Below are 72089 nucleotides of genomic sequence, written 5' to 3'. Positions count from 1 at the left end.
TATTTGGAATATATAAAACAACCTGAGTCGGTCCATTTTGCATAACAAGTAATTTTATTTTTTGATACTTTAAGTACATTTTGATGCTGATACTTTTGTACTTTTACTTCAGTAAGTTTTGAATGCAGGGCTTTTACTTGTAGTGGAGTCATTTCACAGTGTGGTATTAGTACTTTTACTGAAGTAAAGGATCTGAATACTTTTTACACCTCTTTACACCTGTTCTCAAGTAATCCCATTTCCAGTGGTGGAAAGTAACTAAGTACATTTACTCAAGTACTGTACCTGTAAATTTACTTGAGTATTTCCATTTTATGTAACTTTATAATTCTACTCCACTACATTTTAGAGCCAAATATTGTACTTTTTACTCCACTACATTTAGCTGACAGCTTTAGTTACTTTACAGGTCCACATTTAACATGAAAACATGATCAATTTAAAGTGATTAGACTTTTTTTTTTTTTTTAATTAAACCTCATAACAGTATAATAGGTTGTTAAAATGAGGCCTGTGTTAATTAATATAAAGCACTGCTTACATTAATGCATAAAGATAAATAATCAAATAATACATTTAGAACATATAAGAGTGGGTCCATTCTGCACGAAACAAGTAATTTTACTTTTTATACTAAAGTATAATTTTGAGGTACTTGTACTTTACTTGAGTAAATCATTTTATGTAACTTTATACTTCTACTCCAGTACATATTGAGGCAAATATTCTACTTTTTACTCCACTACATTTAGCTGACAGCTTTAGATACTTTTCAGGTTGAGATTTAACATAAAAAACATCAAACAAACTAATTTAGACATATTTCTTATTAAATAACAGATAGTTAAAATGAGCCCCACCTTGACAACATTAATTATTAAAATGCTGCTTATATAAATGCATCAATAGTAATAATAATCAATCTATCTGGAATATATAAAACAACCTGAGTTTGTCCATTCTGCATAATTAATACTTTTACTTTTTATACTTTAAGTACATTTTGATGCTGATACTTTTGTACTTTGACTTCAGTAAGTTTTGAATGCAGGACTTTTACTTATAGTGGAGTCATTTCACAGTGTAGTATTAGTACTTTTACTACAGTAAGGGTCTGAATACTTTTCCATCACCCATTTCAGTAGACAGGACCTGGTTTATATATATATGATGAAGGCTCGTCCTGAAGGGACCCTGTTGGTCCCCTGACCCCAGTTTGGGCACCACAGTGAACCAGTCTCCAGTCATTCCTTGCGCTCCGAGGCCAAAACCAGACTGTCAACTTCAAAATGTCAAATTCAAGACCAGCTGTAAGCACAGCACAGCTCTTCTCTTTTTTTTTTCTGAATCGAGAAAAAATAAAGGAAATCCCCCAGTTATGTTTTACTCAGCCAGCTGTGTTATCACAGCCAAGGTTCCGGATTGAAACTTTTTGCTAAAAGCTCAAGCTGCGGGGCCCGGGGAGTCTTTTTGTGCGCACGTAGCAGCAGCTATTAGCTAATGAGGCAGCTCATTAATACAGTGAGTGTGTGTCAATGTGAAATCCCTGCAGGTCAGAGCAGTGTGGAGAAACTCTGAGCACACCGACAGAGAGAGAGAGAGCCAGCAGCAAAGATTGAGACGTGGCAGTTAACGACCAAGTCAAGCTGGCGACGATCACTCATACCGCTTCCGTCCTCGCTTTTCAAAATAAAACCTCTAAGCGTCGAACACCCGCTTGAATCCCATTATAAGTCCGGGCGATACTTTTATTTTGAATGCTTGAAAACGCTCTACTTCCTCTCTGTACTTGGCTATTTGTGGTGACTGACTGACAAATCTTGGACTCAAAATTTTGCAGCGGTTTTGTCTTCGCTGGAAAAAGGAAACATTGTCAAAAGGGTGAAACGTACATTTGAGGAAACAAATAAGTTACATTATCTTGTTTATAAGTCGCCAGGTATGTCTTTGCCAACAGGTGAGTTTATAGTTGTATCCCAGTTTATGAAACTCCTTCTGGAATTAAAGTATTAAGCAAGACACCGAATACTTTGAACACATAAAGTAGCAATAAACGTGTAAAGTTGCAGTTTATACCCTGCTCCTTCCAGCTGGAACTTCCAGGCTCAGTTTTTAATCATACTTTGTTACTTTGGCTGCGAACAGAGCAACATTCATTGTTCAAAAAAACTTCTAAAAAAAACAAAACAATAAAAAAAAAAAGCCACCATAGCCGCGTAACAGATCCAGCTGATAGAAAGCGAAGATGCTGTCAAACAAGCAAACATTTTTAAAAAAAGCAAAAGCTAATTTGTTCCGATAAGTTTCCACTTGGCACCAGGTTACATGTGTGAATGTGCAGCAGGCTTGCCATCTTAAAACAGCTGAGTGAGAGACGAGGCAAGAAAAGAGAATTTGAGTTCATCTCACCTCAAACATCAAGCCAATCAAAATGAAAATCACCAAACTGAAGACGATGTCGGCATGGTTTTGAATTAAGAACTCCTGGCTGAAGAAAGGGTAACTCTTGTTTCTCCGGCGGAATGCCATGTCAACTCTATGCTGTTTTCCCTGCTATTTTATAAATCAGAATTTTTCTGACTACGAAGTTCAGGAGTTAACTTTCTCACTGATTTGCGCATGCGCGGCTTCTTAAAGGGCGAGTGCCATAAATACCTTCTTTGAGGACATTTACACAATCAGTTCAGTCTGAGGCGATAAAAGAGCATCTTGACCTGAGAGCTCAGAGAAGAGCACGTTTTAAATGCTCACAAACATGCAGGAACATTTCAACAACAACAACAAAAAAACAACTTACAGGTACATCTCAAAAAATTAGAATATTGTGAAAAAGTTCAGTATTTTTTGTCAATTATTTGAGAAAGTGAAACTTGTATATTATATAAATTCATCATACAGAGTGCCTGTATTTCTTGGAATTTTTATGATTATGGCTTAGAGATAATGAAAACACAAAACCCTCATTTTTCAAACGAGCGTACGACAGAAAGTGAGTGTAAAGTGGGCGTACAATCATTTCTAATGCTCGGCATTTATCAATCTGGACATGAGCGGAGGGTACGATCAGATCTCAGTCTTATTTCAACAACAACAAAAAAACAACTTACAGGTACATCTCAAAAAATTTGAATATTGTGAAGAAGTTCAGTATTTTTTGTCAATTATTTCAGAAAGTGAAACTCGTATATTATATAAATTCATCATACAGAGTGCCTGTATTTCTTGGAATTTTTATGATTATGGCTTAGAGATAATGAAAACACAAAACCCTAATTTTTCAAACGAGCGTACGACAGAAAGTGAGCGTAAAGTGGGCGTACGATCATTTCTACTCAATGCTCGGCATTTATCAATCTGGACATGAGCGGAGGGTACGATCAGATCTCAGTCTTATTTCAACAACAAAAAAAAAACAACTTACAGGTACATCTCAAAAAATTAGAATATCGTGAAAAAGTTCAGTATTTTTTGTCAATTATTTCAGAAAGTGAAACTCGTATATTATATAAATTCATCATACAGAGTGCCTGTATTTCTTGTAATTTTGATGATTATGGCTTAGAGATAATGAAAACACAAAACCCTCATTTTTCAAACGAGTGTACGACAGAAAGTGAGCGTAAAGTGGGCGTACGATCATTTCTACTCAATGCTCGGCATTTATCAATCTGGACATGAGCGGAGGGTACGATCAGATCTCAGTCTTATTTCAACAACAACAAAAAAACAACTTACAGGTACATCTCAAAAAATTTGAATATCGTGAAAAAGTTCTGTATTTTTTGTCAGTTATTTCAGAAAGTGAAACTCGTATATTATATAGATTCATTACACAGAGTGAAATATTTCAAGCCTGCATTTCTTGTAATTTTGATGGTTATGGCTTAGAGATAATGAAAACACAAAACCCTCATTTTTCAAACGAGCGTACGACAGAAAGTGAGCGTAAAGTGGGCGTACGATCATTTCTACTCAATGCTCGGTATTTATCAATCTGGACATGAGAGGAGGGTACGATCAGATCTCAGTCTTATTTCAACAACAACAAAAAAACAACTTACAGGTACATCTCAAAAAATTAGAATATTGTGGAAAAGTTCTAGCCTGGCTAACACCAGACCAAATCTCATTGGAGATTAGGTCTGGACACCTACAATGCTTTTCTCCGTAGAGGAGGTGTGGTTTACGATCCTCCGGAGCCGTTTATTGGACGCTTAGAATGTCTATCAAAGCGTCTGTAGGTAGCTCTTAGCCAATCAGATCAGTTATACCAGATGACGTAGTAGAGCAACAGAAATGGATGTTTGTTGTGTGTGTGTCTGTGAGAGAGTGTTGCTGCTGCTTTGCTTCTCCAGTTCTCGCTTTCTGCAAGATTATTTATTTTCACGCTTTATTCCCCCTCATGTCATTCAGCCACACACATCCACTGATTTTATGGGCAATAAACAAGCTGCTGCGGGTCTCTGGGGGCTCCGCTGTCCCCCGGCTCGGAGCCAGATCACCGGCGGTGACCGGCGGTCTCGCCGGCTCGGCGCAACGAGCCGCAGAAACCGCCCGTGCGGCGCTAATAGCCCCGCTACCGGTGATCTGGCTCCGAGCCGGGGGACAGCGGAGCCGCTGAGAGACCTTTCGCCTTTCAACTTTCGCTCTAAACTATTTAAAACACCATCTACAGCTAAAGAGAGTTTCGCGTCTGCAGCAGCCATGTTGGATCCGGAAAGCTTCTAAGTGCCGAGTAGTACGCGTCATCGTCTCACCGTCCCTCCCCGCTCTGTGATTGGATCCCTAAAACAGGGCTAAGATAATCGCCTCGTTTCCAGACTGGCTGGAGGTTCGAAATCAAATTCGAGCGCGCAAGGCAGTCTGGGTATACCCAGGCTAGAAAAGTTCAGTATTTTTTGTCAATTGTTTCAGAAAGTGAAACTCGTATATTATATAGATTCATCACACAGAGTGAAATATTTCAAGCCTGTATTTCTTGTAATTTTGATGATTATGGCTTAGAGAGAATGAAAACACAAAACCCTCATTTTTCAAACGAGTGTACGACAGAAAGTGAGCGTAAAGTGGGCGTACGATCATTTCTACTCAATGCTCGGCATTTATCAATCTGGACATGAGCGGAGGGTACGATCAGATCTCAGTCTTATTTCAACAACAACAAAAAAACAACTTACAGGTACATCTGAAAAAATTAGAATATTGTGAAAAAGTTCAGTATTTTTTGTCAATTATTTGAGAAAGTGAAACTCGTATATTATATAAATTCATCATACAGAGTGCCTGTATTTCTTGTAATTTTGATGATTATGGTTTAGAGATAATGAAAACACAAAACCCTCATTTTTCAAACGAGTGTACGACAGAAAGTGAGCGTAAAGTGGGCGTACGATCATTTCTAATGCTCGGCATTTATCAATCTGGACATGAGCGGAGGGTACGATCAGATCTCAGTCTTATTTCAACAACAACAAAAAAACAACTTACAGGTACATCGCAAAAAAATTAGAATATTGTGAAAAAGTTCAGTATTTTTTGTCAATTATTTCAGAAAGTGAAACTCGTATATTATATAGATTCATCACACAGAGTGAAAATTTTCAAGCCTGTATTTCTTGTAATTTTGATGATTATGGCTTAGAGATAATGAAAACACAAAACCCTCATTTTTCAAACGAGCGTACGACAGAAAGTGAGCGTAAAGTGGGCGTACGATCATTTCTACTCAATGCTCGGCATTTATCAATCTGGACATGAGCGGAGGGTACGATCAGATCTCACGTCTGCTCTCAGCTGGTGTACGCAAATTTGAGTCAACGTGAAATCCACACATCTGAGTCCGAGAATTGATCTTAGACTATTGTATCGATGCCTGGAGCTAATAAAACTCTGTGGTGTTTTGTTTTTTAATGGTGACAAACCAAAGCATGTTTAGACTACATCATTTATCATTAAAACATCATTAAAAATAAATACAGTTCTTTTATCAGAATACTAGCGGACGCTGTTAAATGTTGTAGTCTTCTGTTATTTACCGTTAACTGGCGTTTCAGCGTCTCTGGGACAGAATTATTACTACATGTAAAGAGGTGAATAATATATTTCCATCATAATAATAATATTATATAGCCTACATAATATTTGGATATTATATAGGCTGTTAGGCTTTATATATCAGGGTGTATAAATGAAATATTCCAACCTCACCAGGAGTTTAATGCTCCACTGCTACTCTGCTGACAGCACCACTGACTTCCTTCCTTTTCACTTTTTATGCTGCCAAACAAAAACCATTTTTTTCTGTCGTCAGCATTTCACTTTCTGCCTCTGAGAAATTCCTCTTCTTTTGGGATTAAAACTTACTTTAAAACATTCTAATTTTCTGAGGCCCTAATTTATCAATGGAGCATAGAAATGAGCGCAGATATGATCGTATATTTCGTCTTACGACAGGGTTCACGTGGGATTTATAAAACATTCATATCTCTCCAATCACATCGTAAAAATGATCGGCTATACCTGATTCAGAGTTTACGACACCGAAGGACGCCAAAAAGAGGATTTTTCCTCCCTAAAGTCGCTTTATTAGCAAAGTGCACAAGAGGAAATAGACATTTTACAGAAATACGAAGCGACGGAGGTTTATGAAATAAAAGTATTTATAGTTATAAACTCAAACAAGCTCAGTGAATATTTTACATTTAGAGCACAAAGTTTTCACAGCTTTTTGGTTGAAGGAGGTAAACATTGTTTTAAAGTAAGTTTTAATCCAAAAGAAGAGGAATTTCTCAGAGTCAGAAAGTGAAACCAACAGCTGCAACACAACAAACTGGTTTAGTTTGGCAGCATAAAAAGTGAAAAGGAAGGAAGTCAGTGGTGCTGTCAGCAGAGTAGCAGTGGAGCATTAAACTCCTGGTAAGGTTGGAATATTTCATTTATACATCCTGATATATAAAGCACAATAATCTATATAATATCCAAATATTATTATTATTATTATGATGATGATGGAGAGATATTATTTACTTCTTTACATTTAGTAATAATTCTGTCCCAGTCAGAGGTGTGTGTGGCAGCGCTGATTGGAAATGTTTCTATTGGGTCAGAACCGCTGCTGAAGGAGACGCTGACGCTCCAGCAGGATAATAATAGTAATAATAATAATAATAATGATAATAATAATAATAACGGTAAATAGCAGAAGACAACAACATTTAATATCCTTGGCTAGTTTTTTCTATAAAGAATGTCACGGTCGTATGGTGTATTTATTTTAAATTATGTTTTAATGATAAATGATGCAGCCTAAACATGCTTTGGTTTGTCACCATTAAAAAACCATGAATCATCAATAATCGTCATCAATACTATAGTCTAAGATCATTTCTCTGACTCAGACGTGTGGACTTCACGTTGACTCAAATTTGCGTACACGAGCTGAGAGCAGACTGAGATCTGATCGTACCCTCCGCTCACGTCCAGATTGATAAATGCCGAGCATTGAGTAGAAATGATCGTACGCCCACTTTACGCTCACTTTCTGTCGTATGCTCGTTTGATAAATGAGGGCCATTGGGTGGTCTTGACTTATGCTACACCCTTCGGCAAAGTTGAATGAAAATTTGGCTTTTAGTTTTCTATAGTCTTGCTGACAAAGAGACACTGAAGCTAAAACATAACCTCCTAGATCAGGGGTCTCAAAGTCGCGGCCCGCAGGCCAATTGTGGCCCTCGTGACAAAATTTTGTGGCCCTCACCTTGATATGAAAGTTTAATGTTTCATATCAATGAGTTTTATATGAATGGCACTTTACCGTGTTGTGTGTGGAAAGTCCGTTTATTATCTGCAGTTTTTACCGGAAAAAGTGGAAATGTTATGTAATGTAATTTTCTGTCTTTTTTTTAGTAATTTTCTGTCTTTTTTTTCTAGAAATTTTGTGTCTTTTTCTAATAATTTTGTGTCTTTTCTTAGTAATTTAGTTTATTTTGGGGTCATTTTGTGTCTTTGAAAAGTAATTTAGTGTTTTTTCAGTCATTTTGTGTTTTTTTAAGTAATTTTGGGTTTTTTTCTGTCATTTTGTGTATTTTTTTTGTAATTTTGTGTTGGTTTTTTTTGGTCATTTTGATACTGCCTCCAGCGGCCCCCGGGTAATTTGAGTTTGAGACCCCTGTCCTAGATGGAGGGAATAATTACAAACACTTGTAGTTCGATCACCCCAATATGTAGGCTGTTTATTGCTTATTTAAAGCCACCAGTGGCCTTGCACTTCACAGTTCAAAATTTCATATAGGCAGTCAGCTGGCTGCAAGAGAAAACCCCACATTTCACTGCTTTGTCAATGGATTTCATCCCTTTCCCAGAACAGTAATGAGCAAACATTTATGCATTTGTGCCCTAGAAATAGCAATCAAGAGCACATAAAAAAGTCACTACAAGTACCTCATTAGCATCTTTTCATTTTGTTACACAACAGACGTTTGAAAGCTTTTTAAAGTCAGTGCCTGAGACATTATTTTTCCCACCAAAACAATGTAAATTCAAAAGACATTTATCTAGCAATTACATGGTCAACATGTAAATAAAGATAAAACATCAAACACAGTTTTTGCCAGAGTGACACACTAGCGCCGCTTAAAGCAATGCCAGTTGATGTGATTATACAAAAAATACAGTATTACTGTCTGAAGGGAGTGGGGATTTTTTTTTTTTATGGGAATAACAAAAAATCACAGCAATAAACATATGGTACAGAAGATACTTGTGCTTGTAAAAAGCCACCAAAGCTCTGGCTTACGCTGAGATGGTAAAGATTGAGAGGTCAGACACTCCTGTCCCCTTTAGGAATAGTTTCTTTCCTCTCATAACTGCTGGCAATTATTAGCATGAATAACAGCTGTTTCGGTATGTAATATAGAGTCCATCAGTTGTCCCAGATCATAAAACAGCTGCATATTTCTACAGAAATTTGTTGATATAACTCATGGCTACTTCCTCAATATACAGTTATAATCTGGCTTTAGTAAATTGCTGCCAAAAGAAAATAATGTTAAGTCAGGTAGAAGGTGTGTCTGAGCTCCATTATACACTATGAACTCTTTAATTATGTTCTTCGCGTATAATGAAAACGCTGCTGAAGGCTTCACCTCTGTGTGCCTTGGGCAAAGCAATGCTTTTAGAAAATAGTTATGATTTGAGAAGAATATAGGCTAGCTAAGCATTATACCAAAATTGCTGCATATGCTGTGCCCCCACAGTGTAATAAGAGGTGAATTCTCATCCTGCAGCTCTGAGCAGATGGAAAAGCAGCCTTCCAAAAAGCTGGTGTACTTCTGTAATGTTGGATAACTTGCTGTTGCTCTTTTCCTGATAAACTTAGAAGTTATCCTCTTCATCTCTCCGGGACATGATCAGCTGCCTCCTGGGACCTGTGAGATGAGGGACACTTGATGGGGAGTCCAGCACTCCAGAGTCCAGTTTAGGAGTGGAAGTACAGCGTGGGCCGACCCGGCCCATGAGCCCACGGATATCTCTGTGGAGGGCTGGATCGCTGGGGATTGAGTTGAGGCGGACCCCCTGCTCCAGACCCCCCATGTCCCGGTCCAAACGGGGGTTACTGGCACTGCTGGGAGACTGAGGATCTGCGCTGAAATATAAGGTGGAACTTGACTCCGTGGGGCAGAAGTACGGCTCCGGACTGTCTCCAAACACAGACTTGCCCTCCGGTGAACTCCGTTTGAAGTCGGATGTGGGTGACTCCATGGGGCTCTCCATCTCCAGACTGTCGTCCTCTTCTTCGGGCTGCTCCGTCGACGTGGGCTCGCTCACACTCTGGAACTCGTCCTTGCAGTCCGAGAGAGGAGCCAGGCCTTTCCCCTGAGACTCTGAAGTGGAGACCCCCTCGCAGCTGCCTCCTGCTGTGATAGTCAAGCCCTCTTGACTCTTAAACTCTTGGTTGTACTCCTCCAGGTCCAGGATAGCTGCTGCTCCTCCGGCCCCGTACGCCCGGTTGATCTTCCCCAGGTCTCCTGTTTTCAGAGCCAAGCGGATTAGGAGCCAGTGGTGGTGATAGCAGGGGCAGGAGCTGTTAGCCCGGCCCCCGCAGGTTCCTGGGTGCTCCAGCAGAGAACCGGCCACGCCTGAGAGGGAGAAGCTGCCGTGGTTCTGGATGGAGGCAGCTGGCAGGCTTTTGTCCCCGAAAGAGAAGGAGGACTCCCCTCGTTCTATACAGGTGCTGCCCATGTGGTTGTGGTTGGTGCCCTGGGAGATCTCGGTGGACTTGGGGTGCAGGAAGCGGTAGTAGAGGACCAGAGAGGTAGCGCCTGGGAAGCAGGGGACAGGACACAGTGGATTTTAGTTCACTTAAAAGGTTTTAGTATGCTTGTACTCAGTATTCAATACTGTACTATACTGCCCTACAAAGTCTAACCGCAGTAACTACATTTTTGTTATAACTAAAAATGAACTCCTTGATGTCTATCTTATCTTATGACAAAGTTTTAGATTTCAATTTTGCTTTATTTCAGAGAAATAATGATATAAAAACCACAAAATCCAACTCAAAACCAAGCAGTAATTGCACTTACCACAGTCTGCTTTGGATATACATACTAATTTAAAGTTAAATTGAAGTTTATTTGAAAGGGAAATTATTATCTAGATGATGAAGTAAAAAAAGTGAGATCAAATTATATTAAGGCTAAAATATAACATTTCATCATAATATTAAGTCTAAAATACACAAATCTTTGAATAGAGTTGTTAAACACTTTTAAATACACTTATCACAAAACCAATCTGAAAATGTTTATTCACTGAAAACAAAATATAAAAGCTGAAAGAAGAACAACAACATTGTTGTTACTGCACTCTGTTTCTGCATTACTATTAGAACCTTTTACAGCAATGCAGTAACTAGGTTTTTAAGGTCAAAGGTCAAATAAATTATCATGATTTTGTAGCTTAAAAATGACATCATCAATACATGTAGAAATAAGTGTCATATTACTTATCTACATGTAACCAATTTGGCTGGCCGGTTAAAACGCGTTAAAAAAACGTTAAAGCAGTTTTTCTCAGTTTGACCCTTTGCATAGTTACTGCAGTTAGACTTTATAGGGCTGTGTAGCCGTTAGTTTGAATCACCATCTGGGTTTTATTACTCAGATACAACAGAAACTAATAGATGTTTTGGCACTAGTCTAATAACCACTGAACATGAAAACATGTTAGACAGATCTGTTCCAGAGAAAAAGGGAGCGCAGATAGACGGAGTGACTCACCAAGGAGAAAGCTACACAGCACCGTGGTGGGCAGGGTGACGCTGTCCCATGATGCTTCGCTGAGGAAGTCGGAGGCGGCCAGCAGCAGAGTGGCGTTCTCTATGAACATGAACTGAAGGAGGAGAGAAGGTCACACCATCAGTCATCTGCAGGCAGCTTTGCGTCACTGTGAGCTAGAGGTGAGGATGACGATGCAACTTATCTGCCTGTGTGTCTGTGTGTGCAGTGCAAGTATTCAGATCTTTTACTTCAGTAAAAGTACTAATACTACACTGTGAAATTACTCCACTACAGTAAAAGTCCTGCATTCAAAACTTACTGAAGTAAAAGTACAAAAGTATCAGCATCAAAATGTACTTAAAGTTTCAAAAGTAAAAGTACTCGTTATGCAGAATGGACCCTCTCAGATTTTTTTATATATTCTAAATATATTATTGGGTTATTTGTATTGATGCATTTATGTAAGCAGCATTTAATTTTGTAAAGAATAATTTTAACTACTGCATATACTGTTATATGGTATCATTTAAAAACAAAGTTCTAATCACTTTAAATTTATAATTTTTGTCATGTTAAATATTGATCCAAAAAGTGTCCAGTAACCAAAGCTGTCAGCTAAATGCATTGGAGTAAAACGTACAATATTTGCCTCAAAATTTAGTGGAGTACAAGTATAAAGTTTTTAAGACAGTAAAAGTCCTGCATTCAAAATTTACTGAAGTAAAAGTACAAAAGTATCAGCATCAAAATGTACTTAAAGTATCAAAGGAAAAGTATTAATTATGCAGAATGGACAAACTCAGGTTGTTTTATATATTCCAGATAAATTAATGCATTATTACTATTGATACATTTATATAAGCAGCATTTTAATTAATGTTGTCAAGGTAGGGCTCCTTTTAACTATCTGTTATTTAATTAAAAATACGTCTAAATTAGTTTGTTTGATGTGTTTTATGTTAAATCTCAACCTGAAAAGTATCTAAAGCTGTCAGATAAATGTAGTGGAGTAAAAAGTAGAATATTTGCCTCAATATGTACTGGAGTAGAAGTATAAAGTTACATAAAATTATTTACTAAGTAAAGTACAAGTACCTCAAAATTATACTTGAATAAATGTACTTAGTTACACACTGAAGTAAAAGTACAAAAGTATCAGCATCAAAAGTAAAAGTACTCGTTATGCAGAATGGACCCACTCAGATTGCTTTATATATTCTAAATACATTATTTAGAAATAGATTATTATTATTATTATTATTATTATTATTATTATTAATTTTGTAAAGATAGGGCTAATTTTAACTACTTAATAATAAACTGTTAACTGTTGTGCATTTTCATTTAAAAAAAACATATAATAACTTTTAATTTATCATGTTTTTTATGTTAAATCTCAACCTGAAAAGTATCTAAAGCTGTCAGCTAAATGTAATGGAGTAAAAAGTACAATATTTGCCTCAATATGTACTGGAGTAGAAGTATAAAGTTACATAAAATGGTAAAACTTTTTATTAAGGTACACATATTCAACATTAATTAGTTGCTTGTTAGCATGCAAATAAGTAAGATATTAATTAGTCATTATTAAGTAGTATTAACAACTTCCTTTCTTACTAATAATAAGCAATAATTCTGAGGTTATTGAGGGAAAACTCTTAGTTAATGTCTTACCGGTGGTATAATAAGGCCATGCAGAATAAGGCATTAATAACTACTTAATAATGACTAATTAATAGCCAATATGTTACTTATTTGCATGCTAATAAGCAACTAATTAATGTTGAATATGTATGTTCCTTAATATAAAGTGTTACCAATGAAAATACTCACGTAAAGTTCAAGTACCTAAAAATTTTACTAAAGTACAGTACTGTAGTAAATGTACTTAGTTACGTTCCACCACTGGCTGTGTGTGTATGTGTGTGTAGGTCAATGAGGCGGTGCTGTACGTGGAATACATAACAACATACAGTCAAACTCAAAAGTCACGTCTTACTGCATAAAAACTGGCCATGCGGTAACGCGAAGGTCCATCTTTGACGTTGAGGAAGAGGAAGACGTGGACGAGCCCCATGACGCCATTAAAGGCACGCCAACACCAGGGGCCGGTGCAGATGTCTGGTTGCTGTGATACCAGCCAGAAGGAGGCCGTGAGCCAGTGGAAACCTGGAGGTCAACGTATAAATAGAGCAGGAGATACAAGCGCAATAGGGAATCCATATGCAGTGTATCAGTGTTGCAGAGGAGCAAGTGAAAAACTGGATTAAGAGGACATGCTGCATCATTCTGAGCATCATTACATCACTCATTAACTTAAAGGGATAGTAGGGATGGATGCAACCTGCACGCTCCCAGTTTGGAGGAGCAGGCAGGAGGACAGAGGCCGCAGACCTGTTTAAGTTTACACAGCCGCTAACTTAACCCTTTGATGCACAACATGGGTCTAAAGTGACCCGATATGTATGAGTTTTTAATGTTCTATATCTTTGCAATGAATTATTTTCATCGTTCAGTATTCCAGGTTTTCCCCAATTAGTTTGTTTTTGATCATCAATAAGTTAGCTGAGTAGTTAGCTTAACAAGCTACTTAGCTAAAAACTTAGCCAAGAGGTTAGCTATGTAGTTAGCTTGGAAAGCTACTTAGCCAATAAGTTAGCTAAGTAGTTAGCTTGGCAAGCTACTTAGCCAATAAGTTAGCTAAGTACACTTATTGGCTAAGTATTTAGCCAAGTAGTTTGCTAAGCTAACTACTTAGCTAACTTAGCCCCCAAAACGCCGTCACCGTCTAAACAAAAGGCACTTCCGATAAAATATTTTGTCGTTTTCACCCGCGAGCGTCCTCGTGTAAACGGGGCCTTAGTCTATTTTAAGACAAAAAAAACACTCCAAACATTTTTTTCCTAACTGGCATCTTAATGCGTACCATAGAGGGTTAAGTGTCAGCTACACATAAGCTGCTCACCTGCCACTCCACAGACCCACCAGTTAAAGACTCTGGCAAAGAACATGAGGCAAGTCACCCTTGCAGCCAGCATGCCTGCCCTCCACACCAGCTGGCACAGCAGGGCCGCCGGAGGCATGGCCAGGTGGCCCGGCCGTATCAGACAGCAGGCTCTGCTGTACAGCACCAGGGCCCAGGAAATAGACAGCACGCACAGGCCACAGCAATAGGCCACTGAAGGGAAAAACAGATCAACAGAAAAGAAAAGAAAACCTTAATCTCTTGTTCTGACACTGCGACAATTTAAAAATATGTTGTGCATAATCTACAATGGTGTATATATGGTCATCTATTGTCAAAATGAACCAAATAAAGTATTGTTGGCAAAAGTAATAACCTACTGATATTCTCAAGGGCTTTAAATCATTCTTTGACCCAGAAAATGTATTTTTTGACACCAAGATTGACATTTTAAGTGGCTTGGAAGATATACTGGTTCTCATAGACTTTATGTGGGTGCCATATCCATTCCGGAATCTTGATGAAGTGGCTCCTACCAAAAATTGAAACCTATGGTCATGGAGAGCATGTGGGAAAAAAAAAAATCAAATCTGGTCCTAAGCCGCCAGACTAATTGACTTAAACAATAAACTTACATTTAGTCATTCAGCAGATGATTTTATCCAAAGCGACTTGCAGGACAAAAAAGGGAAACAATGAAGGTCTAGTGTGATAAGAGGCGTTAGTGCAGCAATAAGGTCTAGTGAGGATTCTATAAGGCAGCTGTTCTCAACCTTGGGGTCGGGACCCCAATTGGGGTCGCGAGATGATTTCTGGGGGTCGCCAAATCATTTTGGAAGTCAGCTCTGTCTCCACTGTGTTAAAGTGTTCATGTGTTAATGCGTTTTAGTCTTTTTGGTCATTTTGTATCTTTTTTTTAGTCATTTTGTGTCTTTTTTTTTGGGTAATTTTGTGTCTTTTTTGGTCATTTTGTTTCTTTTTTTGGTCATTTTGTGTCTCTTTTTTTGTCTTTTTTTTTCTTTTTTTGGTTATTTTGTTTCTTTTTTGGTCATTTTGTGTCTTTTTTGGTCAATTTGTGCCGCAGTACTGGAGATAGCTTTGTAGGCCAGCATTAGAGATCTGAAATTTGTGATTTTTTTCTCATAAATTTGTCTTTTTCCTCAAATTTGAGTGTTTTTTTCTTGTGAATTTGTGATTTTTTTCTCTCGTTAATTTGTGAGTTTTTTCTCATATAAATTGAGATTTTTCCTCTTAAATTTGTGATTTTATTTTTCTCGTAAAATTGACATTTTTTTTCTCGTAAATTTTAATTTTTTGATCGAAAATTTGAGGTTTTTTTTCTTGTAAATTTGTCTTTTTCTCATAAATTTGAGATTTTTTTTCATACATTTGTATTTTTTTCTCTTAAATTTGTGATTTGTTATCATAAATTTGTGATTTTTTTTCAAATAATTTGTGATTTTTTATCGTAAATTTGTGATTTTTTTATCGTAAATTTGTGATTTTTTTCTTGTAAATTTGTCTTTTTCTCATAAATTTTAGATTTTTTTTCTCATAAATTTGTATTTTTTTCTTATAAATTTGTATTTTTTTCTCTTAAATTTGTCTTTTCCTTGTAAATTGATCCAGAGTCTCTGGAGTTTATCTGGTGACTAAAAGGGGAAATTTGGCCTTTTACCGCTCTTTCTCTTTCTCTTTCTCTTGTGAGTCCTAAAACTCTTCTTATCTTATATCTTATAACTAATCTTACTGAGCTTAATGAGCTTAGTGATAATAATTCATGAAGCTCAGTGATTTTGCTGGGCGTATGCCTGAATCAGGGCGTTCTTTTGCTGGGTGCAGTACCGGAGACAACTCTGTAGGCCAGCATTAGAGATCTGAATTTGATGCTGCAACATGTAGCCAGTGGAGAGTTTTTCTCGGAAAATTTGTGAGTTTTTTCTCATGAATTTGTCTTCTTTCCTCAAAGATTTGACAGTTTTTTATCGTAAATTTGTATATTTTTCTCTTAAATTTGAGATGTTTTTCTCATATAATTTGTGATTTTTTTTCTCAGAAATGTGCGATTTTTTTTATCGTAAATTTGAAATTTTCGATCGAAAATGTGATTTTTTTTTTTTCTCATAAATTTGTGATTTTTTTCTCGTAAATTTGTCTTTTTTCTCGTAAATTGTTCCAGAGTCTCTGGAGTTTATCTGATGACAAAAAGGGCAAATTTGGCCTTTGACCACTCTTTCTCTTTCTCTTTTTCTCTCTTGTGAGTCCTAAAACTCTGCCTGTCTTACTGTAAGAGCTTAGTGATAATAATTCATTATTTTGTGATTTTGCCTAGCGTATGCCTGAATCATGTTCAGTAGGTGGGTGCAGAACCGGAGACAGCTTTGTCGGCCTGCATTAGAGCTGTGAATGAGATGATTCCTGCTGAGATAAGTCTACCTGGGGACATGACGCCTACATCCGTGGACACCACCACATACGCCTGCAGCAGGCTCTGAGGCAGCGTGAGGACCAGGGCCTCCAGGAGCCACAGAGCAGCCACGTCCGCCTGCTGCATGACGGCAGCTCCCAGCTCGGCCACCGAGCCCTGCATGCGCAACACGGACCTCATGCAGTCCCACAACCTGCCAGCAGAGGGAGACAGAGACAGACGTGAGACACAGATTGAAGATTTCAATGACAGAGTAGATAGATTACTTTATTCATCCCCGAAGGGAAATTCGGTTGTCACAGCAGTCCGGTATTCAAGTACAATAAAATACAATAGAATAAAATACTGAGGTAGCATAAATAAAAACAACAATAGAAAAAAAAACACAGAATAGAACAAGGACACCTAAGAAGTTTAAAAAGAACAGCAGTTGTCAGGATGGTTGGCAAGATGATGGTAATAATTAAACTGGTGATATGATGCAACAATGCTATAGTGACTAGACGGTATATAATAATAATAGTACAGTATATAATATATATAATATAATATGTAATAATAGATAATAAACAATATAAAAATAAAATGAAAAATATAAATAAAGTAATTACAAGTAAAATAATATAATATATAATAATAATAATAATAATAATAAATAAGGCTGGTAAGGCCGGTATAATAATAATAGTAGTATATTACAGTATATAGTAATAATAGTAATGGCAGCAACAGTATATATAATAATAATAATAATAATAATAATACAGTATATAATATATATAATATAATATGTAAAAATAGATAATAAACAATATAAAAATAAAATGAAAAATATAAATAAAGTAATTACAAGTAAAATAATATAATATATAATAACAATAGTAATAATAATAATAATAAATAAGGCTGGTAAGTATGTATAATCATGCTCTACTTTTTCATTTTTTATTTGTTGTTTTTATTTTTTTATCTAGCTTTTTTACTTTTTATTGTTATTTAATTTTGTTTTTATTTTATTTTATTTTATCTTACCTTAATTTATTAATAATTTAATAGATGAAACCAGAGATTTAAAAAATAAAACAAATCGTAGATTACATTCTAATCCAACACAACTATCTAAATGTGTTTTTTTTAAATGTATTCAAGTCGGTATAGTAATAATAGTAGTATATTACAGTATATAGTAATAATAGTAATGGCAGCAACAGTATATATAATAATAATAATAATAGTAATAATATTAATAACATAGCAAAGTGTCATGCATAGATTTAGTGCATAGATTTTAGTGCATTTCAGTAATGTTGGTTCTGGCAGAGGTAGATGAATTATAGAGTCTTATTGCAGAAGGAAGGAACGACTTCCTGTATGGTTCCTTGGAGCAGCGGGGTTGTATGAGTCTGTGGCTGAAGCTGCTCTTTAGCTTGTTTAGTGTTTTGTGGAGGGGGACACAATACTTTCTATACTTTCTGCATACTTGATTGGTTTGTTTCCTACAAGGGCACGCTGGATTAAACCCCGAACAACATATTAAATGCAGGTGATGCTATATTTAGAAACATCACATGTGGAGCTACCAAGATGTTACCTTTTGAAGATGCCCAGGTGCAGAATGTGTATAACAGAGAGATAGCATCGCCTGTCATCACCATCATCGTAGTACCATTTCATACTGAGGAGCTGGACCGCCGTCCCCGGTAGAAAGAGGCCCAGAGTGAGGCCCGCCCACTGCGTCTCCTCGTTCCAAAGGTAGAACCCTATACAGTAGAACACTAACAACACACACACACACACACACATGCAAAGTGTCTTTACGGTCAATTGAAATATGTTTGTTTTCAACAAGTCAGTCACAAAAATAACAAGATTTCTTACCAAATTATCTAAGTACCAAGGTAACTACTCACTTCCATCATTTTCGAAGTCAGCTCTGTCTCCACTGTGTTAAAGTGTTCATGTGTTTTAGTGTTTTTGGTCATTTTGTATCTTTTTTTTAGTCATTTTGTGTCTTTTTTTTGGTCATTTTGTGGTCAATTTGTGTCTTTTTTGGTCATTTTGTTTCTTTTTTTGGTCATTTTGTGTATTTTTTTTGGTCTTTTTTTGGTTATTTTGTTTCTTTTTTGGTCATTTTGTGTCTTTTTTGGTCAATTTGTGCCTTTTTTGTAATTTTGTGTCTTTTTTGGTCAATTTGTGTCTTTTTGGTAATTTTGTGTCTTTTCAGGTCATTTTGTTTCTTTTTTAGGTCGATCTGAACTGTGCGTGTGAGGATCTACTCACTCACTCTGTGAAAAAAATGACAGAAAAACACCAGATTTTGAGATTCTTCCAAAAATGGAAGAAAAAAAAGTCATACTTTATTTACAATGTCCATTTTTGTCAAAAAAAGGTAAAATTTTAAAATCACTAAAATGCTTTAAATGGACCAATTATAGTCTTTTGTATCTAGTTACTTTGGGATGTCCAAAAAATGTATGACATAAAATGTATAGACAACAACTAAAAATGCTTCAAATGGGTCAATTATAGTCTGTTGATATATATTAGATCATAATATGGCCAGAAATGACGGGAAAACACCATATTATGGGGTGTCCAAAAATGACATGACAAAATGTTGATTGTTGTATTAAGATTTTTTTCAAAAATGACTAAAAATGCTTAAAATGGACTAATAATACTCTGTTGATGTTATACATGTTATAGTATTATATGTCAAACAATGTCAGAAAAACACCGTATTATGGGATGTCAAAAAAAAAAATACTATAATATGTCGATTTTTGTCAGAAAAGGTCAAATTTGGATGCTAGAAATGACCCAGTTATACTCTGTTGATACAGGTGGTAGTATAGTAAATAGTTCATAATTGGCAAAAAAACCCATCATATTATGGGATGTCCAAAAATGGCCCCCTCGAAAAAATGTCATACTATATAGCATGTCGATTTTTGTCAAAAATGACTAATAAATGCTAAAAATGGACCAATTATACTCTGTTGATACATGTCATAGTATTATCTTTCAAAATGACAGAAAAACACCAGATTATGGGATATCCAAAAAATTTAAAAAAGCACTGTAAACAATTGTCTTGTAAATTAACAGTAAAATACTGGCAGCAGGGTTGCCAGCATTCTACTGTTAATTTTACATTTCCTCTACTGTTATTTACTTTATTTACAGTATGTTACTGTGATAAAACCACATACTGAATTACAGAACAATCCTGCATTTCATTGATTTTTACAGTAGAGTAAAACACAGTATAGTGCTGAAGCTAGTTGCAATATTGTTGCAGTATACAATGCAGTCATTTTTTAAAATAGAGCATATTACTGTCTGAAAGCCAATTACTATGAATTAAGCGCTACCTTCACTGTAACCTCAGTAATTTTAATATACCATATACTGAATGAGTTAGTTAAGTAAAATACAGCCTAGGGCTGGGCGATATGGCCCTAAAAGAATATCACGATATTTCAGGCTATTTTTGCGATAACGATATTCTTGACGATAAAGGAAATACTTATAAAGATATAGAAAATATGATTTTTTTAGTCTGTATAAATAATTTTTAAAAAATAAATAAAATGTAGTGTGAAGTGCAAATCTCAACAGTTGCCAAATACAAAAAAAATTACTCTCGAGTATGAGCAAATAATAAAAAAATAACCATTTAGGGGTTCCGGGGGCATATTTTAATGACATTTTGTAAAGGAGAATAAAGGTTCTTGTATGTTTTATTTAAGGCATCTTATTTTGACAGTCTTCTTGTAAATTCTGTGGTGGATTCTCTTAACACACTGTGCTCTTATTTTGAAAGCTGCATGTGTTTAGCGACAGGGAGTAAGTAGCTTTTTGTGATTAAAACAACTTTAACCACTACATCAAGAAGTAGGAATGTTGCCAATATCATGATATGCATTTTTTTAACCATAAAAAAAATATACCGATATTATCGTCAACGATACGATATGGCACACCCCTAATACAGCCATTAAAAATGTGGACAAGAAGAGACTTAGAAAATATCACATATATATATATATCATATATTTTATGGGAAACGGCAAGCCTCCTACAAATATTGCCCAGAATGTATTGTTTTCTACAGTATAATACAATTTTAATGAAAAAGAGTATGTTACTGTCACAGTTTGGCTGTTTTCTTACAGCAATTTGTTACAGTGAGGTCAATATATCAATTTTGTAAAACAAAAAAAACAAAACAAAACAACAACTAGTTACTTATTTAGGTATTTAGTTACTCTGGTACCGGCCCTGAAGTACAGTCTGATTTATTAGAGACATGCAATTTATAAATGAAACCACACATAAAATGCAGCATACGTGTGAGGATCTGAGAGCTGCACAAGCCAGCAGAGAAATGAAAGAGAACATACACCTTGCTCATAAGTGAATGATCCTTTAATTAAAGAGGAAGCTGTTCCAATGAGGTGATAAGCTCCACCTCCACCATGAAAACCCCAGAGTCTTACCCCTGGCTTTAACTCCGCCTCAAATTATTTGTCTTTAATACTAGTCAGGCGGCTTAGCTAAATAAAGGGGACACGCTGGACAAAAGCACCACATTTTTTCCACGTGCTCTCTATCACCATAGGTTTCAATTTTTGGTAGGAGCCACTTCATCAAGATGGCCGATCCGAGATGGCACCCATATAAAGTCTATGAGAACCAATACATCTTACAAGCCACTCAGAAGGTCAATCTTGGTGTCAAAATCTACATTTTCTGGGTCAAGGAATCATTTAAAGCTGTTGAGAATATCACTAGATGATTATTTGATCAAATAGATATGTTCATTTTCACCCAGACTGGTAGGCAACTCGCTTCAAGAGAATCCTGAGCTGAAAATGTTTGGAATCTAATAATTATGTAAATACATGGCCAAAATGAACATATCTATTTGATCATCTAGTGATATTCTCAGTAGCTTTAAATCATTCTTTGACCCAGAAAATGTATATTTTGACACTAAGATTGACCTTCTAAGTGGCTTAGAAGATATACTGGTTCTCATAGATTTTATATGGCTGCCATCTCCGATCTGCAATCTTGATGAAGTGGCTCCTACCAAAAATTGAAACCTATAGTGATAGAGAGATTGTGGAAAAAATGTGGTGCTTTTGTACGACGTGTCCCCTTTCTTCCCAAATCTGGTCCTAAGCCGCCGGACTATACATAAGACCCTCTGCACTGTGGGAATTATAACATATTGATCATTTAAAGTATTTTTTCTGTGTCAGGGTGACTGGAGTGGAAGCAGCAGTACAGTATTTTTGATCTTGTTGGAATAATATTCCTGCTGAAGGCAAAGTCACACTTTGTACCTCCAGTCACCTTGTCTCTCTGTCCTGCCCTTGGCCCATTGATCTGCTTAGTCAGGGAATCATCATCACACCTGAGAGTGCTGCACACTGTTTGCTATACACACTCCAGATGTGCATTAAAGACATAATTGCATATCAATACTAATAGATTTTTTATTGTTATTATACAAGATAACGAAATTTCCTTCAGACTCACTGCTTACAATATGTTAAAAAGGTACACGTTAGAATAAAACATAAATAAATCACATAGGGCTGCTATTTTCATGATCGATTAATCTGTTGATTATTGAAACGATTCATCGATTAGTTCTTTGGTCAATAAAATGAGTGTTTCCCAAACCACAAGACGACGTCCTCAAATCTCTTGTTTTGTCCACAAACCAAAGAGATATTCAGTTTATTGTCATAAAGGAACAAAGAAACCAGAAATATTCACATTGAAGAAGCTGAAATATGAGAATTTGGACTTATTGTCTTGAAAAAAAAACTGCTCAAACCAATTATTAGATTATCAAAATAGTTGACAATTAATTGAATAATCGATTATTGTCTGATTAATCGAATAATTGTTGCAGCTCTAAAAATCAAATCAAATAGATACCGGTATGAGATGAAAAGGCTGTAGTGTAGATAAAGGAACCAAATAACAGCAGTAATAATTATAATATGCTATTTAGTGATATGTTTTTGAAGGTGCAGGACCAAGGACAGCCTTTACTGCGGAGGTTATGACCCCTGAAAGTCGCTATGCATTAAAAAACCAGCTATAGGTTTGCAAATTCAATAACATAAAGCTTTGCTGGAGCGTCACCATTAACCCTGCTGGAGCTTTCTGTTCACAATGGCTGAGCAACAGCATTCTCCATTCATTCCAACGAGCAGATCCAGCATTCCTCTGCCCTGTTTCCCATGCAGCTCCAGCCCGCACCACCACACCACTAGCATGCCCACTTACGAGCGGTCCGTTCGGCCACGATCACCAGCGCCGACACGCCGAGCAGGACCGCCTGGCAGCCCGCCACCCAGCAGCCGCTCCGCCGGGCCGCCGCCGGCATCCTGCGGACCACCGCCCCGGCAGCGTGCATCATGACAGGGAGAGCAGCGAGCGGGAAGAAAGCGGGGACATTATCGTGGGCATCCTCCTCCTCCACCCTGCTCCTGCTGCTACATCCGATCCCTGCGTGTCCCTCCTCCTCCTCCTCCTCCTCGCGCCGCTCCCCCCCCCGGCCCGCAACAATATGTGACGTCACTGCGCGCTTTTAAAGGGGCATCAGTTTACACTGTCTATGTGCTGTCATTGGATATAATACAAGGACATTGTATTGGTGCATAAAAGAATTAAGAAGAAAAATACAAAAACAACGTAAGGACAATTGATATTTTTAAGAGCAAACACAAGATTTATCTTTTTAATTTGGCTTTTATTTGAACCGTTTTTAAATATTTCTTTGATCATGCAGTGTTATAACATCTTCTCTTTTATTTGTTTGCTACTATTTATTCAATTATTCTATTATTCTATTCGTCTGTTTTGTATATATCTTACCTTAATTTATTGTTTTATTTGCTACTATTTATTAGTGTATATATATATAGATATATTATCATATATATTTATTGTTTTTATCGCTTCATAGCTTTTTTAGTTTTTATTGTTATTATTATATTTACTTTTTTTGGTTTGTTTTTTTTATGTTACCTTTTTTGTTACCTTTTATGTTAATTTTTTTTTTTATTTGCTACTATTTATTAGTATATATATATATATATATATATATATATATATATATAATCATGCTCTACTTTTTCATTTTTTATTTATTGTTTTTATTTTTTTATGTTTTTTTATGTTACCTTAATTTTTTTTAATTTACTACTATTTATTAGTATATATATATATATATATATATATATATATATATATATATATAATCATGCTCTACTTTTTCATTTTTTATTTATTGTTTTTATTTTTTTATCTAGCTTTTTTACTTTTTATTTATATTGTTACTTAATTTTGTTTTTATTTTATTTTATTTTATCTTACCTTAATTTATTAATAATTTAATAGATGAAACCAGAGATTTAAAAAATTAAACAAATCATAGATTACATTCTAATCTAACACAACTATCTACATGTGTTTTTTAAAAATGTATTCAAATATTTTTCTCTTGTGTTGTTCTATCACATGATAAAGACTATAGAAGAGTAAAAAGTAGGCCAGTATGTCAATGATTCTAAGGGACATACATGAGTGGGGGGCCCACTATAGCCTCTAAAAGCCTCTAAAATATGTTAAAATAAGCAAATAAGCTACATTTAAGAAATGTACACATGCATGCATTAATTATTACAACCCAGTAATATAATATGAATTATTCCGAGATGGGCCATTTTGCATGATCATTACATTTACTTTTGGAACATTATGTTCTGATTCTAATCCCACTTTTACTGAGGTAACATTTTGATTGCAGGGCTTTTACATGTAACACAATATCTAAAATATTGAATTTGTGCTTCTACTGAAGTAAAAGATCTGAATGCTTCGTCCACTGGAATTTAACAGATAGATAATATTCTTCTATTGCTTTTTTTCTGCATAGGTGTAAGAGGAGCAGCTGGTTTGCACGCTGTGACCTGAGCAGGTGTGTGTCATCTGCATGGCTGAGATGTATGCTCTGTAAGTTGTAATTTATCTCATCATTTGATGGCCACTTTGAACATTACGCCACCTGACACCATTTTTAAGTTGTAATATGAGGATCACACACAGAACACCTTCTGCCCCGGTGTGTTATGATATTCCTTTGTAGCTTATTAGTGAACCAGTCACTCATTTGTTAAAGATAATAAGTTGGTTGGTTAGTAAATGTGCTCATCAGTTAGCAGTAAAAGTGCTACTCAGAAATAATTTTGCCACATCTGTGTTTATGTCTCGGAATAAACTGTAGAGTCATTTGTTGTGGGTTGATGTACTGTCAGCTGATTAATACTGAAACTAAAATGTGGAAGTACATTCACAGAATTAGCAGCGAGATCTTGATAGTGGAGATAATTTTGTCGTGTGTTGTTTAGTTTTTTTTCCAGAGTGAAAGGTTGGCACTTACTGGTTCTGAGTGTCCCAATACTCATAACAGGATGTTTACCTACGTCACCAGCACCAGCACTCCACACACAAAGGCAACTGTATACAGTACATCACAAGCAAACAAGTCAGCTTTCCTCTGTGTAATCACTCCAACGCTCCGCTCACTGAAACTAACACAGTCATGCCTGTATCGTCATTATCGCTTTAAATAGGTGGCTTAAAAACACACACGCATACAAACAGAAACACTCACACAGCCAAACTTCGTTTATGCAAAATCACATGTTTAGTTCTGTAAAGATGTTCCAGAGATACAAAAAAAAGCAGAAAATGTCACAAATCTCTGTTTCTATACATATAAGATTAATGTTAGCAACAGAATAAATTAACAAAGATGTATACATTAAATCAATGAGGTCCCAGGCCATGCTGGTAAAGTCTTGATTCTTCACACGCTACAGCCCGTGTAGAGTAGACAATCCATGATTGAGATAAGGCTTTACTTCAAATAGGGCAGTAACAGACAGCTGCTGAGTTGACCTGTAAGGATTATATGGCTGGATTAGCAAGACTGTTTTAGGGCTCTGATATGCAGCCTGACTCCAGCTTGATGCTGGTTGAATGCAGAGGTAGAGGGCTGCCGTGACGCAGCTGAACAGCAGAACGCTCCTTTGCTGGTTTGTAGATGCTGAGTTCAGTCTGCCCTCCTTCAGAGGTACGGGTCTCCAACTTCTTTATCAGGTCGATAACGTTCCCCTTGTCCATCTCGTCGGCCTCGGCAGCCATGGCCTCCAGCTGCTCCGCCGTCTCGCTCATGTCGAACCTCTCGATCTCGGCGTTGACCCGGTGCAGCTCCTCCAGGGAGGAGTGTCTGTGGGAGGCTGAGGGGGCCAGAGGGCAGAAGCCCTGCAGGTGCACCTGCAGGCTGCAGTAGTGGAGATAGGCGCAGGGGCAGTAAGGGCAGCGGTGAGGCCGCTCTCCGGTGTGGAGGCGTTTGTGGAGCTTGAGGTGGACGAACTGGGTGAAGCGAGCCGGGCAGAGCTTGCACTGGTACGGCCTCTCACCTGAGTGGAGCCGCTGGTGGGTCTTCAGGTTACTGGTGCTGCTGAAGCGCTTATGGCACACCTGCAGCAAAACACAGCATATGAGAGAATATGGTTTTAAAATTATTGTTTTTGTTTTTCGTCACAGTTGCAGTTACTGGCCCTAGTTTTGATGCTGTAGCATAATAATAATAATAATAATGATAATGATAATGATAATGATAATAATAATAATAATAATAATAATAATAATAATTTTATAACAATAACAATGATAATACTAATACTATTAAAGATAATAATAATATAATGATAATGATAATGATAATAATAATAATATTAATAATAATAATAATAATAATAATACTATTATTATAATAATAATGATAATACTAATACTATTAAAGATAATAATAATATAATGATAATGATAATAATACTATTATTAATAAAAATACTAATACTAATACTATTAAAAAAATAATAATAATACTATTATTAATAACAATAATAATACTAATACTATTAAAAATAATAATGATAATAATGATAATAATAACAATAACTTTTAGCACCTTTCCTACAAAAAGTGCTTTATAATAATGGAATTAAATTACATTAAAAGACATAGAAAGAACACAAAAACAGATATAGAAAGCCATAATTAATGTAAAATAAGAAATAAACACTTTGAACATGAAAATAGAATACACTGAATGAATAACATAGGATGGAAAATAAAATGATTGTAATAATGATAATAATAATAATAATAATAATAATAATAATAATAATAATAATAAAGTTAGAATATTTAAATCAGTGCCTAATGAAAAGTGATAAATTGACCTTTCACTCTTCGGTTTTTGTATAGAACAAACAAGATATAATGTGACCTTTTGAGGTGCAGATAGGCTCTCATTGTCTCTCATTGTATTTGTTTGTGACATAATGCACAAAAATCATCAAAGCCAACTACATATTTACAGTACCATACAGACGTGAAAGTGAGACAAATCTTTTTCAAAATGTCAAACTATTTCTTTAATTTAAGACATACTCATACCTTGCATTCATGAGGCTTCTCTCCAGTGTGAACCAGGTAGTGTTTCTGCAGGTGGGCCAGCTGAGTGAAGTTCTTATTACAGGTCTGACACCTGAAGGGACGCTCCCCGCTGTGCACTCGCAGATGGACCTGAGGACAGCGTGTCAGGGATGAGCATTTACATGTATTTATTTTGTCAAAATCAAGAAAAAACCTTTTAACCTCTTAAAATGCACAACACTTAATGCCCCAAAGAAACCGAAAAGATTTTGTTTTTTTTCAAATGAAGCTTCATGCATTTCCCTTTGGGGGACCTTTTTTAGAAAAAAGGTCCTATGTTCCCAGTTTTTTGGCTTTTTAGATGGGGTTAGGGTTAGGGTTAGGCCTATGTGCCATGGAATTTGGCAGTAATGGTGGAAAAAGTAACAAACCGGGGAACATAGGACCCTTTTTGGGAAAAGCGGGGAGAAAACATTGGACCTTTTTTCTAAAAAAGGGTCCTATGTTCCCCTCTTTGTATGAGACTGGGGAACATAGGACCCTTTTTTAGAAAAAAGGTCCAATGTTCCCATTTTTTGGCTTTTTAGATGGGGTTAGGGTTAGGGTTAGGCCTATTTGCCATGGAATTTGGCAGTAATGGTGGAAAAAGTAACAAACCAGGGAACATAAGACCTTTTTTGGGAAAAGTGGGGAGAAAAGGTCCTATGTTCCCCAGTCTCATACAACGAGGACCTGGGGAACATAGACACGCTTCCGCATTTTGGCCTCAGTGGTCGTTTTTTAGTGGTCTAACCACTGTAGTTAGGCAATTGTTTCTACCCTTCTTTAGAAATATGGTGAAGAGGAACTAACCTTGAGGTTGGACAGCTGGCCGAAGACCTTCCCGCAGACGTTGCAATCATACCGGATCTTTCCATTCTGCCTGGTGAGGGGGTAAGACAGGGTCTTGTACCCAATCACCTGTCCGCCTTGTTTGGTCTTCCTGAGGTCCATTGCATCCTCAGTGTTGCTCTGAGTGGCAGATGTAGGTTTGGAAGGGGGGCAGTCTGTAAAGGCGCCCATTCCCACTGGTGGCGAGCATCCTCCGGGCGAGAGGGGCAGTGCTCTGCGGAGCGAGGTGACCATAGATGAGGCGCTGGATGCTGCAGGTATAGTGAGGTCTGCGTGAACGTTTCTGGGAGGAGAGTGTTTGAAATCATCTGAGGGGATCCTGAGGTAGTTTGTCCTTTGGATTATGAGGTTTTTGTTGTCTCTGTGCTCACTGGTTGGAGAAAGAATGAGGTCTTGTTTGTTGTTGTTGGATCGTGCAAGTGTCAAGTCTTTGTGTCCGTTGGCCAGAGGGTGGAGATAGCGTGCATAGCCGTCAAAAGGCAGCGAATGATAGTGAGGTTTCAGTCGATCTCTGTAGAGCGGGTACGCGTGAGGTAGAATGCTGTTAAGGCCGAGTGAGTAGTGAGGCAGTAGGTAGGGTGAGTGCCTCAGAGCAGGATGGACTCGATCCGGCACACTGGGTTCCTGGAAAGGTTTGGCTATGACAGGAGCCTGACTGTGCTGAAGGCTGAAGTGCAAACTGGAGGGAACGGGATTACTTAGAGCTGGTCTTTTGGCAGCTGGAGGGCTACAGGAGGGCAGAGGTGCATATCTATGGCCGTGGATGGATTCTGAGTGGGGCTGGAGTGGGTAGACGACACGGGGACACAGGGGGAAAACTGCTGGGTGGTTAGTCTGAGACAAGGGACTATCCAGACGTCTGGGACAGGCAGTCAGGGATTTGGAAGGCTCATCTCGGAGGATTTCAGAGACGCTGTGTCCTCGTTTCACTGTCATCTTCTCCTGAGCTTGACTCTGATCTGTGGGACAAATAAATGGAGACATTTCATCAGAAAAGCCTCCTCACTGTCCATTTTTAAAATTCATCTTAAAACCTATTTTTATTCCTTGGCTTTTAACCACGCATGAGACTCTGCTCTTGTTTTTAGTGTTTTATGGTTTGCTTTAATTTATTGTTTTTTAAATTGTTTTTTAAAAAGCAATGAATCTATTTATTTTAGTGTTTATTCCTGTTTTATTTATTTTATTGCCTCTTGTTCTGTTTGTTTATGTACAGCACTTTGTTGCGGCTGTGGTTGTTTTAAAGTGCTTTACAAATAAAGTTGAGTTGAGTTGAGAAAAAATGTTATTAGATGTCCACTAACAGTATCATCATTCAGTTGAGCATACCCATGATATTAATGTGATAATGCACCCCTGCTCAGCTACACAGAAAAATCTGTAGAGTTGTTTTTTCAGTGTTAATAATTTTCAGTTAATGGGTGTTGATTTTGGAGTTGTTTTAACACTTTAACACAAGCGAGTTACATGTTAACACCTGAGTTAGAATCACTTCAGTTGGAGTTGATTTTCAGATTTTGTGACTTGTATGTTTGGCTAAAGACATAATGCACTTTTAATGTGTCGTAAAACAAAACAATGAATGCTAATTATCACATTAGTGAAAGGAAATAACATGATTTTAGGGTTAAAAAATACACTTTAATGTGTCAAAGTAACACAATGTATGTTAAATATTAACACTCACAGTGAAAGGGAATAACAGGATTTTACCGTTGAAAATACACTTTAATGTGTTATAAAATAACACGATGTATGTTAAAAATTAACACTAATAAACACACGATTTGGAGTTAAAAGTGCACTTATGTGGTGTCATAAAACAACACCAAGGGTGTCAAATATTAAACACTATTAAAGAGTTAAAATATTTACACTTTTCAAAGCGTAATTTTAACTCAGAGTCCGTGAGAACTATATAAACTCAGAAAAAGTGTTAAATTTAACACACAAAACCCGATTTTGCTGTGTATAAATACCATTGAAAAGGCAAACCCATCTCTAGCATGGTTTGCCGTAAAATAGTCAGTTGCAATCTACAAAAAATATATGTGGTTATGTTACATAAACCACAAAAATAAAGATACTTACATTTAATGAATAATATCTTATTTTCTTTAATCATATGCAGATATGGGCGCAGTAATGTGCTGCCCACTGCTCCTTGCAAGGTGCGTTCACTTGTGTGTAAAAAAGGATGGGTTAAATGCAGAGTTTAAATTTCCCCATTGTGGGATTAATAAAGTAATTAATCTTAATCTTAAATCTTATGCAGTGATGATTTCTAGGTAATATGTATCTTAATATCCACTGTTAAGTCTCTATTCGATCGTGTTGCAACACAATATGATATACAGTAGTTAGTTTGGGTGCAAAAATCTGTCAAGACTGACAAGCTTCATATCTGGTAGCGTGCACTGGGCTCCATTGTGACTACCTTACACCACTGCTGTGTGTGTTTTAACAAGGTGTGTGTGCCTTTCTGTGCACCGTCTCCCAGACTAGTCCCAGCACTCTATGAAAGTGGACACCACATGTGAAACAATAGGCGTCTGATCGGGACACAGATAGCATGGAGTTAGTGGGTACACTGTTTTTGCATTAGAGTGCTGATCAGTATTTTCCATCACAAGCAGGACACACAAATTAACAAACTACTGCTTTTATTTTAAAGTAGGGCCGGGACTTTAACACATTAATTAAGATTAATTAATTACACAAAAATGAATGCGTTAAAAAAATTGACGCATTTTAATCGCACTTATTTTTGCACCGCGGAACGTTTCTCACTGGATGAGTTTCAAGAGGACCGATTATACTGGAGCACCAACTAGCGTTGATGAGTTGAGACAACAACAAACAACAGTGAACATGAAGGAAGAAGCTGATGAGACCTTTGGTTGGCCCCGTGGATGATGGGACATTTAGTTACTAAAAACCAACGGATGGAAGCGTCCATAAGAGCATGGTTGTGTTGCTAGGCAACAAGGAATTCACATATCACCATAGCAGCACATCCAGCCTCAAGTATCACCTCAATGCTAAACATGTAGCAGCTAGCGGCTAGTGTGGTAGCTAGCGTGGATTGTGTTTTACTTCAAAAACCAAAGTATTCTAGTTTACAGAAAGTCTACCTACCTATAGGCTACCTGGATTTATGAAATGTGCTATATTTCTAACTATGCTATTGCTACACTTAATGGCAAAAATTGCACTGGTCTGTTGGACTTGAACAAAAATAAACAATATTTTTGTTGCTTAAGCTTATGTATTCAGTCATTATTCAATGGTATACTAAAAATCCATGTGGAAAAAAAATACTTCTCACTGTTCTCAGGTCAAATATTCATATGCGATTAATTTCGATTAATTAATTACAAAGCCTCCAATTTATTAGATTAATTTTTCTAATCGAGTCCCGGCCCTATTTTAAAGTGACTGATGCGTCACAATTTCACCCGGACATAAATAAACCTTAAAGATGCTTCATGGAATGGAAAATATAAGTCAATAAGTCAACGGCCTATGAATAATATTTATTTTCCACAAAAGTGGACACATAGGTCGACTTTATATAAATCTGTATCTAAATCTGTAATCTATCTGAGCAAGTCTTTCCACTTTATAGCCAGGAAGTCACAAGGAGAGATGCTTAACTGACTTGCTCCAGCAGAGACAAAGGACAAGAGTTGACAAAGAGAGGAAGATGAAATACAGAAGTATGCATGCACCTTTAACCCACTCCTGGACACTAACATCAGCCCACGCAAAACACAGTGCAAGCCTTATCTACTGTGTGCTCCCCGGTGTTACCCTCCCCCCTACTCCTGAGAGGCCAGCTCTCAGCAAACAAACAGCCGACACTCAGTGAGATATCAATCTGTCAGCGGGTCGTCTTGTCAGGAAGTTCAAGTAGTCACTGGAGCGGTTCCTACCTCTCTTCCTCCTTAAGAGCCAAATAAATAAGAGGAGTCGTGCCAGAATGCTGTCAGCACCTCAGGCAGCGTCTTGTGTGTGAGCGTGCGTGTAAATGAGTATTTTGGTGTGTGTGCGTGCGCCTTCTCTGCTCGCATGTGCACTCTTTGTGATTGTGAATGAAAGCCCAATGCTTTGTCTGTCAAAGAGCTGCCAGCTGTGTTTCTATGTGGAGTTAAAAAAGGGAAACTGAAACATTGCCTAAAGTCCCGAAATTGATCTCATCTTACACAGGTACTGTGGCTGTACCTGGAGACAGAGCCTCTATGGTTTCAGGGCTTTACTCTGCTCCTTTGTGTCCTGCTTTAACAAAAGGGCTGTGGGTGTGACTGAGTAACTTCTTAAACACGCACACAAAGAGTGTGTCACTCGGCCGGCGCTTTGATTGGGAGCCTTACTCCACAATAACAGATGTGTCCTAAAGCGTGGGCACAGGAATGGTTCCTGTTAACTTAACTAGTCAACTCCAGTTCTCAGTCTTTGCACCTTCCTAAGGCCCTCATAAGGAAAAACGCTTTCAAGCAGCATGGGGCGGCTTTTTGTAAATGTCTAAAAAGCATCCAACATACAGTACAGGCCAAAAGTTTGGACACACACCTTCTCATTCAATGCGTTTTTCTTTATTTTCATGACTATTTACATTGTAGATTCTCACTGAAGGCATCAAAACTATGAATGAACACATGTGGAATTATGTACTTGACAAAAAAAATGTGAAATAACTGAAAACATGTCTTGTATTTTAGATTCCTCAAAGTAGCCACCCTTTGCTTACTAGAATATAAGACATGTTTTCAGTTATTTCACACTTTTTTGTTAAGTACATAATTCCACATGTGTTCATTAATAGTTTTGATGAATTTACAATGTCAATAGTCATGAAAATAAAGGAAACACATTGAATGAGAAGGTGTGTCCAAACTTTTGGCCTGTACTGTACATTATGTTTTTTCCACTGATACATAAAGACGGACAATGCATCTCAACCTCCTCCAATATATAAAAATGAAGCAAAAATATCCTGATGTGGGTGCTGCCATCTATCGATAATGATGTCATTTGGAGCCAGAGACTAATCATGACGTTACTCCCCATTTCATGGTGTCAATAACTCAGAAAAACCAAAGTTATCAGAAAAATTAACAGTTTTACTTACATCAGCAACATAAAAACTGCCTAAAATGCCAACTTCCCATCTGCTAACATGGAGGGGGCGGGGCTTATGAGCTATACTGCAGCCATCCACCAGGGGGTGATCAAAATGTTTAAGCTTCACTTTTGGGTACACTGCAAAAAAGATGTGTCTAAAAACAAGATAAAAACACAAAATCTGAGGGAAATGATCTTGCTGCATGGACAGATAGTTTCACTTGACAAGATTTCTTGAATTAAGATAGTTAAATCTAGAAATAAGCATTTTTGAACACTAAAAATAAGAAATTAACTCTTGAAACAAGATGAATGATCTCACACTTCTAGTTTGTTTTATCTTGGTGAGAAGTCAAATCAACCCATTTCAAAGTTAAAAATTTAAAAAAAAAAAATGTTAAAAGTATATTTTCATAAAAATGTAAAAAAAATAAATAAATAAAATCCCCCCCAAAAACTATTTTTTTTTAATATGTAGGTCTTTTCAATGTACATTAAAAAAAAGTTTTAACATGCAAAATGAGTAAATGATCCTCATTGAACCTGATCTGTGAGAGGTAAAGAACACCATTGCACTATATATTGATTGAAATGGTTAGCAATGGGGTTATTAATGAAATATAAACAATATATATTGGGATTTTTTAGTTTCTGACACTTTTGGATAATATAACATTATTTCTGTTCCTGAGAAACGAACATAACAGGAGGGTTAAAATAAAATAAAATAAAAAGCCTCATTTAAAAAAACACTTAACATCAGTTTAAGTGTACACTATATTTGGTATATTTTACCATTTTGAACACTAAAAATAAGAAATTAACTCTTGAAACAAGATAAATGATCTCACACTTCTCAATCTAAGTTTGTTTGATCTTGGTGAGAACCAAATAATTTGCAGCTGTAATGTCGTCCATTTCTATATACAGTCTACAGTTTTTGATCTAATCTTCAGTAAGATGAATTAGGACGATGAGCAAGCTGTGCTTTTATTAAATTGTGGGCTTCACTATAAAAAGGCAGCACAGTGAAATCTTGCAACCTGCAACAAGTGCTCTCTCTGTCTGATTGGGGTCTAAATGTATGCTGCTACCAAGGTTATAATAGTTTTGGATTTTTCATTAGTTTTAGTTTTAATTTCGTTGTGAATTTTTGTTTTCAAATTCAGTTAGTTTTAGTTAGTTTTTAGAGTGAGTTTTCTAGTTTTAGTTTAGTTTTTATTTTTTTTAAATGCTTAGTTTTAGTTTAGTTTTTATTAGTTTTAGTGTTAGTTTTAGTTTTTTTGTAATGGGCTATGTGTTGGGTGCATGATTCCAATAGTTCATAATTAATTTTGCCTTTATTTCCTTTGGTTTATCATCTCAGCCCCAATAAAGTTATTAACTGTTTTGAATTTTGGTTGGAGTGTAGACATCCCAGTCTCAGTAAACATATTCACCATGTGTTGCATGTTCAAATAGAAACACTGAATTATGAATGAAAAAAGTTGACAACAACGAAAACTAAGGACATTTCCACAATAATTTTAGTTAGTTTTAGTTAGTTTTGTAACCACGCAATACAGTTTCAGTTAGTTATCGTTTTTTTAAAAACTCTAGTTTTTATTTTTATTTCAGTTAACGAAAATCTTTTTTCAATTCTAGTTTTCGTTATTTCGTTAGTTTTCGTTAACTATAATAACCTTGGCTGCTACCACTACACACACACACACTTACCAATACTGTTAATAGCCAGTCGACCTAGTGGAGGGTAGTTGCAGCGCTGGGCGAATTCTGAGCAGTACCACACCAGGAGCTCCTGGCCCGGCTGAAGTGGTTTGATGGTGTAGAAGAAGATCTCCAACCCACTCTGGCAGGCCACCAGGTTCTGCCCCTCCACTGTGCAGGCTGGGTTGACGTAGCGCATCCAGTTGCTGCGCTCCTCCTTCAAACCATCCAGGATGTGGTGTAAACGGCCGTCCGAGAAGACCTACAGGGCGAGATAAAAAAAAGCCGAGATAAGTGAGTTGATGATGACATGCTGTGAACTTGAAACCATGATGTCACATATTTCCCGATGCCTTTATGGTAAATACGGTATGTTCTTTCAGCTGAGATGGGTGCTGACTATGTTTGCAAGTCATCTGAGGTTATGAAAGCAACAATGAATAAGAACTTTACCGTATGACTGGATTGTAGTATCGAGTCTACTATCTCGCCCACTAAGACTCTCACCTAACGCCTTTGTGGTGAAGTATTGCTGACTTTTGAAAAAGCAATTTAAAATCCAGAGTTATTTCTTTTTTCTCTTCACGCCTATGAATCTGTTCTTTATGCTATCTGCTTACTGAGGCTGTGGTATCACATGAGTGATGCTAACACGTCGTCTGTGTTATGGCTGTCGCAAGTTTTTGGCAGGGATTGCATGATTTCAAGGTTGCTGACTCTCTTAAGTGTGAATTACACAGGCTCTTGTGTGTAATGGAAGATGTCCTGATGCTGCTGATTTGAACATAACAGTTCTCAGGCTCAAAGCCACTTCCTTGCTTAGTCAGTGTGAGAGTTTGAGTCTGGAGAAGCGCGGACATGTGTATGGTGTGTTTACTGGCAGCGTTACCGCTGCCGAGAGAAGCGGAGAGTGAGGAGAACCCCTGCGTCACTGAAACCAAACAGCTGTGTGTGTGTGTGTGTGTGTGTGTGTGACCTCAGGCAGCCATGCAGACAACTGGCAAGCATACATTCACAGTGCACGCACATTTGAACCCATCTGATCCAGCAGCATTTAAAGGTACCCGAGCATCGGCACACCGAGTCATACTCTCACAGGAAGTCAAGGTTGACCACAACTGCTAGCTCGTGCCACGCCACAGCCACAGCAGCGCCTCCAGATGGAGATACAGGATGTGAAGTTTTTGAACCAAACAAATTTCACACGCAAGCACTAAAATCCAGAGACACATGCAGCATAATATGCACTCACCCTCCAGAAGTACTTCCTATCAGCGTCTTTCAGCAGCGTTTCATTGGTGTAGCTTTCACCCACCAGAGGGCCGAAACGTGTTCCCTTAGGAATCAGCTCCTTACTGGTCACTCCAAGCACCTGTTCAACAAGAAGGACATGAAATCATCAAACAACAGAGTGGCTCACAAATTGGAGGCCTGAGCAAGCAGCCGGATGCACTCAGAGCTTAAAAACATAATTAGAGGGATAAGATTCCTAGGAAGACATTCCTTCTTATCTGACTCTCTACGCCGTGCTGGGTTCTTGTTGATTAAGGATCGGGTCAATTCTCTGGAAAATTACCATCTCCACAAAAAGGAAATGAGCAACCCAAGCAATTAGTTGTTATTCTTAAACATAAGCTGTCGTGACAAATCTCCCCCAGAGAAAATGAGCAATTTTGCTCAGCTGTGACAGAATGTATCCCTGACTTCACATGCTAAATATTTCATAAGTTATCTTTAGTTTCTCTACCATATTAAAATTTCACCACTGCTCTTGTTCTGCTACCTCCAGGTGTGAAACTCACCCCTCTGTCTCAAGCCTCCAGGGTGTGGAAGGGAGGATAAGGTGTCACGGGCACACCCCGACCAGTCAACTCCGCGTTCAGATAGCCTACAGCTATGGTAATGTAGTCTCTCTTTCATCTTGGAGCAATACTGCCATGGTGTATGTCACTGGATCAACCGCTACATGCTCAGCCATAGAGTCTAGTCTCCAGTCTATCCAGCTACTTTGTCAGCGGGGTACTTTTGAGGTGCCCTTGTGTCACAGATTACTGTAATATACACTTGTCTTTGGTGCGACCACCGTTATTATAATTAACGAAAAACTAGAATTGAAAAAACATTTTCGTTAACTGAAACTGTATTGTGTGGTTACAAAACTAACTAAAACTAACGGAAATTATAGTGGAAATGTCCTTAGTTTTCGTTTTTGTCAACTTTTTTTCATTCATAATCCAGTGTTTCTATTAGAACATGCAACACATGGTGAATATGTTTACTGAGACTGGGATGTTTACACTAGAACCAAAATTCAAAACACCCAGAACTGTAAGAGTTAATAACCTTATTGGGGCTGAGATGGATAAACCAAAGGAAATAAAGGCAAAATTTATTATGAACGCTGTCAATCTGGGCACCCAACACATAGCCCATTAGAAAAAAACTAAAACTAACACTAAAACTAATAAAAACTAAACTAAAACTAAGCATTTTCAAAAAGCAAAAACTAAACTAAAACTAGCAAACTCACTCTAAAAACTAACTAAAACTAACTGAATTTGAAGACAAAAATTCACAACAAAATTAAAAATCCAAACTATTATAACCTTGGTGTCAACCAGACTCCAGACAGACCTTATTAGAAGGTCAAAGTGGTGCTACAGGTATTTTGCAGCAGACACCAAGGCTACTACCTCTGATCTCGCCCGACAACCCTCTTTCATCTACAGGGGCTCAACCCTAATCTTGCCAAAGGAAACATAATGTTTCCTTTACATTGACAGCCCACTGGGGTAATCTTTTATTATGTATTTGCCACATTAGCTGTAATTTCCTAGTCCATCCAGTTAAACTATCCACTTTAAATCACTGGTACTGCTACATACTTGAAGGCATGATTCAGAGTTTTTGAAGTGGTACTTGTCCATAATTAGTTAATTACTTACAGTAGATGACGTATGTCTGTAGGGCTACACTTTACTTCTGTGGACACCTTTAAAAAAGGGCTTAAACTTTTTTGTTCAGGGAGATATTTTTAGGTTGTCCCTAGATGTTTTTATTTTTATTTCTCTGCATAATGTACTTTATTACCCGTGTCTTTTTTATCTACTGCTGATTTTAATGAGTTTTCTCTTTCTTGTTTCTGGTTTCTGTAGCACTTTGAGATTTCTGTATGAAAAGTGCTTTACAAATTAAATTTATTATTATTATTATTATTATTATTATTATTACTTTAAAGAAGCAGGCAGGAGTACCGAAACAGAAGCCAAGCTAAATTTTATTTTAACCCTTCTGTTATGTTGCTGGTCAAATTGACCCATTTCAAAGTTAAAAATCTAAAAAAAACATGTTAAAAGTATCATAAAAATGTAAAAAATAAAAATAAAAAAATCCCCAAAAAACTTGTAGATGTAGATCTTTTCAATGTACATTAAAAAAAAGTTTTAACATGCAAAATGAGTAAATTATCCTCATTGAACCTGATCTGTGAGAGGTAAAGAACACCATTGCACTAAATATTGATTGAAATGGTTAGTAATGGGGTTATTAATGAAATATAAACAATGTTTATTGGGATTTTTTAGTTTCTGACACTTTTGGATAATTTAACATTCCCTGGTTCAAATTGACACACAAACATTATTTCTGTTCCTGAGAAACGAACATAACAGGAGGGTTAAAATAAAATAAAATAAAATAAAAAGCCTCATGTAAAAAACACTTAACATCAGTTTAAGTGTACACTATATTTGGTATATTTTACCACATTTTTGCTCCTTTAAATTTTCACTGTGTGTCTGAAGTTGTTTGTCAAAGCCACCAGAGTCCATTGACAAAAACGGTCATTTTACCTCCAAAGCACAGGAGTTGCAGGTCTACCTCTGCCTCTATTGATAAGTTTTTTTGTGATGTGTGATTTTGGTGTTTTAAAGTGTTATCATTGGATTACCAATATCTCACAACAACAGAAACAAAGTAACTCAACGAGGCAGCAGCAGACCAGAAACTCCCAGTAGTAAAATCACTGTTTTTGTCAATGAACTCTGGTGGCTTTGACGAGAACATAAAACGGCTTCAGTTGCCCTCGAGTAAACTTAAAAAGGGCTGTTTGTTGGCAAGGTTAGGCATTAAAATATTCCAATGTACACTGCACACTGAAATAGATATTGATTTTTTATTCTATTTTGTTTTGTTTAGATTTTTTAGGTGGGCTTTTTTTTTTCTGTGTCTTTTTTGGTCATTTTGTGTCTTTCTTTGGTTATTTTATGTATTTTTTTTGGTCATTTTGTGTCTTTTTTTGGTCATTTTGTGTCTTTTTTTTAGACATTTTGTGCCTTTTTTTGTCATTTTATGTCTTTTTTGGTTATTTTGTGTCTTTTTTTAGACATTTTGTGTCTTTTTCTGGTCATTTCGTGTCTTTTTTAATTATTTTGTGTCTTTTTGGTAATTTTGTGTCTTTTTTTAGACATTTTGTGACTTTTTTTGGTCATCTGGTTTCTTTTTTGTGCTTCATTATTTGTCATGTGTTGTATCAACTAAGTTTGTATGACATGAACTGTGAGATTCTGTTCAGTGAGCGGGGGTCGCGGGCAACATTCATGTTAAATTGGGGGTTGCGACTCAAAAAAGTTGAGAACTACTGATCTACTATACCAGGGGTCGGCAACCTTTAGTAAACTAAAGAGCCATTGTTGACCAAAAAAAATAAAAGAAAAATATCGTAATGGAGCCGCAAACCTTATTTTGATCCTTATAATGAAGATGCAACAGCCTCCTAAGTCTAAAATACCCTACCAACAATACTAATAGGTCATAATGAGCATTTATTAGTATGATTTTGTCAGAATGAATCCAGGAGCCAAGTGCAAATGAGACCCGAAGAAATATCTCAGGAGATTTGGAATCGAAGGGAAACTCAAAACTAGGCTTGATGTTGGCAAAATATAGAGATTAAGAGACTTTCTTAAGCTATGGTGAACTTTTTAGTTGACTAAAATGTAAAAGTAACATAAAATGTAATGCTGTATATAAGCAACACATTTTTTTTTTTATAATTTAAGACTATAAATTGCTTTCGGGCTACACCAACAATCAATGAAAATCAAAATGTAAAGAAATAGAAAATACATTTTATTTGGTATAATTTTTTGGGTGGCAGCCACAGGGAGCCACTGCAAACAGCCTGAAGAGCCACATGTGGCCCTGGAGCCACAGGTTGCCCACCCCTGTACTATACACTGACTATGGAGGACTCAGACTGTTAGAAGGGCAGGGGCGAAAAAATAAAAAGGGCACATATGCAATTTAACATGCATGTTGTCCGCGACCCCCGCTCACTGAACACAATCTCACACGCACAGTTCAGATCACCCAAAAAAAGGAAACAAAATGACCAAAAAAGACAGAAGATGACCAAAAAAGGATATAAAATGACGCAGAAAAGAAACAAAATGACCAAAAAAAAGACAACATGACAAAAAAAAGACACAAAATGACAAAAGAAGACACAAAATGACCAAAAAAGACACAAATTGACCACAAAATAATCAAAAAAGACACAAAATGACCAAAAAAAGACACAAAATGATAAAAAAAGACACAAATTTACCACAAAATGACCAAAAAAGACACAAATTGACCACAAAATGATCAAAAAAGACACAAAAGGACCAAAAAAAAGACACAAAATGACCAAAAAAAGACACAAAATTACCAACCCCCCCCCACCCCCGAAATGACAAAAAAAGACATGAAATGACCAAAAAGACTAAAACACATTAACACATGAACACTTTAACACAGTGGACACAGAGCTGACTTCCAAAATTATTTGGCAACCCCCAGAAATCATCTCGCGACCCCAATTGGGGTCCCGACCCCAAGGTTGAGAATAGCTGCCCTAGAGGGCAATCAATAAGTTTTTTCATGTGTAAAGGGCAGCCAATAAGGCACTTTCTCTCATTTTTACCACTCTAGAGGCACTTTAGCGCGCTTTTTCAACCATGGAGGCATGAGGGGGCCACTGGCTATGGACCTCTTACTTATGGCGTTATCTATACCAGTAGTTCTCAACCTTTTTGAGTCGCGACCCCCAATTTAACATGCATGTTGTCCGTGACCCCCGCTCACTGAACACGTTTTAACATGCAAAATGAGTAAATTATCCTCATTGAACCTGATCTGTGAGAGGTAAAGAACACCATTGCACTAAATATTGATTGAAATGGTTAGTAATGGGGTTATTAATGAAATATAAACAATGTTTATTGGGATTTTTTAGTTTCTGACACTTTTGGATAATTTAACATTCCCTGGTTCAAATTGACACACAAACATTATTTCTGTTCCTGAGAAACGAACATAACAGGAGGGTTAAAATAAAATAAAATAAAATAAAAAGCCTCATGTAAAAAACACTTAACATCAGTTTAAGTGTACACTATATTTGGTATATTTTACCACATTTTTGCTCCTTTAAATTTTCACTGTGTGTCTGAAGTTGTTTGTCAAAGCCACCAGAGTCCATTGACAAAAACGGTCATTTTACCTCCAAAGCACAGGAGTTGCAGGTCTACCTCTGCCTCTATTGATAAGTTTTTTTGTGATGTGTGATTTTGGTGTTTTAAAGTGTTATCATTGGATTACCAATATCTCACAACAACAGAAACAAAGTAACTCAACGAGGCAGCAGCAGACCAGAAACTCCCAGTAGTAAAATCACTGTTTTTGTCAATGAACTCTGGTGGCTTTGACGAGAACATAAAACGGCTTCAGTTGCCCTCGAGTAAACTTAAAAAGGGCTGTTTGTTGGCAAGGTTAGGCATTAAAATATTCCAATGTACACTGCACACTGAAATAGATATTGATTTTTTATTCTATTTTGTTTTGTTTAGATTTTTTAGGTGGGCTTTTTTTTTTCTGTGTCTTTTTTGGTCATTTTGTGTCTTTCTTTGGTTATTTTATGTATTTTTTTTGGTCATTTTGTGTCTTTTTTTGGTCATTTTGTGTCTTTTTTTTAGACATTTTGTGCCTTTTTTTGTCATTTTATGTCTTTTTTGGTTATTTTGTGTCTTTTTTTAGACATTTTGTGTCTTTTTCTGGTCATTTCGTGTCTTTTTTAATTATTTTGTGTCTTTTTGGTAATTTTGTGTCTTTTTTTAGACATTTTGTGACTTTTTTTGGTCATCTGGTTTCTTTTTTGTGCTTCATTATTTGTCATGTGTTGTATCAACTAAGTTTGTATGACATGAACTGTGAGATTCTGTTCAGTGAGCGGGGGTCGCGGGCAACATTCATGTTAAATTGGGGGTTGCGACTCAAAAAAGTTGAGAACTACTGATCTACTATACCAGGGGTCGGCAACCTTTAGTAAACTAAAGAGCCATTGTTGACCAAAAAAAATAAAAGAAAAATATCGTAATGGAGCCGCAAACCTTATTTTGATCCTTATAATGAAGATGCAACAGCCTCCTAAGTCTAAAATACCCTACCAACAATACTAATAGGTCATAATGAGCATTTATTAGTATGATTTTGTCAGAATGAATCCAGGAGCCAAGTGCAAATGAGACCCGAAGAAATATCTCAGGAGATTTGGAATCGAAGGGAAACTCAAAACTAGGCTTGATGTTGGCAAAATATAGAGATTAAGAGACTTTCTTAAGCTATGGTGAACTTTTTAGTTGACTAAAATGTAAAAGTAACATAAAATGTAATGCTGTATATAAGCAACACATTTTTTTTTTTATAATTTAAGACTATAAATTGCTTTCGGGCTACACCAACAATCAATGAAAATCAAAATGTAAAGAAATAGAAAATACATTTTATTTGGTATAATTTTTTGGGTGGCAGCCACAGGGAGCCACTGCAAACAGCCTGAAGAGCCACATGTGGCCCTGGAGCCACAGGTTGCCCACCCCTGTACTATACACTGACTATGGAGGACTCAGACTGTTAGAAGGGCAGGGGCGAAAAAATAAAAAGGGCACATATGCAATTTAACATGCATGTTGTCCGCGACCCCCGCTCACTGAACACAATCTCACACGCACAGTTCAGATCACCCAAAAAAAGGAAACAAAATGACCAAAAAAGACAGAAGATGACCAAAAAAGGGTATAAAATGACGCAGAAAAGAAACAAAATGACCAAAAAAAAGACAACATGACAAAAAAAAGACACAAAATGACAAAAGAAGACACAAAATGACCAAAAAAGACACAAATTGACCACAAAATAATCAAAAAAGACACAAAATGACCAAAAAAAGACACAAAATGATAAAAAAAGACACAAATTTACCACAAAATGACCAAAAAAGACACAAATTGACCACAAAATGATCAAAAAAGACACAAAAGGACCAAAAAAAAGACACAAAATGACCAAAAAAAGACACAAAATTACCAACCCCCCCCCACCCCCGAAATGACAAAAAAAGACATGAAATGACCAAAAAGACTAAAACACATTAACACATGAACACTTTAACACAGTGGACACAGAGCTGACTTCCAAAATTATTTGGCAACCCCCAGAAATCATCTCGCGACCCCAATTGGGGTCCCGACCCCAAGGTTGAGAATAGCTGCCCTAGAGGGCAATCAATAAGTTTTTTCATGTGTAAAGGGCAGCCAATAAGGCACTTTCTCTCATTTTTACCACTCTAGAGGCACTTTAGCGCGCTTTTTCAACCATGGAGGCATGAGGGGGCCACTGGCTATGGACCTCTTACTTATGGCGTTATCTATACCAGTAGTTCTCAACCTTTTTGAGTCGCGACCCCCAATTTAACATGCATGTTGTCCGTGACCCCCGCTCACTGAACACAATCTCACACGCACAGTTCAGATCACAAAGGAAACAAAATGACCAAAAAAGACACAAATTGACCAAAAAAGACACAAAATTACCCAAAAAAGACACAAAATTACCAAAAAGAGACACAAATTGACCAAAAAAGACACAAAAGGACCAAAAAAAGACACAAAATGACTAAAAAAAGACACAGAATTACCAAAAAAAGGAAACAAAATGACCAAAAGAAGACACAAATTGACCACAAAATGATCAAAAAAAGACATAAAATGACCTAAAAAGACACAAAATGAACAAAAAAAGACATTAAGTAACCAAAAAGACTAAAACACATGAACTCTTTAACATAGAGCTGACTTCCAAAATGATTTGGCAACCCCCAGAAATCATCTCTCGACCCCAATTGGGGTCCCGACCCCAAGGTTGAGAATAGCTGATCTATACGGAGGTTTCCCGTGCTGCTGCTCTGTTTTATGGTGTAATTGTGTCTGAGGACAAAGGGTTGGGAATCTGTGGTAGCTACTAATCATAGAGACCTCAGGCTGTGTGCTGAGGGACTTGTCTTTCTTCCGTCTTTGCCCCAACACATACAGAGCAGAGAGGAAAGGCTGAAATTAGACAACAACATGTCAAGTACTTCCCGCCTGAGGATGGATGAGTGGATGGAAGGATGTTGAAATGACGCAAGGAGTCGGCTTTTACACAAAACATAAACAACTGCAGTACATGCTTACATACTGCTGAGATGTACTGCCGCTTTTTTTTTAAATCAGTTTTCCTGCTTTGATTTTTGTAAGAGCTCCTTGAGGCATGACGTTTTTCTATATATATATATATATCAAACATTAGCATGAGTAGCACTTACATACAACACATTTCACTTCCACTCTAATTCCTGTCTATATTCTATATATATTCCTGTCTATATTCTGAGGGTTTTTACGGATGAGTTTGCTCTTGTTTATCATTCATAGCCTTATTTATAGAACATTTTATTCCTAAAAACATTGCATATGTTTTTTTATGGTTTTTGACGGTATTTTCTGATGTACAGAGTTAAAAAAGAAACCATAATTCCCTGAATTTTGAATCTGGCTTCACTGTTCAGATTTCTGTTCTAATTTTAATTATTATTATTATAGAGAAGAGATGAGAAGTTTTGTTTTGAAGCTAAATTTTTAACTGAGCCATGTTGGTTTTGGGGACGCTGACTCTTCAGAATGAAACAGATCACTTTTTATTATTACAATTAAAATTACCACATATTAAACAAGATAAAACCCTTGTTTTTGCATATATAAATCAAAAATGTTTGTATTTGTAATACAAAAAATTAATTTAGGTAATCAGCTGGGGGAATTGCATTGCAATCTCTATTAATTCCTCTTACTTCACTTTTTTTGTCATTTTGTGTCTTTTTTTTGTCATTTTGTGTCTTTTTTGATCATTTTGTGGTCAATTTGTGTCTTTTTTGGTCATTTTGTTTCCTTTTTTGGTCATTTTGTGTCTTTTCTTAGTCATTTTGTGTCTTTTTTTTAGTCATTTTGTCTTTTTTTTTGGTCATTTTGTTTCTTTTCTGCGTACCTCTGCAGAGTTGTGGCAGCGTTTCAGTGCCAGGTTTCTGGGTAAAGATCTCTCCGCTCGTGTGTTGCCGTTGTTTTTTTCCGACTCTTCCTCCAGAAGGTGGTCCTTGACGATATAAGTACACTTCTCCTCGAAGTTTGCCTCGCTCCATGATGTCATGTCTGCTGTGTGCTGTGTCTCTGGCATCGCTGCTGCAGTGACCCCAGTGCTTTGCGGTGAACTTTCTGAGGTTAACATGGCTGAGGAGGAGGAGGCCTAGAGAAAAGATAGGAAACATTTACACCATTTCATATCTCAAAAAACACATTATTCTGGCTTGAAGACATTCTTTGTCAACTAAAATTCAGCTGTTTTTTTCTTTTTTTTCAACTAATCTATTAGTGGATTTAGTAGACGCGGAATTATGCAAAAAAATCTTGTGCATACCAAATATGTGCTCCTCAGTTTCTGTGAAAAAAAGTCTAAAAAATGAGAAATCAACTGAAGAATTCAACTAACTGATGAAAATAGTTAATAGTTGATAGTGGAAATTAATAGTTAATAGTGGAAATGGGAGTGACATCTAATTCCATATCTCAAAAAAACACATTATTCTGGCTTGAAGACATTCTTTGTCAACTAAAATTCAGCTGTTTGTTTCTTTTTTTCGACTAATCTATTAGTGGATTTAGTAGACAAGGAATTATGAGGGAAAAAAATCTTGTGCATACCAAATATTTGCTCCTAAGTTTCTGTGAAAAAAGTCTCTCAATCAACTGAAGAATTAAACTAACTGATGAAAAGTGCACAGCCTTAATACTGGAAATGGGAGTGACATCTAAATCCATATCTAAAAAAAACACATTATTCTGGCTTGAAGACATTCTTTGTCAACTAAAAATTCAGCTGTTTGTTTCTTTTTTACGACTAATCTATTAGTGGATTTAGTAGACAAGATATTACGAGAAAAAAAATCTTGTGCATACCAAATATGTGCTCCTAAATTTCTGTGAAAAACGTCTAAAAAATGAGAAATCAATTGAAGAATTCAACTCACTGATGAAAATAGTTAATAGTTAACAGTGGAAATTAATAGTTAATAGTGGAAATGGGAGTGACATCTAATTCCATATCTAAAAAAACACATTATTCTGGCTTGAAGACATTCGACTGATCTATTAGTGGATTTAGTAGACAAGGAATTACGAGAAAAAAAATCTTGTGCATACCAAATATGTGCTCCTAAGTTTCTGTGAAAAAAGTCTAAAAAATTAGAAATCAACTGAAGAATTCAACTATATGCAACTAAAAATCAGCTTTTTGTCTCTTTTTTTCGACTAATCTATTAGTGGATTTAATAGACAAGGAATTATGAGGGAAAAAAATCTTGTGCATACCAAATATGTTCTCCTAAGTTTCTTTGAAAAACGTCTAAAAAATGAGAAATCAACTGAAGAAAAAGTGGAAGTGCACAGCCTTATTACTGGAAATGGGAGTGACATCTAATTGTTGTCCAAAGATGCCTCACCTTTTTCTTTTATGTCGCAATATAAAGTGGAAAAACACAGACAACACAACCAACAGCTGAAGTATGAAGGGAAGTCCAGTTTTGAATGGAGCTAAAATTAGATTCCAGAGTGCGAGATGTGACACGGGGGCAGGTCGGAGATGTTAAGGAAGAAGGAGAAGTGGTGGCGGAGTATCTCACTCTCCCATCAGCAGCTATACTAACGGACAAACAAACTTCAAAGTGGAACCTTGGTCGCCCCCACTGTCCCATACATCCTGTGACTCTCCAAATCTCAACCCCTGGGCTATAGGGGAGGTTCCTGTGCACGTCAGCCCCCGGAGCTGGACCACTTTCACAAGGAAATCAGCGCTCCCAGTGAATCGACCAGACTTCCTCTGAACTGACTGGGACTTGGCTCTCAGCCAGGTCTAAAGTCTCTTTTTTCTGTCTGTCTGTCTGTCTTCTCAGGGAGATTGTTGTCAGGCTCTGACAAAGGCAAATTAACCCAGACTGATGGGATGAAACAGTGAAACAGTGAAAGAGGAGATAGAAGACTTGTGATTAAAAGACTCAGTGCTCAGATGTGCCTTGTTAGAACTTCCTTTTTCACGCTCATCAGTTTGCCTCTGAGATTGTGATAGATAGATAGGTTCATATTTGGTTGCTCGCTCATGTGACCAAACTCAACTCAAAACTCATTTCAAAACTCGGGTGAAGGTTATACGGCATACAATTCTGCTATCCTACACAATTAATAAATCAAACTAAAAATATTCAGAAATCCTCCAAACACTCACAGTAATCTGACATAAATATGCATTAGAGGCACATATCTTGCAATATCAATATACGGCGTATATTCTCTGGGATAAAAGAAAAATATGGCTAATAAAAGTGCACAGAGATGAGACTTATGGACGATGTTTCACCCTATTTTTCTCTGAAGTGTGGTCACCACAGCTGACTCGGAATGACTGTCACAAGTGTGACAGCTCACTCCGAAACCATCGAACCAAGTGACACAGCAGAAAATATATTGTGAAAATCAAGACATGAGTCAAAGGCAAACAGCTGGGTTGAATCGCCAGACAACATGGTCACAGGTTGACTCTAGAAAACACTCTTGATTTGACATTATGATCCACGGGACAGTATCAGTATCATAATGCAAAAAAAAAAAAAATGACCAGTAAAAAATGCACTCCAGTTCAAATAATATATAATCATCTCATCAGTGAGATGATTTGAGAATGCATACTTACTGTGAAGCCTTGAGAGGAGCCACACATAGGGCAGGCTGTTAGTGCCCTCCTTTAAAAAAGCTCTATGAGAGTTAAAGAGCAACCAGTGGCTGTCCGCTGTCTCTTCTTCTTCTTCTTCTCTCTCGTCGTCTCTCAGCCGACCTCAGTATCCTGTGTACCTGTGTGACTGACCGCGCAACTGAGTGTGTGACTCTTCCTCTTGCTTCTTACATGGGAGGAGGGAAGGTGTGTTTCTGAGACACACAGAGAGAAAGAGAGAGAGAGAAATACACTCCCTTTCCTCTCATGCTCCCTCCCCCTCCTCCCCTTTGCCCCATGACTCCTCCTTGGAGAGTGTTTGTATTTGTGTGTGTGTGTCACTGTCTTGCCCCGGGGCGTGAGGCTTTCTCCAGTTAGGGGGGTTAACTTGCTGTCACACAGCTATGTCCGGATCAGACAAATACGTCTTCATTCTCTGACAGTCAGCCACTCCATCTCTGGCTGAGGAGGAGGCATACCTGTATGCGCTGTGTTCGGAAGTCAAGGACACAGCACAGAGGAGATGAGCTCATTCTGCTGATTGTGTTGTGTGAAGCAAGGTTTGGAAAGTTTTTTAAGGCGAGACACTACAGGCAAAAGCAAAAGCTTTGCTTTTTCATTCACTGGTCAATTTAGAGATTTTTTTGGCTTGTTTTTGGCTTTTAGACCAGTAGTTCTCAACCTTCTGGAGTCGCGACCCCCGATGACTGAACAGAATCTCACACGCACAGTTCAGATCACCCAAAAAACAAACAAAATGACCACAAAAAGACACATTATGACCGAAAAAGGAAACAAAATGACCAAAAAAGACACAAGATGACCAAAAAAGGACACAAAATGACAAAAGAAGACACAAAATGACCAAAAAAGACACAAGATGACCAAAAAAGGACACAAAATGACAAAAGAAGACACAAAATGACTAAGAAAAGACACAAATTGACCAAAAAAGGAAACAAAATGACGAAAAAAGACACAAATTGACCACAAAATGATCAAAAAAGACACAAAATGACCAAAAAAGACACAAATTGACCACAAAATGATCAAAAAAGACACAAAATGACCAAAAAAAGACACAAAATGACAAAAAAAGACACAAATTGACCACAAAATGATCAAAAAAGAAACAAAATGACCAAAAAAAGACAAAATGACTAAAAAAAAGACACAAAATGACTAAGAAAAGACACAAAATGACCAAAAAAGGAAACAAAATGACCAAAAAAGACACAAATTGACCACAAAATGATCAAAAAAGACACAAAAGGACCAAAAAAAGACACAAAATGACCAAAAAAAGACACAAAATGACAAAAAAAAAGACACAAAATGACCAAAACCCCCCCGAAATGACAAAAAAAAGACATGAAATGACCAAAAAGACTAAAACACATAGCACAAAGCTGACTTCCAAAATGATTTGGCGACCCCCAGAAATCATCTCGCGACCCCAATTGGGGTCCCGACCCCAAGGTTGAGAATAGCTGTTTTAGACTATAGCGGGAAAAACATCCAAAATACACATTTATGTGTTTACTTGACACACTGTGTCTATTTATGGATGTAGATTTCTCCTAAATTTGCCAAAAGTTTGCATTAAATAACACCTCATTTGCATATTTTAACATAACATTTCAGAAAAACTACAAAAAGAATTATTGTCCGAATGTTCCACTGGGGAAGTTTCATGGTGAGATCTATTGGCAATAAACATTTTTCCCTATTCACCAGAAAACTCCCCTTCAGTAGCACTAATGTTCACCTAACTTTCATTATTATCTATAAAAGTCTAAAGTTTTTTTTGTTTTTACAGAGGACTTTGTTTATGTATGTTTCATAGCCTGATTTACATTTTAATCCCAAAACATAAAGACAACATAACATAAATTGTCTTTTTTATTGTAGTTTTCAGTATTTTCTTGACCTTTAATATGTTAACAAAATGAAACCAGAATTCTGAAATTGGCTTTATTCAATGTTCAGATTTTTCTTCTGAAAATGTACGTAAATTAGCACATCATTGATTAGATAACGCCTCAATTACATATCTAGACATACAATTTCAGAGAACTTGTATTGTAATAAAAAAAATCATCGTCCTAATTTGAGTCTACTATTCTACGATTCTACAATGTCATTTAGCAGACGCTTTTATCCAAAGCAACGTACAAATGAGAGTTAACACTATGGGGTTAGAACACTGACAAAAATCGCGCGAGTGAAAACACATCTGCACGCACATTATTTCGTGTCACGCGCGCAGATGTCCCCGCCCATCATGACGTCTTCAAGTTGTGAAATACGTTAACCTGAGGTACTTTATTTTGAAAATGTTTTATTTTGTGTCTGTGCACGACTTCCTGTCCCGAACGATCTGCTCTGTGCTGAATTTATCACGTGGAGGGCTGGAAAATGACCAATCATAAGAGGCCCGGGGTCAGCCTTGGCCCCGCCCCCAATGTGTCAAAAGTCCTCGCTCCGCGCGAGCAGAGCTCCACCGCGAGCGAGCACGGGGGAGAATCTGCTTCACGCGGTTGCTGAATATGTGCACGAAGATCAAAAAAGTGCGCGCACAGTTGAAATTTCAACTGCGCGTGTGACACGAAATAATGCGCGTGCAGATGTGTTTTCGCTCGCGCAATTTTTGTCAGTATTCTAACCCCATATAACACATCACAAGCAAGTATGAAGTCAAGAAACATAGCAAGAGTAAGTGTTGTGGGTTCAGTTTGAGTCCATTAGGACACAAGTGCTTTTAGGTCGCAAGAGCGGTCAGTGTGATACTTGTCATAGTCGTCAGTGTAGATCAAGAGTGAAGGTGTTCAGTAAAGATTTGGTCTTCAGTCTCTTCTTAAAGATTGAGAAGGACTACCACCACCGGGGTTCTACAGAGGAGAAGAGTCTGGTTTGAGACGTAGAGGCCTTCAGCCAGATGTCTTTCACTGGAAGAACGTAGTGGACGGGAGGGTTTGTGAGCCTGAACCAAGGAGTTCAGATAAGAAGGGGCTGTGCCCGTTGCTATTTTGTAGGCAAGAGACAAGGCTTTGAATCTGATTCGGGCTGTGACCGGGAATCAGTGCAGAGAGATGAGGAGCAGAGTGACATGAGCTCTCCTGGCTGGTTGAAGACCAGACGTGCAGCCGCGTTCTGGATTATCTGCAGAGATTCGGTGGTGCAGCAGGAAGACCTGCCAGTAGAGAGATGCAGTAGTCTAAACAGGATAACACAAGGGCCTGAACCAGGAGTTGTGTGGATTGTTCGGTCAGGTAAGGTCTGATCTTCCTGATGTTGTACAGGGAGAATCGACAAGATTGGGCAATTGAGGACACATGAACCTTGAAGATCAGTTTGTCATCAATCATGACACCAAAGTTTCGTGCAGAGCTGGTGGGCACAAGTTGCATGGATCCAAGCTGAAGATTGGGATTTGGTGGGAAAGAAAGGAACAGCAGGGTATCATCGGCGTATAACAATGGTACGAGAAGCCATGATTGTGGATGATTGTGCCAAGTGAGGTGGTGTAAAGAGAAGGGGGCCTAGCACTGATCCTTGAGGCACCCCAGTGGAAAGGTTTTGTAGTTTGGACACTTCTCCCTTCCAAGATACTCTAAAAGATCTCCCTGATAGGTAGGACTCGAACTATCGGAGGGCAGAACCTGAAATTCCAAGTTCTGTGAGTGAAGAGAGGAGGATCTGGTGGTTAACTGTGTCGAAAGCTGCAGAGAGGTCCAGTAACAAAAGAGCTGATGATTGGCCAGCTGCTCGCAGTCTCAGTAGAGTGACCCTGCTTGAAGCCGGACTGATTTGGATCATACCGGTTGTTCTCGGAAAGGAACCCGGAGACTTGGTTCAAGACTATGCGCTCCAGAATCTAGAATTAGTAATCCACTGGGAAAGATTCATGGTGGTCACAATGAGTTAATATTTTTCCATTTTCACCTGTAGTGTCTCCACTTTAAGACACCATTTCAGTTCAATTCAACTCTATTCAGTTTAAGTTTCCAATGTGTCATAGAAACATAACAACTCATGGTCTTGACACTTCATTTTCCACCACTGTGCTAAAAAAAAAAGAGCAAATGTCTCGTCCTCCCAAACATCTTTTGTGTTCTGCAGCTCAATAAGATGGTCGGTTTAAACTGACTAAAATTCATTTGTAACGTGACACTTCTGGAATATGAAGAAATTTAATATGCAACTCCTTTTCACAGCAACAGCAACAGCTGCAGACTGAAATATTTCCACTCTGTGTATCAGTGTTTGCCTGTTTGACTCACTGACGTGCTAATGTTGAGCTCCAGAGAGTCTTACCAGAGAGGGAAAAAAAAACATTTGAAACCAACCAACCAGAGTAATAAAACTGTACAATTTTAGAACATTTAATTCCACAAAAAAGAGCCAATCAAGTCTCTTTCAAATCAACAAAGAGTACAAATGACTTTTGGTCAAAATTAAGGCTGCAACTAATCACGACTATTTTTCCCCAGATTAATTGTCTGGTTGATTAAACATCACAAGATCCTAAAACAAGGTGATAGACATTAAATCTATACCTAAAAATATTCAATTTACAATAATGTAAGGTAGAGAAAGAGGCTGCGATACCCTCACATTTGAAAATCTTCATTTGTAGGAATCACAAGTAATTGGGCGCCAAATTGTGATGGGAGCAAAGTCCTGCAACATGGTAGAAATAAATACAGAACAAATCCACCTCAGAAAGGAGGCTCCTACATGAACAGTGTCCAGTAGTTTCATACAGAAGTAGCTCTTTTAACCAAAACCCTGTTCTTTTTTCCGAACCTTAACCAAGTTCCATATTCCGTATCACGATGTTAATGATGTGTTTAAAGCAGCAACCATTTCACAACTTTAAATGGAATGGCTATATTTCGGTATCATATTAAACCATTCATAAAAATATGTTTATTTATTCTATTGACGTATAATAAAAATATATATTTGGCTTAAACACACAAGTTAACTTAAATGGCACTCGGTCCTTCTCCAAGGCTATGCCCGATCTACAATGTAGCAAAAGTGAAAAATAATTTGTGACACATGATTTTGATCCACTCCAAATGTTAATGGGGTCTTCCTCGGTTCATGCTCCACCCTTCCACTAAGTTTCATGTAAATCAGGCCAGGACTTTTTCTATAATCCTGCTGACAAACACACAAATCAACCAAAGACATAACCTCCTTGGTGGATGTAAATATTACAGTTGCAGTTTTATTACTGCTGATAAAAAAATGCATTGGACTATTGGACAGAGATAAAAGAGCTTTTGTCTCCTGACACTTTCTTCTGACTCTTTTCCTCTTTTTATGTTCTTCCAGAGGCTGTTTGGCTCTTATCCAAATAAATGAATTTGGCACCATTCTTTTAAACGCTGCAAGAAGAACTTAAAATACAAAAAAAGTGAATGGAGTACTGCTACGGGTGTGTTCTCTGGTGCATGCAGAACCTTTTTTCACTCTGTGTTTTTCTCTTTCAGGAGACTTGTGTCCAGTTGTTCTTCTGTGCTGCTCAGTGGGGGTGAGATCCAGAATGTGTTGATACTTGTGTCAGGCTGGAAGTTTATCTGTAGCCCGGCTTTCACCCCGCTCTACTCCCCGCTTGTTCTTTTTCTCCAAAGGCAACATTTAACTTGGCAGGCTGCCAGAGCAGCTTAGAATTGTCTGAATTTTTATAGACTTGTCATCCACACGCTTGACACGCGACACACTGCAAAAGACAGCCATGCATGTGTGTCTTAGCTTGTATTTCTATTCCCAGCCATGGATTCATCATGCAGGCTGTTCTCTTTCACTTTCTCCACTCCAGGGAAGTTCATATTGCATGTGTCAAGTGGATTCTGTTCCTCCCAGGCCGTCCCCCGTTTCTGTGCTGTTTTGTCCGTCTTTTCATGCTTCCTGTCCCACTCATCACACCTGACCAAGCTGCTAATTTCGGCTGCTGACATGAGCCACCATGTAATTTAAAAACCACTTCTCTCTCTCGCTGTTTCGCTCTTTCTCTTTGCCTTCAGTCATCTCATTCATCACCTTCTATTCAGCTATGCTCTGCTACACCTCCTCCTCTTCCTCTGTAATGCCTCTCTATATGAACCTTCTCTTTACTACATTTATTACTCACACATACCCTGTGAGTAATTCACATAACGACAACGTGAACTTTTCTTATGAGTCGTGGAGAGGCCTCTAAAGCGAGATTGCACTCGGAACTCTGGTTGTGTGTGTGTGGGTGGATATATATGTGATTAGTTGGTAGTTGGCTTGGACTACCTGATATTACACACGACATTCTTAGAATGACAGAATGATGAGTGCATGGAGACATGAACATGACCGCCCACAACAGAAGTGTAAGTAAATGTAGTTGACTGTGTAGAACAAGGGTAGGCAACCTGAGGCTCCGGGGCCACATGTGGCTCTTCAGGCCATTTGTAGTGGCTTCCTGTAGCTGTGACAACAAAATTATACCAAATTAATAGGTTATTTCTTCAAATTTTCAGGAGAAAATCATCAGTACATTTTATTTAAAGAAGCCATTAAAACCACTTAATATTCTTTTAGGTATTTTTCCATCCGAAATTGAGAAGAAAGGAGATAAATATCTCTATACAGTCATACGTATAGCTGCATTAAAACAGATCACACGAAATTGGTTGGACGTTAATTCACCATCCATCAACAAATGGAAAATAACAGTAGATGAGATAAAGGAAATGGAAAGAATCGCCTACAAATTAAGAAACAGAGAAGAAGAATTTAAAAGAAACTGGAGTAAATGGTAATGGAAATAAATTCAAACTAGAACGGTGCGTGGAGTGTTGAAGGAGGTATTGTATTGTATTCTTCCGTTGTAAAGATGTGCCGCTTATATACAACACTAAAAAATATTTTAGTCAACTAAATCTTCGGCCCGGCACCTTAAACTCCAAATTTTACCAACATGTGTTGTTCTGGGGTGCTTCATTCTGACAAAATCATATTTAGAAATGCTTATTATGACCTACTAGTGATGCTATTAGGCTAATTCATCTTAAATTTAAGGCAGAAAATAAGGTTTTTGGCTCCATTCCAACATTTTTTTCTCCTTTTTTTTGCCAACACTGGCTCTTTTGTTAGTAATAGTTGCCTACCCCTGGTGTAGAAGAACAAGCTAACTGACTGACAATAGCAGAGACAGTGTTTTTATATCGCCTTTTTTTAAAAAATGACTGAAAAGAAAGGTGCATTCTACACAAGTCATGTACATGAAAATTGATGCATTTTAATCACACTTATTTTTGTAGTTCAGACAACATTAAACCACAGTGAACATGAAGGAAGAAGCTGATGAGACCTTTGGTTGGCCCCGTGGATGATGGGACATTTAGTTACTAAAAACCAACGGATGGAAGCGTCCATAAGAACATGGTTGTGTTGCTAGGCAACAAGGAATTCACATATCACCATAGCAGCACATCCAGCCTCAAGTATCACCTCAATGCTAAACATATAGCAGCTAGCGGCTAGTGTGGTAGCTAGCGTGGATTGTGTTTTACTTAAAAAACCAAAGTATCCTAGTTTACAGAAGGTCTACCTACCTATAGGCTACCTGGATTTATGAAATGTACTATATTTATAAATATGCTATTGCTACACTTGATGGCAACAATTGCACTGGTCTGTTGGACTTGAACAAAAATAAACAATATTTTTGTTGCTTAAGCTTATGTATTCAGTCATTATTCAATGGTATAATAAAAAAAAAATTGAAAAAAATTACTTCTCACTGTTCTCAGATCAAATACTTAATACTCAAATACGCGATTAAAATGTGATTAATTTCGATTAATTAATTACAAAGCCTCTAATTAATTCGATTAATTTTCTTAATCGAGTCCCGGCCCTAAATAAAACCAAAGCAACTCGTACTGTTTCACTAGAGGAAAGTAAGAATGTGTTTTTGGTATGCTGGGTGAACAGAACATTTGCATTTTACAGTAGGTAGAAGAAGTTAGTCAACAGTAAATGTCAGAATACAGAGAGCTGCTGCGGCTATAGGAGCCTTTGGGGCCTCTATAATGGCGTAGGTAGTTTAAGCCCTGTAATTTCCATGCTTCAGTCTGTACCTGCCTTGGGTCATTTCTCGCAGCAGGACTAAAGGCGGCCACTCCTTCCCCATCACCTCCCCCGAGGATGAGGACAATGATCTCTGGCAGGGTTGGCTGAGGCTGAACCCATTTTATAACCCATTACAGCTGAAATGTTTGACGCAACCTCCACCTCTGCCTTTCTTAAAGTTTTATGGCTGACTCAAGGAGAAATATTTCGCATTCTATCACAACTATCTTGTTGTCACAGCCCCCTACTCTCACCCAAGTCACCCTCACTTTTCCCCTGCCATGCTGTGCTGTTATCAGCCTGTCAGCCCAGTCAGCCTCCCCGTCTATTTCATGTTACTTTAAGTGATTTCCTTTGCCATGCATTACCCTGGACACGAGAAATCACTCGTACCCACTTTATTGACGTGACAGAAGCATTATGCACAAAATGAATGCACTTTAAACAGAAAAACACTGACGTAACTTTTCTTTCTCCATCTTTTTATCCCTATTTTTTTCCTTTTGTAGGTGTGAATGGGAAGAAATGTCAGCACTGCATCAGAGCCACCACCCACCTAGACTACCAACCATCTTCATTCAACTGGTGGATGATCTCCTGTTGACAGGCCGAGGGTTATTATCGTGGTTTCAGGGGTAAGAGGAATGCTACTGCGCTTCACAACAGATGTCTTTTTAAATCCTGACAAAACCACCCACAGAGATGAGGAGAAAACGCCATCACTGTACTCAGCTGACCCACGGTGTAGACGTCAGTAACCTGTGAATAATAGGTAATGTCCCGGTGCTGATGATAAGCAAGGGTGCACACGTGCATGCATACACACTCTTACAAAGACAACACCTGCACGGGCAGTTTTTCCACCAAGAAAGGGCCATTTCTAGTGGCTTCCTGTAGCTGTGACAACAAAATTATACCAAATTAATAGGTTATTTCTTCAAATTTTTAATGTTCATTTAGCAGAGATGTAGGCCCAAAGCAGTCTGTATTCTTCAGTTGTGAAGATGTGCCGCTTATATACAACATTAAAAAATGTTTTAGTCAACTAAATCTTCGGCCCGGCACCTTAAACTCCAAATTTTACCAACTTTGTGTAGTTCTGGGGTGCTTCATTCTGACAAAATCATATTTAGAAATGCTTATTATGACCTACTAGTGATGCTATTAGGCTAGTTCATGTTAAATTTAAGGCAGAAAATAAGGTTTTTGGCTCCATTTCAACATTTTTTTCTCCTTTTTTTTGCCAACACTGGCTCTTTTGTTAGTAAAAGTTGCCTACCCCTGGTGTAGAAGAACAAGCTCACTGACTGACAATAGCAGAGACAGTGTTTTTATATCGCCTTTTTTAAAAAAAATGACTGAAAAGAAAGGTGCAAGGCTACACAAGTCATGTACATGAAAATTGACGCATTTTAATCGCACTTATTTTTGCACCGCGGAACGTTTCTCACTGGATGAGTTTCAGGAGGACCGATTATACTGGAGCACCAACTAGCGTTGATGAGTTGAGACAACAACAAACCACAGTGAACATGAAGGAAGAAGCTGATGAGACCTTTGGTTGGCCCCGTGGATGATGGGACATTTAGTTTCTAAAAACCAACGGATGGAAGCGTCCATAAGAGCATGGTTGTGTTGCTAGGCAAAACGCCATCACTGTACTCAGCTGACCCACGGTGTAGACGTCAGTAACCTGTGAATAATAGGTAATGTCCCCATGCTGATGATAAGCAAGGGTGCACACGTGCATGCATACACACTCTTACAAAGACAACACCTGCACGGGCAGTTTTTCCACCAAGAACGGGCCAAGGAAGGATTGGATTTCCAAGAAAAGATTTGCATCTAGAGGGGCAATGTGGCAACATACTCCTTAAAAATAAGAGGCAGGATTTCACTCACACACAATTAACATTGCCATGTCTTAAAAAAATGTTTAGAAAAACTTTCCAAGCTAAAATGAAGGGAGCGTGTCTATGTTCCCCTCCCGTTATGAGACTGGGGAAGGGTCCTATGTTCCCCAGTCTCTTACTTTTTCCACCATTACTGCCAAATTCAATGGCAAATAGGTCTATGTAGGCCAGTGGTTCTCAACCTTTTTGAGTCGCGACCCCCAATTTAACATGCATGTTGTCCGCGACCCCCACTCACTGAACCACAAAATGCTCAAAATGTTTAAAAAAAGACACAAAATGACCAAAAAATGACAAAATTAAGCAAAAAAGTAACAAAATGACAAAAAAAGACACAAAATGACTAAAAAAAGAACATAAAATGACCAAAAAAGGGAAAAAAATGACCAAAAAAAGACACAAATTGACCACAAAATGATAAAAAAACAACACAAAATGACCAAAAAATGACAAAATTAAGCAAAAAAGTAACAAAGTGACCAAAAAAGACACAAAATGACCAAAAAAGACACAAAATGACTAAAAAAAGAACATAAAATGACCAAAAAGGGGGAAAAAATTACCAAAAAAGACACAATTGACCACAAAATGATCAAAAAAAGACACAAAATGACCAAAAAGACTAAAACACATGAACACTTTAACACAGTGGAGACAGAGCTGACTTCCAAAATGATTTGGCGATCCCCAGAAATCATCTCGCGACCCCAATTGGGGTCCCGACCCCAAGGTTGAGAATAGCTGATGTAGGCCTACGGGCTGTTCGACGCGCATATGCAGATAACCTAACCCTGTACATAAAATCAACAATAAAACAAACAATTCCATATACCAATCAGCAATAAATCTAAAATGATGCCATAAATAAAACAATACAATCAAACAGACAAACATAGTAAAATAAAATAAAAGACGCAGTTAAAAGTAGTAAAAGAAATAAAAGAAATAAAAGACACAGAGGACCACAAAACTCACGCAGTGTTAAAAAGCCAAGGAATAAAAATGGGTCACTAAAAAGAGACAAAATTCCCATTTCCATTCCCATTTCACTAGCTGCTGCTCTGTTACACGGCCCTACCGTCTCCTCCCACTTTGTTCTGCAAATGCTGGATTGCAATATGAATTCACATGAAAGTGAAATGGAGCCAGAACTCCTTACGGCACTTTTGCAGAAATGCACTATGAAAAAGGGGCTTTAAACACATAATCACAGTTTGGCCATATCTTACACATCGCAGCTTTAAATCCCCGACCTGTATAAAGGTAATCTAACAGCAGCCAGTGTAATCAAGTCAGTCACTTGACCCTCTACCTCTTCAGCTTTTAAATTAGATAAATCAAGATCAGGCATTAGCCCCTTTGATTGATAATTATCATGGTTAGAGTGTGAGGTGTGGACAGAATCTGAAGGTAGGAGGCAGGAAAGAAATGCACTTAACATACAACTCATGGGGCTGCCTGGTGTCAGGTTGAGCAGTCTGCAGGGTAATTCAAACACGTTCCAGTCTGGAACATTTGTCATGTGTCATTTCTGTCTCTCTGGTGTTCACAGATTTCACTCTGGATCAACTGGACGAGCAGCTGCTGATTAACCCTGCATAGTAATCACTTATTAAATGAGGACATAAAACCGTGTTGATTTACAGGTCAAAACAACCACATTCATGGCTAGTTGAGAGATTTTTGCAGCTGCTTATTGTTGTATTGTTGTTGTGTTTTTTTTTTCAGCAGCTGATCATAAACAAAGCAGCATGGCTAATTAACCGGCATCGCTAACTGTGCACAGATTGTCCGGTGCTTGTTCGCTAAGTGAACACCTCCTGCAGCAGCAGCACATACACACTGTACTGCTACAGAGCTAACTGTTAGCCTGTTAGCACATACACACTGTACTGCTACAGAGCTAACTGTTAGCCTGTTAGCACATACACACTGTACTGCTACAGAGCTAACTGTTACCCTGTTAGCACATACACACTGTACTGCTACAGAGCTAACTGTTAGCCTGTTAGCACATACACACTGTACTGCTACAGAGCTAACTGTTAGCCTGTTAGCACATACACACTGTACTGCTACAGAGCTAACTGTTAGCCTGTTAGCATGTAAACACTGTACTGCTACAGAGCTAACTGTTAGCCTGTTAGCATGTAAACACTGTACTGCTACAGAGCTAACTGTTAGCCTGTTAGCACATACAGATCCCCGAGGCTCGTTAAGAAGAGTAAGAAGGAGTCTCCAATAACGCCAGAAAAAGTCGCTGGATTTGTCTCCAGTCGCTTTTTTGAAAAATAGTCCCTAAGGGGTTCTGAAAAGTTGCTAAATATAGCAACAAAGTTGCTAAGTTCACTGCTTCGCCGGCTTTTACAAATGGCGCGTGTTGTTGTGGCATCGAGTATATGTCACAACACAAAAGTCCCAACAAAAGTTTGCTTCGACAGCTCGTATTCAAATCAGGAGCATTTTGGCGAGTGAGACCCGCCTCATTCCAGGTATTGGGCGGTAGTGGAAACAGCCCTATAGATTATCTGTAGGTGGAAAACAAGTTCCCTGTGTTAAATCCTGTTGGATTTCCTCCGAAATTTGAGAAAACATACAGCCACAAACAAAATAAAAAAGAATTCACCCCCTTGGATGTTTCAACCTTTTGTTGCTTTTCCTCATTTAGCTGTCAGCTAAGTGTCGTGGAGTGAAAAGTACAATATCTGAATCAAAATGCAGTAGAATAGAAGTATAAAGTTACATAAAATGGAAATAAATAAAGTACAAGTACCTCAAAATTGTACTTTAGTCCAGTACTTGACTAAATGTACTTGGTTACATTCCACCACTGCCAAAAACACTGTTCAAAGCACATGTACTAAAGCGCACATGTAACATAGTTAATCAGGTAATAAGTGATTCCACTTGCCATCTTTAAATAACCACAGGTATTGAACGCAGCACCTCTGGGGGTTAGTGTCGTGCCCCCCGGGGGCAGCTGCATTCGTGGTGTAACGGTAAGGTTACGGGCTATGAGCTCCGTCTTTTTTCTTTAATATGTTAATTTAATTTCACTTTATTTTAGTAGAAACTTAACGTGTCTTTTAATTTTATATTTTGCAGAGGGATGCACCTGTTTTTATTTCATCAGGTATGATTTTTGTATTTTGTGTATGATTTTTGTGTTTATTGTTGGGCATTCGGGCCTTGTGGTGTAACGAGGGATGCACCTGTTTTTATTTCATCAGTTTTCATAATAAATGGCTGGATGCCAACCAGATGTCCTGGTCTCAATAAACAACACAACGCAGAGAGAGTACTAAGCCGCTACACACACATTGGCCTGGTTGCTACCAGCGTCCTGCCCTGAGAACTCAGCCCGCTGTGGTTGACCCTTGTTTTCATCATAAAGCTAGAAAAAACCCCCAAACATCCTTTCTGAGTAAAGTGTTTCCTTTTTCCCACACTTGTTTTCAGTTGTACCAGCTCAGTCGATTGACCCGTCTCAACAACATACTAATACTGATGTAACATTTCTGGAACTCCTTTAACTAACCTTTAGTAGGAAATATTGCAGAGACTCTTTAGGAATTTTTTTAAGCTTTAACTAATATAATTATTGCTCTTAACACATGCAGTATTTCTGCTTTTTATCAGCTCAACTTTTCTCAAATTGCAGCACCCAAAGCATGTAATGACCATAGGTTGTCACACCGCGGTGAGGTGTTGTTTTATTTTGTGTTCTGGTCTTATTTCCTGTTTTATTTTGAAATAGTAGCTGTCTTGTTTCAGGTCACCTTTCCTTCTCCCCTAATTACCCAATTGTCCCAATAAACATTGCTTATATTTCATTATTAACTCCATGACTAAACATTTCAATCAAAATTTAGTGCAGTGGTGTTCTTTACCTCTCACAGATCATGGTTTAATGAGGATAATTTGCTCGTTTTTTATCAAAAATTGCATGTTAAAACTTTTTTTTTTTTACACTGGAAAGAACTACATATAAAATACAATGGCTGTACATGACATTTACTTTTTTAAAATTGTATTTTATGTATGTATATATATATATATATATATATATATATATATATATATATACACTACTGGTCAAAAGTTTTAGAACACACCAACTTTCCCAGAATTTAATTGAAAATTATGCAGTTTAATGTCTCAGTGTACTCTGAATTTAATGCACATTTGCAACATTTAAAATTCTTTATTGAGCATGATAGTGTTTTGAAAGTAAAAAAAAAGATTCAAAATCACATTTTATGTTGGACTAAAGGACTAAAAAAAAGACACAAAATGACCAAAAAAAGACACAAAATGACCAAAAAAAGACACAAAATGACTAAAAAAAGACACAAAATGACTTACAAAGACATGAAAAGAATTCAAAAATGGACAAAATAGCCCAAGACTCCATAGAGTTAAGTTGTTAAACCCATTTCTTGTTCCCTGAAAAAGGCCTACTTGTATAATTCTGAAATGTACATTATCTTTCAGTTTTGGTTAAGCTTACCTTTTTTTATTTACCTCTGGCAGTTCACCACTTACCTTTGGACCCTTTCAAGCTGTTCATTTGACTTGAACTGCTTGAATTTCAATAAAAACTGGAAAAATTGGGGTGTTCTAAAACTTTTGACCGGTAGTGTATATTTTTTTTAATGAAAAAATACCTTTAACTATTTTTTTTTTAGATTTTTACACTTTGAAATGGGTCAATTTGACCCACAACATAACAGGAGGGTTAAACAAAGTTTTTTTCTGCTGAACACCAGATTGAGTGACTTGTTGGGGAGGAAGTGTCAGACCCCCAGGAGCCACACCTGACTGTATTAAAAGGCTCCTTGCATTGTTTAGTCTTCCTCTTGATTACTGAGGCAGACTGTAATAATGACCAGCAGTGAGACGCACCATCCGGGAAGGATGCACACAAATACCCACACACTCACAAACACACACTCTTATATGTCCTGCAGAGCTCAAAATGTTTCACCCAGCTATAAAAAAAAAATTGGTTACTATTCAGCCTGACATGTGGAAGTTATTGCATTTTTCTTTTATTGAGAATGTGTGTTTTTAGAAATACACTACCGGTCAAAAGTTTTAGAACAGCCCAATTTTTCCAGTTTTTTATTGAAATTCAAGCAGTTCAAGTCCAATGAACAGCTTGAAAGGGTCCAAAGGTAAGTGGTGAACTGCCAGAGGTAAATAAAAAAAGGTAAGCTTAACCAAAACTGGAAAATAATGTACATTTCAGAATTATACAAGTAGGCCTTTTTCAGGGAACAAGAAATGGGTTAACAACTTAACTCTATGGAGTCTTGGGCTATTTTGTCCATTTTTTTTTATTATTTTCATGTCTTTGTAAGTCATTTTGTGTCTTTTTTTAGTCATTTTGTGTCTTTTTGTGTCTTTTTTTTGTCATTTTGTGTCTTTTTTTTTGTCATTTTGTGTCTTTTTTTTGTCATTTTGTGTCTTTTTTTAGTCCTTTAGTCCAACATAAAATGTGATTTTGAATCTTTTTTTTACTTTAAAAACACTATCATGCTCAATAAAGAATTTTTAATGTTGCAAATGTGCATTCATTTCAGAGTACACTGAGACATTAAACTGCATCATTTTCAATTAAATTCTGGAAAAGTTGGTGTGTTCTAAAACTTTTGACCAGTAGTGGATGTGTATTAATTTTCAAGAGACAATTAAAAAGGAGAGGGAGAGAGAAAAAACAAACATAAACAAAACAAAACAACAACAAAACCACCTAACAAAGATCACATAACATACAGAACACAGCACATCTTGGATTACAACAATATTGGTCATAGTTAAGATGGATATTATGAACAAAAACATCTAAAAGTAGCAAAAAAATGAATTAATTTGACATATACAAAATCACATACTCATGTGTACTGTATAGCCAGTCTATGAGCTCACATTTTTAAGATAATTCAACACTGGTTCCCATGCAGGGCCGGTTCTAGGCAGCATATACACTGTAAAAAAAGATAAACAGTAGCTGCTCAATAAAATTGAGGCAACAGATTGCACGCAATATTATTAATTAAATCTAACTATGTTACAAGTTGAGTTAATAACAACTTAACAGGAAGTGCCTGTCAATTCTCTCCCTCATTCCCATCTTTTATCAAACTTATGAGAATGTGTTTTTGTATCTGGTTTCTGTCCGTTTGTCTTTCAGGAACAGATTCAGCTCAGTCAGCCTCGGGTAGCTTGCTGTTCTCAGATTCCTGCCATATTTCTGGATGGCCACTGAACAAACAGAGGTGAACCTGATCTATGCTGTCACACTCTGGCACGGGCTTCAGTTTCCCCAACTCTCTCTCTCTCTCTCTCTCTGCACGCACACACACATACACACACATTCTTGTACTTCTATCTTTGTGAGGACCCTCATTGTAATAGTGCAGGGATTCCCAAAGTGTGGTGCGTGGACCCCTGTGGGTGCACGAGCTGCTGCTAGGGGGTGCGCGAGATGAAAAATGTAATGGCGGTCTGATAATGACACAATTCATTTTTTTTCCCCCCACACAATAAAGACGTGTATTAATTAATTAATAAATACAGGCTATTCAATTTTGTGTCATTTTTTGTTCATTTTTGCATCTATTTTTTGGTTGTTTGGTAATTTTTACATGTATTTTTGGTCAATTTGTGTCTATTTTGATAATTTTGTGTCATCTTTCGTCATTTTTGCATCTATTTTTGGTTGTTTTTGATCTTATAATGAAGCGTAGAAGAAGTTATCTTCTTGTTCTTGTATCATTTTTCCAACCTGTGTTATGATGACGGGGTTGTGTTCACTCCACGCTCATTTAAATTTGCTGCAATTTTTGTTCACTGCAGCTCAAAATATTATAACATTTGTCCCAACTGATCTGCTTTCTGCCTCTGATCCTGAGCCTGTCATCGTCCTCCACCTTTAATATGGCTATAAAAAATCTTATTGCATTTTGTTTTTTTTGAAGGTGTGGGGGATTGGGGGGTGAGTCAACCCGGTTGGGACAAAGAAATCCCTTGCAAGGTTATAATAATTTTGGATTTTTCATTAGTTTTGGTTTTAATTTCGTTGTGAATTTTTGTTTTCAAATTCAGTTAGTTTTAGTTTTATTGTAATGGGGTATTTGTTGGGTGGGAGATTAAAAGAGTTCACAGTAAATTTTGCCTTTATTTCCTTTGCTGATCCATCTTCATTATGTTTGAAAAAAGTTGACAAAGACGAAAACGAAGGGCATTTTCACTATAATTTTAGTTAGTTTTGTAACCACACAATACAGTTTCAGTTAATTATCATTATTATTATAAAATAACCCAAAAAAGAAAAAAAATACCAAAAAAAGATACAAAATGACTAAAAAAAGACACAAAATTAACAAAAAAGACACAAAATGACAAAAACAAGACACAAAATGACCAGAAAAGACACAAAATGACTAAAAAAAGACACAAAATGACTAAAAATAACACAAAATTCCCCCCAAAAAACACAAAATGACCACAAAATTCTTGTACTTCTATCTTTGTGAGGGCCCTCATTGTAATAGTGAAATCTCTTGCAAGGTTATAATAGTTTTGGATTTTTCATTAGTTTTAGTTTTAATTTCGTTGTGAATTTTTGTTTTTAAATTCAGTTAGTTTTGGTTTTTTGTAATGGGGTATTTGTCGGGTGGGAGATTAAAAGAGGTCACAGTAAATTTTGCCTTTATTTCCTTTGCTGATCCATCTTCATTATGTTTGAAAAAAGTTGACAAAGACGAAAACGAAGGGCATGTTCACTATAATTTTAGTTAGTTTTCTAACCACACAATACAGTTTCAGTTAATTATCATTATCATGTAACCTTTAACCCTTAAAACAAAGTCTGAAATCTCAAAAAAGCCTTAAAAGAAGTGAGGACCGGCCGAAATGTCCTCACTTTGCAAAAAAGCCCTCACTCTGTTGGTTAAAAACGGGTCCTCACAATGTAGGAAGTACAAGAACACACACACACACACACACACACACACACACACACACCTTCTTCCCTGATATCCCAATAACACAGGAAGACAGACTGTGTGAGCTGATGCAATATACTTGCATACATGCGTATTCATGCATATACATTCCTACACTGTAAAAAATAATAATTTTGTTTTTACGTTAAAAAAACTTGCAGCTGTGGTTGCCAGAACTTTACCGTAATAAATACGGTGCAACTTTTTGTAATATTACAGTAAAATTATATTAGCACTGTTGATTTCCCGTTTAAGGTTGCCATTTTATTCTATATTTTACCGTAAAAAATAAAAACAAATTTCCATCAAAAGAAATGCTGTTCTGCCATATAATTGACAAGAAAATACTTTATAAATGCTGCATGAATTAAAGTATATTTCTGCTAGAGATATGGTGTTTAGTATATTTAACAGTGAGAAAAAGAGTAAAAAGTAAACAAATGACCAAAAAAGACACAAAATGACCAGAAAAGACACAAAATGAGCAAAAAAAGACACAAGAAACAAAATAACCCAAAAAAGAAAAAAAATACCAAAAAAAGATACAAAATGACTAAAAAAAGACACAAAATGAACAAAAAGGAAACAAAATGACCAAAAAAGACACAAATTGACCACAAAATGACAAAAACAAGACACAAAATGACCAGAAAAGACACAAAATGACTAAAAAAAGACACAAAATGACAAAAAATAACACAAAATTCCCCCAAAAAACCCACAAAATGACCACAAAACGACATTAAGTGACCAAAAACACGAAAACACATGAACACTTTAACACAGTGGAGACAGAGCTGACTTCCAAAATGATTTGGCGACCCCCAGAAATCATCTCGCGACCCCAATTGGGATCCCGACCCCAAGGTTGAGAACAGCTGCCTTACACTGTAGTAATTGTTACTGACATGGATCACCTGAGTGCCTCCTTGTTCTTTAAATAAACCTTTTCAAAAAAAAGAATTAAGTGAAACCTGTTCAGAAAGATGGTTGAGGAAGATAAAAGAGTCTTCACTGAAAATGCAAAAGGAATAGAGGAGCTGCAGCCAGCAGACTGTTGGCTTAGTCCAGCCAAAGACTTCCCAGGGATGGGAAGCTAGCTTGTTGCTTCTGTTGAAAAATTTAAAAAATCTACTTAGCATCAACTCTGAAGCTAACAAACTAACATGGTGGCATATTTTGTGAAGCTTCTTCAAAGCGATAAAAATGTGCATATTCACTTTCTTGTAAAAAAAATCCCCCTGGGTGTCAGGTTCGGGCACACAAAGCCCGTTTTAGCATCTGTAGCATCAGCTAACATAGTATAAAGAGTGCAAAAGTCCGTTTAGGGTGGGCAGGAGTGGTGGTGGTTGGATCAAAAGACCCAAACGAGCTCTGTTTGTGTCCCATGTGAAACCGAAAGGCGATTTAAAAAACAACAACTTCTAAATCAACTTTTGCTGAAAAAGATGTAGGTACTTGGGCGCTCAACTTTTCCTTTTATACACTGCCCTACAAAGTCTAACTGCAGTAGCTACATTTTCGGTCAAAATTGAGTTATAACTTAAAATGAACTCCTTGATGTCTGTTTTATCTTTTGACAAAGATTTAGATCTGAATTTTGCTTTATTTCAGAGAAATAATTATATAAAAACCACAAAATCCAACTCAAAACCAAGCAGTAATTGCACTTACCACGGTCTGCTTTGGATATATATACTAATTTAAACATAAAAATAATAGAAATGATAAGTTTATTTGAAAGGGAAATTATTATCTAGATAGTGATCAAGTAAAAAACGTGAGATAAAATTATATAACATTTCTTTATAATATTAAGTCTAAAATACGCAAATCTTTGAATAGAGTTGTTAAACACTTTTAAATACATTGATAACAAAATCAATTTGAAAATGTTTATTCACTGAAAACAAAATATAAAAGCTGAAAGAAGACAACAACATTGTTTATCACTACTATTAGAACCTGTTACAGCAATGCAGTAACTGCGATTTTGGGGTCAAAGGTCAAATAAATCATTATTGAGTTTACTTTGTTGTGTTACTCACACATGTTCGACTAAAAAAGCTGAACTGAACTGAACTGAGTTGTTTATATGTCATTATCTCTCTAAAATAAAGCAGTTAGACTTGGTAGGGCAGTACACACGTGCTGCATTCAGGGACTGGCTGTTGATTAGAGCTCTGCGCGGTATCGTAATGTCGTCATTGAGCAAGAGCACAATAGGAATACAATACAATACAGTGTGTTTAGATGGTTTCAGTCGACAGCTCAGGAATGGCGTCCATTATAAAAGGGGAACTTTACTACCATCAGTGACAACATCAGTGACATCACCAGGTGCCACTGTGTCTGTCTACACGTCTCTGTCTGCGTCTGACACACACACACACACACACACACACACACAGATACACACTCTCTCTATATTAGGACCAGTCAGACAGCACTGTCCTCCACCTGTCTCCAGTGTTACCTGCCCCAGTCATTAAGGGTCCCAGATCCCCACTGTAAGTGCACATGTCAACAGTAAAATTACAGGGCATGCACGCACACATATTTGTTTTGCTTTTAAAAGGGTAATATCCGTCTGCACGCAACCGATACGTTCATTTTCCCTCCTCCTCCTCTTCTTCTTTTTTTTTTTTACCCACAAAACAAAGCAGGTGAGGTTCAAATAGTCAGGTGTCTTAGCTAAATAAAGGGGACACGCTGGACAAAAGCACCACATTTTTTCCACGTGCTCTCTATCACTATAGGTTTCAATTTTTGGTAGGAGCCACTTCATCAAGATGGCCGATCCGAGATGGCACCCATATAAAGTCTATGAGAACCAATACATCTTCCAAGCCACTCAGAAGGTCAATCTTGGTGTCAAAATCTACATTTTCTGGGTCCAGGAATCATTTAAAGCTGTTGAGAATATCACTAGATGATTATTTGATCAAATAGAAATGTTCATTTTCACCCAGACTGGTAGGCAACTCGCTTCAAGTGCTGCAGCAGAGAATCCTGAGCTGAAAATGTTTGGAATCTAATAATTATGTAAATACATGGCCAAAATGAACATATCTATTTGATCATCTAGTGATATTCTCAGTAGCTTTAAATCATTCTTTGACCCGGAAAATGTATATTTTGACACTAAGATTGACCTTCTTAGTGGATTAGAAGATATACTGGTTCTCATAGATTTTATATGGCTGTCATCTCCGATCTGCAATCTTGATGAAGTGGCTCCTACCAAAAATTGAGTTGATTGATTAGCATTTTTGTTGTGTCTTTTTTGGTCATTTTGTGTCTTTTTCGGTGTCTTTTTTAGTCATTTTGTGTCTTTGTTGCGTCTGTTTTAGTTATTTTGTGACTTTTTGGTGATTTTGTGTCTTTTTTAGTTATTATTTGTCTTTGTAAGTCATGTTGTGTCTTTTTTCGTCATTTTGTGTCTTTTTCTGTGTCTTTTTGGGTCATTTTGTGTCTTTTGTTGTGTCTTTTTTAGTTATTTTGTGTCTTTTTTTGGTCATTTTGTGTCTTTTTATAGTTTTCTCACTGTTAAATATACTAAACACCATATCTCTAACAGAAATATACTGTAATATTTAATGGTAAAATCTTTAATTTATGCGGCATTTATAAAGTATTTTCTTGTCAATTATATGTCAAATCTTTTGATGGAAAAACCTTTTATTCATACGGTAAAAAATGGAATAAATGCAATCTTAAACATGAAATCAACAGTGTCAATATCTTTTTACCGTAATATTAGAAAAAAGTTGCACCGTATTTATTACGGTAACGTTAACGTAATTTTTTGGTCATTTTGTGTCTTTTTTTGTGTCTTTTTTAGTCATTTTGTGTCTTTGTTTTAGTTATTTTGTGACTTTTTGGTGATTTTGTGTCTTTTTTTAGTTATTATGTGTCTTTGTAAGTCATGTTGTGTCTTTTTTGGTCATTTTGTGTCTTTTTCTGGGTCTTTTTTGGTCATTTTGTGTCTTTTTTTGTGTCTTTTTTAGTCATTTTGTGTCTTTGTTGCGTCTGTTTTAGTTATTTTGTGACTTTTTGGTGATTTTGTGTCTTTTTTAGTTATTATGTGTCTTTGTAAATCATGTTGTGTCTTTTTTGGTCATTTTGTGTCTTTTTCTGGGTCTTTTTTGGTCATTTTGTGTCTTTTGTTGTGTTTTTTTTAGTTATTTTATGTCTTTTTTTGGTCATTTTGTGTCTTTTTATAGTCATTTTGTGTCTTTGTTTACTCATTTTGTGTCTTTTTTAGTCATTTTGTGTCTTTATTTTAGTCATTTTGTGTCTTTTTTAGTCATTTTGTGTCTTTTTTAGTCATTTTGTGTCTTTATTTTAGTCATTTTGTGTCTTTATTTTAGTCATTTTGTGTCTTTATTTTTATAACGTTCTGGCAACCGCAGCTGCCAGTTTTTTACCGTAAAAACAACAGTGTTTTTTTTTTAGAGTGCACCTTGGTGGTGTGTGTTTGCATAATTAAAGGGGAAACTTTTTGTGTTTTTCAGCCTTTTTCTCAGGTCTTTTTCTGCCGACCTTTACCTCACTTGATTACAAACCAGTGTCATTAGATCTCAGCTTTGTTCTCCCTCTTAGCTCGCTCTGGCCTAGCTAATTAGGACAAGAGAGTCTCTTCAGATGTCTGAGGTGAGAGTCTGTGTCTTGAAATGTGACTGTCAGTCTTGGCTAGACTTCAAGTAGGAAAGTAGTTGGAAAGAGTGCCCTGACAAGTTTGACGAGGAGGAAAATACAGCCAGAACACACAAACAAATCGCTTTGACTGGAAGATAAAGATCTATTTTCAGACGGTGACGTTACACTGTAAAAAATGTCTGTAGATTTTACGGTGAAAAACTGCTAAACCATGACAGTAAAAGACCGTAAAATGATAAATGGGTTAATTCAGTTTCAGTAACAATGAAACATTGTAAATGTATATATCAGCCAAAACAGTATTTTTTACATTTAAAAAAAAAAAATACAGTACCCCACTGTAAAATACACTGGCACCATGTTTGTCGTGCAAAAATATACTGTAATATATATATATATACAAATCGTCATTTTAGCATTTAGTGTCTTTTTTTGTGTCTTTTTTGGTCATTTTGTGTCTCTTGTTGTGTCTTTTTTAGTTATTTTGTGTCTTTTTTTGGTCATTTTGTGTCTTTTTATAGTCATTTTGTGTCTTTGTTTACTCATTTTGTGTCTTTATTTTAGTCATTTTGTGTCTTTTTTAGTCATTTTGTGTCTTTATTTTAGTCATTTTGTGTCTTTTTTAGTCATTTTGTGTCTTTATTTTAGTCATTTTGTGTCTTTTTTAGTCATTTTGTGTCTTTATTTTAGTCATTTTGTGTCTTTGTTGTGTCTTTTTTAGTTATTTTGTGTCTTTTTGGTCATTTTGTGTCTTTTTTTAGTCATTTTGTGTCCTGAAACAGACAGTACCCCACTGTAAAATACACTGGCACCATGTTTGTCGTGCCAAAATATACTGTAATATATATATACAAATCGTCATTTTAGCATTTATTTTTTGTAAAAAATACTTTTTTTCACTGTTAAATGTACTAAACACCTTATCTCCAACAGAAATATACTGTAATATTTAATGATGAAATCTGGCATTTATAAAGTGTTTCTTTTCAGTTATGTGGCAGAGCAGCGTTTCTTTTGATGGAAAAACTTTTCATTTTTACGCTAAAATATGGACTAAAATGGGATCTTAAACAGGAAATCAACAGTGCTAATACAATTTTACCGTAATATTACAAAAAGTTGCACCCGTATTTATAACGGTAAAGTTCTGGCAACCACAGCTGCCGGTTTTTTACCGTAAAAACAACAGGTTTGTTTTTTACAGTGTAGCTTTTCTATTTACCGGAACCACCGTTGGTTTACCGTCAGTATAAATACGCCGCAATCAAAGACACT

At 36.9% G+C, this 72089-nt stretch overlaps 3 protein-coding genes across 3 annotated transcripts in view; all 3 read right to left on the bottom strand.

The window, feature by feature from the left end:
• Positions 1-2626, bottom strand: part of tram2 (translocation associated membrane protein 2) — a 21738-nt gene extending 19112 nt beyond the window's left edge. The window contains exon 1 of the mRNA XM_059357144.1: positions 2410-2626. Within this exon, the coding sequence (XP_059213127.1) occupies positions 2410-2529 (120 nt within the window). The 5' untranslated portion in view covers positions 2530-2626. The remainder of the gene's footprint in view (positions 1-2409) is intronic.
• A 6516-nt stretch (positions 2627-9142) lies between these two features.
• xkr5a (XK related 5a) lies at positions 9143-23231 on the bottom strand. Its single transcript, XM_059357141.1, has 7 exons — positions 22985-23231; positions 18264-18447; positions 16681-16865; positions 14245-14457; positions 13279-13448; positions 11280-11391; positions 9143-10319 (listed from the first exon to the last, which is right to left on the bottom strand). The coding sequence occupies exons 1-7, from the start codon at positions 23115-23117 to the stop codon at positions 9373-9375; spliced, it is 1944 nt and encodes a 647-aa protein (XP_059213124.1). The 5' UTR covers positions 23118-23231; the 3' UTR covers positions 9143-9372.
• A 2455-nt stretch (positions 23232-25686) lies between these two features.
• Positions 25687-45547, bottom strand: prdm1c (PR domain containing 1c, with ZNF domain). The gene is given in 7 exon segments (XM_059357140.1): positions 25687-25898; positions 25901-26248; positions 27233-27361; positions 28064-29061; positions 34943-35195; positions 36186-36305; positions 45338-45547. Coding segments are annotated over 7 exon segments (2100 nt in total). The 5' UTR covers positions 45524-45547; the 3' UTR covers positions 25687-25832.
• Positions 45548-72089: the final 26542 nt, after the last annotated feature.

The sequence above is a fragment of the Centropristis striata genome, chromosome 18 (genome assembly GCF_030273125.1).
Source record: "Centropristis striata isolate RG_2023a ecotype Rhode Island chromosome 18, C.striata_1.0, whole genome shotgun sequence".
NCBI lineage: Eukaryota > Metazoa > Chordata > Actinopteri > Perciformes > Serranidae > Centropristis > Centropristis striata.
The sequence above is the reverse complement of the archived record's forward strand: the minus strand, read 5'-3'. Positions and strand labels throughout refer to the sequence as shown.

What these genes read in the sequence shown, in the direction of transcription:
- xkr5a (XM_059357141.1), bottom strand. Translation starts at nt 23,117, where the DNA reads ATGATGCACGCTGCCGGGGCGGTGGTCCGCAGGATGCCGGCGGCGGCC. An exon ending in GTGGGTCTGTGGAGTGGCAG is followed by an intron (nt 13,449 to 14,244) that starts GTGAGCAGCTTA and finishes GTTGACCTCCAG; the next exon opens with GTTTCCACTGGCTCACGGCC. An exon ending in GCATGGCCAGTTTTTATGCA is followed by an intron (nt 11,392 to 13,278) that starts GTAAGACGTGAC and finishes CTCCTCCTTCAG; the next exon opens with TTCATGTTCATAGAGAACGC.